This window comes from Cupressus sempervirens, chromosome 7 (assembly GCF_028749045.1).
Source record: "Cupressus sempervirens isolate cs-2001-9-10 chromosome 7, ASM2874904v1, whole genome shotgun sequence".
NCBI lineage: Eukaryota > Viridiplantae > Streptophyta > Pinopsida > Cupressales > Cupressaceae > Cupressus > Cupressus sempervirens.
The window spans coordinates 437,863,767-437,935,855 of NC_143124.1; the positions used below are offsets into that span (position 1 = coordinate 437,863,767).

The 72,089-nt window shown below is 32.7% G+C and overlaps 1 protein-coding gene across 2 annotated transcripts; it reads right to left on the reverse strand.

Annotated features, from left to right (window-relative positions):
* Positions 1-31,110: 31,110 nt before the first annotated feature.
* Positions 31,111-32,406, reverse strand: LOC149547463 (putative glutathione S-transferase parC). Of its 2 annotated transcripts, none has more exons than XM_089791654.1 (3): positions 32,318-32,406; positions 31,864-32,182; positions 31,111-31,759 (listed from the first exon to the last, which is right to left on the reverse strand). In XM_089791654.1, the coding sequence occupies exons 2-3, from the start codon at positions 32,170-32,172 to the stop codon at positions 31,391-31,393; spliced, it is 678 nt and encodes a 225-aa protein (XP_089647780.1). In that variant the 5' UTR covers positions 32,173-32,182; positions 32,318-32,406; the 3' UTR covers positions 31,111-31,390. The 2 variants fall into 2 exon arrangements, with proteins under 2 accessions (XP_089647780.1, XP_089647779.1); XM_089791653.1 differs by having other exon boundaries at positions 31,864-32,212.
* Between the last annotated feature and the right edge of the window lie 39,683 nt (positions 32,407-72,089).

The following is a 72,089-nucleotide window of genomic DNA, read 5'->3' on the forward strand; positions in this document are numbered from 1 at the left end:
ACAAAGAAAACAACAAGGACCATGGGTGCTTTCCACCCAACTATAGGCCTCGAAAGAGACCACCCCCGCGTTAGGGAAACAAGGCTCGAACCAAGTTACACACACATAAATCACAAAACTTTGCATGAAGACCCAACACAAAACACAATCAACACCCTTTCATGGCTTGCACAATGATTTATCATTGGAATCATAAAACATTGGGTGTAGGTGGGCTCTTCAAGGAGTAGAAATTCTAACATCATAAATATCATATTATCAATGCATTTTGCCTCTCAAGGCCACCACAACATAAACAACATATTGCCACCACATTGCCTCTCAAGGCCTTCAAAACAACCATCTTCTCCTCATCCACCAAGCCTCCTTGTACCTCCCAAACAACAAGATTCATGGCCATGATGGAGCCCATGCTCCATGATAATAACAACCTCATCATGAGGTAAAAAAAAAATTTCCTTTCTCACCTGCAATGTCAAGCCCAACTTATACCCTTCACCCAAGGCTTCTCTGCCCTCCCAAGGGTGAGTGAAGCCTTCACACCCATAATCACAATCAACACTCACATTCAAAAAATAAATAGAAACAAAAAAAATGAAGAACAACAAAACAAAACCAAGAGAGGATCTCCAAAAGCACAAAACACATTCACTTCTTCCCAACACAATGACAAACTCACAACACAAGATTGACAATGCAATGCATACTCCATTGATAACTGTTCACACTTGCAGATTTTCTTATCCATACTAAAGAAAAGGAATAAAAGAACATGCTTAAGTCACCAACCTTGGTCCAAGGTAGGGTAAGGATAGTTGTAGAAGAGCTCCCTTAATCTCCCTCCAAAACTTAGTTGTCTCTAAAATTAGAGAGTGGGTAGACACCCCAGTAGTTTGGCCAAGACCCTCTAATAAAGCCTTCCTACTAACTTATTTTAGCAAAAACACTAAGTCACTACTTCTTGCAAACTTGTCTCCTCTGAATTTTCTATTTTTGACTTAGTGGGAACATAGATATGACAAATCCAAATTCGAATTGATGGAAGAATGCATGGGTAAAGGGGCCCTCTAGGTTGTCTAGGCACTCACATGATCAAAATTAGGCCTCTAACTTGATATACTATCACATGGTTAGCTTATTTCAACAAAAAAAACACTTTTGGACCACCTAATGACCCCTTGAAACCCTAGGCAAATCCAAATTCGAATTTCCTTTGATTGAGACTCCTCATGGCATTTTTCTATATGAGGTTAACTTGGGTACTACATTGGGGTTAGGTTTAGGTTAAGTTACTACTTGCCAAACCTTGAATGACATGGCATCTCCACATGGACAACACAAGTGTCAAATGACACACACAAAACAACACATTACATTAAAAGTGACTTGACTCCAATAATACATGAACTAAGCTATTACACACATATACAATTCACATATATGAAATAAAACACATTACAATGAGGTTTGAATCTTTTCCACTGATTCAACCTTGGCTATGTCATGTTTTTAGTAGTTCGAGCCTTAATTCCCCTTTAAACCCATGGTCAAATTCTTGCACACTAAACTCAAGCATCAATAGTCGAAGAAAATCATGTAAACAATAAGTACATAAGTGAAATAATCATATCTCATTCAACATTAGACTTTCATATATTTCATCATATCAAATTAACTTTCCCTTTCTTAATCATTTCAAATATAACCTTCAAAATATTAAAATATCAAAGCTTACATATCACATTCAACATTTGAGTTTCATACTTCATTCTTTTTAATTAAATTACTTTTTCTAATAATTTCCATGTAAAATGTTCAAAATACTATAACATCAAACTTTACTTATCATAACATGGTCAATTTAATATTTTGAATAGCTTCATAGTCTATTTTTATCATTGCAACAAGATGTTGAATCCACAACTATTGAATCCCTAGGTATGCGGGTTAGGTCTCAATGCATAACAAAATTTATCTTTTAACTCTAATTTCCACTTTAAACATTACAAGAATTTCTACCATTCAATTCCTATTAAAGAAATGTCAATAGCTTAAAACATGAATTTCATTAAATGCATCAATAGGTCATAATATGCAGAAGTAATTGTGGATCATCAAAATGTAGATATTAAATTAACATAACCCTACAGTCTCAAAAGTGTATCAATACATAGGATTAAAATCGCCGTAATACAATTATCTGACTGGTACTATGATAGATCAGGTGAGGCCTCACAGGTAAGCACAACTATGTGGGAATCATGTGTCCTAGATTTTCCTAGAATGTCATCAACATGGTCCTCCATTACTACATGTAGAAGATCACAGAAAATTGTAGTCATTGCATGTTGATAGGTTGCACCGACATTTTTCAAGCCAAAAGGCATGACTTGGTAACAAAAGGTTCCCCATGGGGTAGTAAATATCATTTTATGTTGATCTTCTTTTGTAATTCTAATTTGATTGTAACCAAAGAAACCATCAATTAAAGACAACATTTCATGTTTGGTAATCAAATCTAATATGATGTCTATGTTAGGAAGTGGAAAATCATTCGTAGGACATGCAAGATTTAAATATCAATAATTTGAATAGATGTGGATGCCCCCAGATGCTTTACATATAGAAACAGTTTTGGAAACCTACTCATTATAATCACTAGGTTGGATGAATTTTTCCTCTAGCATTTTCTATAGTTCCACTTTAACCAAATGTGCTACCTTAGGATGCATCTTATGTAACTTTTCCTTGATAGGTTTAATCTTTGAATCTACTGCTAAGTGATGCACAACCAAATATATGTCTAAACTAGGCACGTCTTTGTATGTCCATGTGAAATAGATTTTTCCCTTTTGTAGGAACTCACTCATCACTTTTTGTTCTTTCGGACTTAGGGTAGCTATAATGTAGGTGATTTGTGGATTATCTACCATACCCAAATTAATTGGAATTGTATCTTCATTTGATATAGATGACTTTTTTGATGGTAAAGATCTAAATGGGAAGTCAATCTCTCCCTCTCCTAGCACCTCTAGAAGGTTTTCACTAGAAGATGCATGCTTTATTTTGTCTTTTTCTTCACCCAAAAGTGCTCCAAAAGAGTTTTCACTAGAGGACATTGCTTCTATTTTTTTAATTTTGATTTTCTTTTTCATTTTTACAACAAAGAGAGTTAACTTGGCTACCAAAGTAGGCTTCCTAATTGTATTGGATTTCATGTTCATAATCTTGGAGATTCTTGAGGCCAAAGAGTGTCATCACTGCTTCGTCAGAGTTACAGATATCAAGAGCTGGTTATGTGTCCTAAAGGTCCCAGTCTATCATGTCAGAGTTAGAGAGGGGTAATTTGGTAGATAAAAGGTCAGCTATGGTAATTGCATGGACATAGTTATCTAGGTCATCTTTAATATATTGGAAGATGATTTCGATGAATTCATCCTCAATCTCAAAATTAGGTTCAGCCATACAATATTTGTCAACAAAGGACACCTTGGGTTTAATGAAGCCCAAACCACATCCTTTAGGATATCTATTAGCCTCAAGGGGTTGTTTGATTCCATCTTCCTTAGGTCAAATGATGGTGTTAGGATATCTCATGTTTTCAATGATGGGAGGAGCCTTGACATACTTATCTTTAGGAAATTCCACAAGATTATCTTTTCCATCAATATATAGCCAATCTAAGATATTAGACTACATGTGTTCATAAGAAAACCCCAGTGTTCAAAGGTTGTTTTATTAACATGCATAGCATCCTCATTTGTAGAAGGTGGTACTTGGGAAGGTTTTACAAAGGATTGGGGAGAAAGTGGTAGTTGTTCAATGCACAAGGCATTTTCAAACTTATACTCTCCCATGTCTTGGTCAACAAAAGTAACCTTATTCACTATAGTATTGACCTCAATATTTTCAACCTTCTCTTTTCCTTTACAGGAACTTGAATCAATATTGGATAATTCTAGTATTTTTGTGGAAGGTGATTTCGTTATTGTGAGAGATCTAGTTATAACCTCAGCAAACTCATTGTCTGGACAAAAATTTGTTGGGGCACCTTCCAATCTCTTCAAAAAGCCAAAACACAAAGAATCGCTTAGAATTATGATCTCTCTTCCCTAGTGGAGAAATTTCAAGCACTGATGATATGTAGATGGGACCTCTTTTAGTGTATGTATCTAGGGTTGATCGAGCAATATGTTATATGGAAAGTCCAAATCTAGGATATGGCACTCAAAATTTATTACAACCAGACCAACCTATAGTGGTAACATGATAACTCCTTTTGATTCTTTTTATCTTTTATCATATGTTTTAATTGTTATCCTTTTATTGATATCTAGGAGGTCTTCTAGAAGCCCCAAGAAATGGATCATCTTCAATGTAAAAAGGTTCAAACCAAATCCATTATCTATAAGAACTAGTTTTATTTGATGTCATTGTATAAGGACTTCAATGTGGAGTGGAAAATTGTGGTGTTGATTAGGACCTTGGAAATATTTGGCTATGAAGACAAGGTGTTGTTGTGTGGCAAGATTTCCAATCGTGGCAATGAATTGAGATGCATTAATGTTTTCAAGAAAACAAGACTCTAAAAGAGAAGTCTCCAGAATTTCCTTGTGGATAGGTGAGGTGGTAAGAAGCTCTTGAATGGATATCTATGCAAGAGTCTTTCCTAATTAAGATAGGACATCATAGCGAGAATCGGCTCTTTGTGAAGTGGATGACATAGCAGGCACATGTGAAATTGATGGAATAGTGCAATTGGGAGTGGCAACTTGCAAAGTAATGCTTCCCTATCGAGTGGTTGCATCACAATTACCTGCTTATAGCACAAGGGTATTTACATGAGTGTCCACTTCTTCAATGTGGCCACACATGGAGTAAAAACTACATATATCATATGTTTATATTTTACCACATAAGGAGTCAAATCCTTATATGTGTTTAGTAGACTAATCATAATGTAGCATGTTAGATGTGGAAGCTCGATTGACATTGTTCATATTGTTGTTATTGTCATTGTTTTGGTTAGGAAATAGTTTTTGAAATATCTTTAGCTTATAATTTTTAGAGGGTGATCCTCCTTCAACCTCAATTTCCCCATCATCGAAAATATTTTTGAAGACTTTCAGTTTGATACACTTTTTTGTGTCATGTCCTTTGATGCAGTGATATTTGCAATATTCATTTCCCCTATACTATTTTGATTTGGGTTGATTTTCATCAAAGGTTCATGTGTTGGGAAAGATCATTAAATGGTGATCCACTAACTTTTGAAATATGGCATCCAAGGGTTCACGAAAGTTAGTGAACTTTTGATTTCAATCATAATCACAATTGTAGCTATTATTGTTGTTATTATGGGGAAAGAATTGTGTTTAATTACGAGATTATTACTTGTTCTAATTCTTATTTTGATTTTGATTCTAATTGTCATATCTTGAATTATTTTTGTTTTGGTTATGATAGTTGTTTTTTTTGTTGTTGTTTCCACCTTGAAATTTTTGTACACTTTTGACATTGGTGACACCATCATGGGTAACACCTTTGTTTTTGGACCAAAATTTGGGTTTTCTATTGTTGTTCATCTCATTATTTGATGATGCAGATCTATAATGTTTAATGGAACCCTTGTCTAAGAGTCCATTTTCAATGTTCTTTCCTTTCTTGACTGATGTCGCAAAGTTTTTAGGACTAGCCATCTTCATTTCGAAAGACATCTCCTAGATAAAATGCTTGATAAATATGTCTAACATGTAAGAATCTTCAATTTTGTATGGCATGTGATTAGTGAAATGTTGCCACCATTGTAGAAAATTGGCAAATGTTTTATCATTTCATTGTTTTATGTTGTACAAATCACTCAATGAGGCATGATGTTCAATGTTGTAAGAATATTGTGCTACGAATTTCCATGTCAAGTCATTGAAGGAAGTAATGGAACCTCTAGGAAATTTCATTAGCCATTCAAGTGTGAGGCTACAAAAGCTTCTTGTGAAAATCCCCTTAAGATAATCCTCGCTATAGGCCATTTCTTGGCATAAGATAGAAAATTCCTTGAGATGTGTGATGGGACATGTTTCTCCTATGTATTTGTAAAATTTAAGAATCTCAAAGTTTGGTGGAAATGGTATCATGTTGATGGATCTGTCAAATCAAAAGGTTCAAACTTCTTCAAAAGAGAAATATGTCACCCCTTTTTTGTTCATGTTATGGACCAAATTTCAAAGTTCATGCAATTGTTGCACTAGATCTTGGTTTGGTTGCATTTATGATTGTTGGGAATTGATGAACCCACCCCCAAAGTTGTATGGATGCCCAAATGTATTATGAGGTGGTAGAGGTGGCAGTGCACCACTTTGGGGAATGTATTGATATCCATTCATTGGAATTGGCACAAACATTTTCATCACGTTGGAATTGGCACAAACATTTTCATCATACTTGTTGGCATTTGTAAATAAAAGGAATGTATCAATTGTGTCAAGATTTCCATATATTTTATAGGTACTTGCCTAATGTTCAAGCATCTTATAGTTGGACCTGTCAAGGTTGACTGTGGAATACTAGCATGTGTAGTAGTGTTAGGCATAGCACTAATGATTTGTTGAATATGTCATATACTTAATTGGAACGTGGGTTGTGTTGAAGCACTTGATGTAGGTATGAAAATAGTTCTTACCATGAGTTCTTTTTCCTTTCTAGATGTTTGGGCTATGTTTGAAGTTGGCAACATGAGAACACCATCCTTGGTAATTTGTCTAAATAAAGTGCTCTCATCAAAACTTGTAGGGACATTAACACCATCTTTAACCAGGTTTATGAAATTCTCTATCTTGTTTTCCCTAAAAGATTTTTCCAACATTTCAAAGTTGTATGGATCTACAAGAAATGTTTAGACATCACTAGGGATATTATTATTGTTAGTGGGACCTTCATCTTGGTACAATTCTTCATCATTATGTGTGTTACTCCCTAGAGTGGTGTTTTGAAAAGGATTCTCTAGTTCTTTTGTGGATGTTGAGCTAGGCATACCAAAGTTCATACTAGGGGGAAATGTGTTCCCTAATGAGGTTGATCGTGGGGAAAAAGTATTCTCCATCTCTTTTTGTCTTAGTGATTCAAATAAATTAGACATGGTGGTAAATGTGAGTCTATTGTCTAGATCATGTTTGTATTATACAATTGTGACCAAACCAATCGATGGAAGATTGTGGAAGAAATAGAATATGTGAGAGAACAACTGAACCTTATCTGATAAAGAGGCCAAAAACCTAAATGTAAACAAAAGACGTTGTTGATTTGGAAAACCAAGTGTGATATAGGATAAAAGTATCTTTCTCCTACCAAAGATGGACAATTGATCTTTGGATAAGATAGGACGTTGAATATATTTCTCACTATTTGGAGATGGACTTGTGATCCCAAATGAGTGAGTGTAACTATGATAAACATTTGCTTGTGGATAAAGGTCTAGTGTTGTAATCTCAAAAGTTTTGTAACTAAGATGTTCTTAGGCCAAAGATTAAGGTACAAATGATCAAGCTCTCTAGAGAAACTTTTTCAAATGGGAAACTAGAAATTTCAAAAATGGAGTGATGTGGAAAATGAGGGTGATATGGTCACTTTGTAGATAACTCAATCTTTCTCACTAGAAACAAAAATCTCGGGTTCACTTCAGGGAAAGAAGACCATTTTTGAAGTTTACCATTTTATAAGATTCTGTCATAACATTCCTATTCAGCTTCTTCCTTCTCAATGTCTTTGATAGCATATCAGAATTATTTATCACTGTGTGCTAGGCTTTTCCTTTCCTTGTAGGAAAATGGCTTGGATAATTTCACCTTCTTAAGTTTGACTTTTTCAAACATGGTAGGAACAAAACAAACTGAATTACAAGACCAAGCAAAAATAATTTGGAAAAAAATTTGCGACTAAAAGACCCAATGAATTTCAAATGTGAGACCAAGTATAAGAACTCATAAAAATGACTATAGGTCAAGAGGACCCACTTTCAACCATTTTACTCACTGAATGTTTAGGTCACCACTTCACTCTTTTTTGGACTTATTTGATGTTTGTTATTGGTTTTGGATGTTCACACACTCAAGCATACTGAACACATCAACAATCCTAATAAGGTTTCCACTAGGGTGTACAAAGATTATCTAGAGGGTGTCCTTGATATATGCAAGGTACATGAGGCCCAAATCTGTAGATGAAAGAAAATAGTGCCACACAATAGGGAGGAGATGACAACCCAAATCTCCACCTTGACTTCCCAAAGGTATAAAATTATTTGGGGCTTAGCCAAGAGTGACAAAATTTTGCTTCCAAGAGAAGTATCTTTTGATTCACCCCCTGATATTTATACTCTGCTAGAACACTAGAGTTGAGGTCATCCCAAGGGGTGATGAAATCCACAAGCAAGCCCCCTAAAAATAAAAACAAGACTCACTTATTTCTTGTGCACTCAAGATCACCCAAAGGCACAAGAAGAGAGAATATGTAAGTGTCCTCAAGGTTTAAAAGACACTTGTTATTTTTTGAATGAAGCTTTAGATTTTCTATCTACTTTTGAAGACACTCATGTTTAAGCATGCATTGTTCTTTCCAACTTGATAGCATCTTCAACATATTAAAAAGTGAGGATTTTTCAACAAAAAGTAAATCAATCATCTTCAACATAAAAATTTTTCTAGAAATGAGAAAATTCCTTTAAGTCATTCAAGATTGAGTGTATTCATTTTAAGCACCAAATCCAAATGTTTCATAGAAAGCTTCTTTGTCCCTTAGTCATTCAAGATTGTATGAGAGTGTTTTAAATCCAAAATCAAAATGTTTCATTGCATTCTTCTTTGACCTTAGGCATTCAAGGGTGTATTCACTATCTAACCATTCCTTCCAATGGAAAGCATGTCAATTTTCTTAAGGCTCTTAGGATTGTATTTGGTTACTCTACACATGCATTCATTAAGGAATTCAAGAGTGTGTTTGAACATCATTCATTCCAATGAAATGTGTGCGAGTTTCCTTAAATCATTCAAGAGTGTATGCATAATTTTACCTTAATAATTTCAAGAGTTTGTTTGACCTTTTGATATTAGTTGTAACATGCATTCCAAGGATAAATGATTAATTCATGCAAGTTCATTTACCATTTTAAATACTACAAGTGATAAAAATCAATATAAATATCCAAGTGATTAAAATTAATAAAAATACTCCAATGTTTGTGTCCTGCAATAAAAACTAGATTAGAAATTCATGTATATAAATTGAACAATGAGTTAGGCATTAAAAAGAATATGTCAATATGTCAATATTCGAGGATGATAGATACCAAGCACAGATGACAAAACAACACAACTGAAAAAGCTCACAGACAATAGAACATAGAGAAGTATAGTTTACTTTTCACTAACACATTATAGTCACAAACAACAAAACAATCTTGAAGATGTTAAAACTTCCCATACAACATAATACGCAGACAATAGAGTATTGGAAAAATTGACTAGCATAGAAAGTAGTGTACTATATTGGAGATGGCAGTTTAATGATACCTCAAGGTTTAGTCAAACAATGGTGCAGATCAAAGTACTAGCTAAATATCACAAATGATAGCTTGACAAAAGAATTAGTTTTTTGGCTGCCCTCTATGTAGACTACATAATAGTAGAATTTAGAGATGACAAAGTAAGTCGTGGAGACGTTGAAATTTATCAGAGATGAAAGAATTAGATATATTGCAAGATTAAATAGTTTTAAAACTACAAGTCTGAGTGGAGACACCAATATATGGAGATGTTGATCTGTAGAGATGACAAATCATCTTCGCAGATGACACTGTGTCCTAACAAAGACAACAATGCATGGGTTTGAACAACAAGTTATGAGTTTTTATGAACTTCAACAATGGAAGAGGAATGTGGGTCCCACCAAGTGTGCCAAAATGTATATAGGAAATTTCTAATCTATCAGAAGTATGCATAAACAAGAAAATATTAGTTGTAACATGTGCATATGAAAAATTGGAAACAAATTGAAATTCAACTAAAACAAGCTTGAGTTTAACAACTTATGCAACCACAAGTTATAATCCTCATGCAACCTCAAAGTAGCTCAACAAGGATTCCCACAAGATGCCTTATTTGTGTGCTCAAGTGTGAGGGATGTGGATGTGCTCTCCCAAACATAACTATTGAATGAATCCCATCAAACCAAATCGAATGAATGCAAATATGAAAATGTGATTCTATACAAAAAAATGTATGTGAAATCCCTTCAAGCAATGGCTATGAGTAAGCCATCCTCAAGATATTCCATGGATGTGAATGGAAATGAAATGCAATGAAGAAAAAAACTTAATAATGTTATGCTACCATGAAACTCTGCAAAATTTAGAAACTTAAACAATGCAAACAACTACCAAAGGTTAGCTCTAAGCATAAAATCTCTAAAAACTATAAAACTAAATTAGCATGATAACAATGCAAATGAGGGATATAAAAAATTCTTGAGACAAGGGCTCTATTTATAGCTTTAAGAGAGACCTTGGAGAGGTGTCATCTATGTGGCATCCACATAGGTGCCACAAGGGAGACACATGGATAAGGGGACAAGCCATGCAAAGGTCAACATAAGCCTTTTGGATGAAAGTGATGGCTCAAGGTTTGCTCACACATGTATGAAAAACCTTGGAGAAAGGAAAGGGGGTAAAGTGTATAAGAGGTGTAAGAGGTGTGAATAAAATAATAAAATGGAAGCTTTATTGGATCTTGAGTTTATCACTCATGTGTGAGCAAACACTTAGGAGCTAAAAGGTGTTTAGGATTAATTAATGGGTGAGTTTAGAAGGATGAGTGTGTGATGGGTGTAGGATAGGTTTTAGGAAGGGATTACGATTAAATTAAATAGAATTTAAATTAATCATAGGATTAGATCATTTTAATAAAGTGGATAAAATTAAATAAATTGAAATTCATTTAAAGGAGATTTTATGGAGCACTATGCATTAAATAAATTTAATACATTAGAGGGGATGTATTTAAATTAAATTTAAATATCTTAGGGAAATGAACCTATTTAATTAAATAAGTAGAGGAATATGACAAATATAATTAATTATTAATTACGATGTCAAAGAAAATATTAAATGAATTAATATAGCAATTTGGATAATTTTAAGCATCTACACATACATGCATGTGCATACATATATATAAATACATATATACATACATACATATATACATATATACATACATACATGAAAACAACAATGCACTTTCTAAGAGTTTACAATTGTTCAACAAAATTTATGTTCTACAAGAAAATGCATCTGAAGAACTATTAGCTTAGAAGCAAGAAAATGGTGTTGAAATAGTACAAAAAGTGCTTGACATGAGAGGTCTGCAAATGAGGGTGTTAACCAATCTTGAAAACTTGAATGTTGAAATGAAAGCTATCGATGATCAAACACCTATGGTAGAGTTACAACACACTGTGAAGTTGATTTTAGTAAAGATAGAGGTAGATATTTAGAAGGTTAATAGTCAAAATTTAAGACACAAGAGCAAAGGAGAAGGAGCGGCTCTAGAAAGAGAATGAGGAGTTTCTTTAGAAAGAGACTGTATGGTAGAAACAACAACTAGATAACATAGAGGATATTATGGGAACAACTAGATAGAATCGAGGAAAGTGTTGTTGTAGGTACTTTGACATTGGAATCACTTGCAAGTGTCTTTGAGAATTTACAATCCAAATATCAAATTCTTATAAGAGTGTTTCAATTATTGGCATAGTCTCCCTATGATGATCCCAAGTATCAAATGCTTATAAAAGTGTTTCATGGTTTGGAACCACTTTAACGTCCATTGAAAGGTTTAGAGGTAATGTCATTGTGGCAGAGGTTTTTGCAAGGGAATGAGCCTCATGATTGTGGTTAGTTTCTTTGTAAAAATATCTGATATTATATGTTTTTGTAAAATTTCTTTTGAACTCTGCCCATTTTTCCTAGTCTACATTATTTTTGTGGAGGACCTTGAGGTAATTCACTTAGCACGGGTTGAGTGAGTTTTACTTTTTTATTATTTGGGTTTTAGAATATGTTTGTAGGTGGATCAATTTTTCTATTGTGTAGCTAATATGTAATAAGCACCTTAAAAAAGATCTCTAGATATACATGTTCAAAAGGAGATATAAAGAGATACCTATTTGGAAGGAAAAGAAACCAACATTTACATACCCTTGACAAAAATTGCAGAGCTAGGGCATGGCAAAAAAATTAGAGAGCAAGGGTACAACATGGCAATAGAATTGCAGAGCAAGGGCATGGCATGGAAACAAAATTACAAAGCAAGGGCATGGCACTGAAATCACAAAGCAAGGGCAGGACAATGAAACATAGAGATCACAAGGGCATGGCACCCAAATCACAGAGCAAGGGCACAACAATGAAATACAGAGATATATCACAAGAAAGAAATGCACCAAACACATATGCATAATCATGAGGCTCATTCCCTTGCACATGCCATAACCCCGTTAAATATATGTATATATCAACCCGACTAATCAACAACTAGACCCATTTAACTAGTTATGGCTTGTTTCTTTCTGGAAATGTATGCAATGATATGTTTTTTTAAATTTCTTGCGAACTCGGCCCATTTTTTGTGGTCTCTTTATTTTTGTATAGGATCTTGAGGTAAGTCACTTAGCATGGGTTGAGTGATTTTTATTATTTTATTATTTGGATGTTGTAATATCTATGCAGCTATATTATATATGTAATAAGCTCCTTGAAAAATATCTATTTGGATATATAAAGAGAAAAATGTTTAGAAAGAAATATGGGTAAATGTACAAAGTTGTGTCACGTTTTAGGTTGACATATCAGAATGACTAAATTTGAGTACTTCTATCTAAAAACCTTTTTTTTCAAACATATGATCTAGATAAATTCATTGTAGCTAAGTTATATATGGTCTCACACTTTTCCAATTGGAAATGTCTATTAAATGCATATTTTATACTAGTTTGTAGCCAATTACTAAAGAAATTAAATTATTTTAGAAAAGTGGTGTTTCAATAAATCTTACTATTTTTTATGATAATTTTTTAACATTTAAACACCATTTTATTGAGCTCAAAGTTAGAAATATTCTCATATAGATTTTATATTGTTTTAACTAGATATACTATATTGTAATTAAAAAATTCTACAAGCACATATTTTAACACTCGAAAAGATGTTGATTTTGAGAAAGAAAAAAATATTAAATCATATGGAAAAAATTAAAAATAATATGACGTTCTAGAGGAGAGATTCCTCTTCTAGAATGTATAATTTTTCTTTTGGTTAGAATAGATTTGTTTTGAAAAATGTGGTGGGAGATGAAAATTGTCAATTTCAAGTGAGTTGATATTTGAATCATTATAAAAGAGAAATATAGGTCTAAATCCAATTTTTATTTTTGATTGTTCTATCTACATATGCTATCTATAACATAGTTTGAGATCAAAGGGAAATAAGTTTATTTACATATAGTTTTATGGTGGGAACTACACCCCTAATTTTCAGCAGCTAAAAAATTATATATAAAAATTAGGAAAATATATCAATTCATATTCCAAATAATTATTAAAAATTATAATCCTAAACTTCATCCATTTCTAGACATTTCATTAGTTTACTTAATTTTTAAATTCAAACTAATAATACTAGTTTTATGTCATTGAAAGTGAATAGTTATACTTTTTTTAGCCTTTTCCTTTACAAAAGGGTGACACAGGTTTGTGCTTTTACCCATATAAAGACATACATGTTTATAGGAAAAATTTAAAAAACATTTATATATGTACCCCTTCTCTACCTTGAAGAAAATCGCAGAGCTAGGGTATGTAGATCATAAGGGCATGACACGACAATAAAATTGTAGAGAACGGGCACGACATGACAATGAAATCTCAAAGCAAGGGCACGACACAAAAATGAAATCATAGAACAAGGGAAAATAATGAAACAAAAAGATCACAAGGGCACAAGAACCAAATGCACTAATCACAAGGGTGTGACAAAAATGTTCAAGCTATCTACCTCTTTCACACGCAGCTCTCTCCAAAATTAAAAATGGAAAATGATTGTCATGTTTCTTTTTTTTTTTCTTTATGTTGGTGAGTGAAACACAATTATGATTCCCATGTCATTATTGATACAATGTTGAGGACAATTACAAAAAAAACATGAAAATGGCCACAAATTACACTGTTGTCACAAATTGCCATCATAATTTGACCCCAAATGTTGTAGTGTCTTCTTCAATTTTCCAATCATCTTCACACATATATTGATATTTTCTTTTCACCTCTTTTATATTTTAGTTTTTGAGCGATCCCATGAAAGTGAAGTATGACCCTTCAACTTTGTGACTGGTATCTTCATCTTCTTTTAATCAGAAGTAATTTCATACTAAAAGTATGATTTCATCTCAGAGATCTAATCCCATATTACATTAGTCATGAGTATTCCATCATATATAAAAACTTCAACAATAGGTCTAACATTATCCCTAGACAAATGTCTCAAAATCCTTTTTTCATCATATTCAACCTTAGGTTCAGGGTTAGGATTAGGTGTTACTTCTTCATCATCACTAACATATTGAAGATGTAAACCTCTTCTCTGGGTTGTCTCAATAGCTTCAAGTCTTGTTGCAATCTGCCTCAACTTGTCCATTATGGCATTATCTGCATTTCCTCTATCTTGAACCATTTTGATAATAGTTCCTGCAAGATCATAACCTTCTACATGTTATAGGTCAGACTCTACATCAACCACACTCTAACCAATCTAATAAGTTTATCCATGATCTAATTCACAAGAAAGAACTCAGCTCTAATACCACCTAATGTAGTGGATGAGAGGAAAGGGTATAAGGTGAGACAAACACAACTTAAACCGACTTATACCCCTACTAAGAGTTACACAATGAAGCTTTACTCAATAGATCAATCAGAGGATATAGGAACCATATGCAACAAATCAATAGGTGTAATTATTTTACTTCACATATAAAGAAAGCAACATGCCCATCTCTAAGGCCTTTTTGGATGTGACTTATACAAAAAATATTACAAAATCAAAGTCCAAAATCATGTCTTATATGTTCTTCTCTCTAAGATAACACTCTTCTACATCTAATTAAGCTTCTTATATAGCCAGCTAAGCGACAAGTCATCTAGTTGAAAACCTATGAAAAGGACAATATATAAGATCATGCACTTTCAAGAATAGGTTCCAACACAAGTTAGGATTTGTCTCCAATTGTGCAAGATGCCACATCAGCATAAGAAACTATACCAAAATAAATAACATGCCTTACAAGATAAAAATTGTAGGAAAAAAGACTATAGACAATGACATAGAACTTGAAGAATGTGAAACATCTGAATATGTGCACTTAGGACAAGGATTTAGGATATGTCCCCGACATGATACCAACTACGTACAACCAAAAACCAAAATAACCAATGATGAATTCATGAATAACATATTGGTATAGAAAATAGGAAATATTTTTTCTTGATAGAAGATAGCTCGAAGACCTAAGATGCTCTTGCATCATTTAAGCTCTTCACTTGTCTATAGAGACTCACCAAAAAAAATTGACAAATTTTGACATACAAAATAGGAATTGTAGATGTGTAAAGTTAACTTAGGGGGGTACTAATTCATTTCCCCTAACCTCCATCTTTTATCCTTTATATCCTTCATTGAATATATGTCGAATCAACAGTAAGATGATTTGATTGATCTTTGTCATTACTTAGTCTTTCATTTTTATTTTTCTAGCATTTCAACCTAACTTCTACAAAATTTCCAAATTCCCTATTGCAAGGATAGGACTAGGAAATAGGAGGTCTAGGTATCTTGTCTTAACTATTTTTTTTACAGACAAATATAAATTTATAAGGAATCCCCTATGTGCAGATCTTAATTTTAATGTCTCACAAGTCTTCCAACTATTGATATATAAATGGAATGCACCAGATGTTATTTAAGTGCATTTAAAGATGCTCTATGTGAAACTAAATTTCAACAAATAAGAACTCCACAAGTCATCTAATTGAGAGAGACCTAGAATTTATAATAGTCATAACATCATAATTAAGTTGGTGTTTGAACTCTTTGCAAAGTAGATGGTCATAATTATTGTAAATATTATTTTTCTAAAGAAATTAGAAATTGTGTATTATTATTTAACACACTTTTAATTTTAACAATCTATCTCGTATTATATAGTACCTTGATATATTATTGTACTTATTAAAATAATAAGTTCTACATCATTAAATTAATCTATAGTGGTAAATTTGAATTGAAAAAACATTCTTAGTTTTTATATATTCGGTATTTGAGGAAAATGTGAGTGGAATAGGCATATGTGAATTATTAAAATTTTGAATTCTCTATTTGGGTGTACCAAATCATAATTGCGAATAGGAATATGTATTCCAATTTTGACCCAAAAATGAGCATTTGCCATTCCACCTTAATAAGTGGAATTGAAATATGTATTTCTATTCAAATTTTATTTATTTTAGAAAACGTTAATTTTTGGGTCTACGAATTCCCCATCAAATTTTGACTAGACCAAACAAGAATAGGAATATGTATCTCCATTTGCTATTCTAGAATAGCACTTCGAATTCCCATATTTCTATTCCCATAGCCAAATGGACCCATCAAGTTATTAATAATGTTTGTGGTAGTGATTGTATATAATTTTTAAATCAAAATTTGCCTGATCATGCATTGTAATCCATCACCAAGATAGACAAAGTTCAAGAATATGAGTTACATCATCTTGATACTTACAAAATATTGTTTGTAAACTTCTCACTAGTAACAATGCTAATGTAGAATTCATTAAATGTGGAAAGTTCAAAATGTAGCTTTTTAAAGTATCAAACAAATCCTTGCTCCTTATCTATCATTACATACTCTCAAACCACCAAACAAATTGCATAATTAATACAATATTTGTACACAAATGCTCCAATAATCATAGTTACCAATGTTCTTCCCCTAAAAGATTGCATTAATTCACCCATTGAAGGATTAAGTTGATGTGCTACACATATAAACCAACTCTCTCTTACTACTTACATTATGATTGCAAGAATTTAAATTATTGTTTTAAAGACATATTTGTGTTCTTATGAAAATGATTAATTCAAAAGATTATAGTAAATTTTGACTCCTAGATTGTGGTCAATAGATGAATGTTGAAATTTATAAGAAAATTCATTTAATAAACAAATAAATAAACTCTTTAAAACTTCTATCATATCAATATCAATGAAACAAATAAATCGCACACATTTATCGCCCTTCCTCATAAGGTGTTGGGAGTGGTTATCTCAGCTGACACCCATTTTGTTGCCACTAAATTTACCAACCAAACTAGCAGCTGGACTATTTTTAATTTTTATGCCCCTAATACTTGTAATGGTAGGTTGCTTGTTTGAGATGAGGCCACCACTATTGTTGATTCCATAAGACTAGGAAATATCTTATGTATGGGGGATTTCAACACCCCTTTGTACCCCATAGAGAAGATTGGGGGAATGGAGGATTTATCAGATTGTATGTAGGATCTAGAGGATTTCCTGAGAAGAAATTATTTGATAGATATTGATCCCCAAGGTTCAACCTTCACTTGGTCTAATGAAAAACTTGGGAAACACTTGATCCAGGTCAAGTTTGACAAGGCCATCATCTCTGCTAGATGGAACACTCTTCAACATACCAACCTAAAGGCTTACCCCAGGACCATTTAATACCATTCCATGCTACTTTTCTCCTCGACAAAAAATTTAACTAGATAAAGGCCATTCAGATATGAGATTATGTGGCACTTCCATAATGATTTCAAAGAATGTATTGCACGTTGGTGGAAGGACCCAATGGAAGGTATGACCATGTTTTGAATTGCTATAAAAATAGAGAGAATCCATAAGGAGGCTAAGTAATGGTTCAAATCATCATTTGGGAGCTTAGCCAAAGAAAAGAAGTCGATTGAGCTCCAAAATCAAATCATACAAAGTGGAACTCAGGTGGTGCAATGGAAAGAGGAGAGGGAGTGCCAACAAAAATGGAACTCTCTCTTGAATAAGGAGGAAGTCTTCTAGAAACAAAGATCTAGGGTTGAATGGTTGGAGGAGGGAGACAAAAACACGGTATTCTTGCATTGCTTGGCCCTAAGGAGAAAAAAGAGAAACATTATAAACATGTTACAGGATGATAATAACCAAGAGGTCACTGAAATGGAAAAAATTGAAGAAAGAGCCAACTCCTATTTCTAGGAAATGTATAATCCCCCACTAGCTCAGGTTGACAATAACTTGCAGAGTGATATCCTATGGACCTTTCAACCAATGATTACTGATTAGATGAATGAGGGGATTATGTGCAAGGTCAAAGAGGAATTAGTTAGAGTGTTTTTCTTCAATATGAACCAGTACAAAGACCCCAACCCTAACAGGTTCCTCCCTACCTTCTTCTAAGAATTCTATGTCATTGTTAACTATGACATTATTCATGTTGTTGGGAACTATTTCAAAATGGGGAAGTTGTTGAAGGACCCCTAAGACTAAGGACCCCCAAAGGATGGAGGACTTTAGACCCATTAGTCTTTGTAACACTATCTACAAGATCATTGCTAAAGTTATGGTGAATCACTTCAAGCCCCTCCTAGAGAAATTCATTAGTCCTCATCAGAATGGCTTTGTACTTGGAAGATAGATTCTCATCCCTAAGACTAAGGACCCCCAAAGGATGGTGGACTTTAGACCCATTAGTCTTTGTAACACTATCTACAAGATCATTGCTAAAGTTATGGTGAATCACTTCAAGCCCCTCCTAGAGAAATTCATTAGTCCTCATCAGAATGGCTTTGTACTTGGAAGATAGATTCTCATCCCTAAGACTAAGGACCCCCAAAGGATGGAGGACTTTAGACCCATTAGTCTTTGTAACACTATCTACAAGATCATTGCTAAAGTTATGGTGAATCACTTCAAGCCCCTCCTAGAGAAATTCATTAGTCCTCATCAGAATGGCTTTGTACTTGGAAGATAGATTCTTAACAAGGTCATAACCACCTACGAGGTAATACATTCTATGGACAAATCTAAAAACCCAGGTATGCCCTTAAACTAGATATATTTAAAGCCTATGATAAGGTTAGGCATGACTTCCTATTTTCTATTCTTATCAAAGTAGGCTTTAATGAGAAGGTTCTAAAAATTATAAAGAATGTTGTTACTTCTGTTACTTTCTTGATGATTGTTAATGGTACCCCAAGCAAATTCTTCTCTTCCTCTCAAGGACATCATCAAGGTGACCCCCTGTCCCCCTATCTCTTTATTGTTGTTATGGAATTATTAAGAAGAAATCTAGTCTCTTTAATTAATTCTAGTAGAATTAAGGGCATCAAGCCTACATCACGCTTCCTCCCTCAATTCTTGCAGCAATTTGTGGATGATACTTTCCTATTTGGTGTCTCCTATATCCACGAAGCCAAAGAATGGAGAGACACCCTGAATATGTATGTGGTAGTCTCTGGCCAGTGTATTAGCTACCAAAAAAGTAAAGTTTTTTTTTTTAACACTTGTGTTAGTTTGCGAGAAATGGTTACTAGTATCCTTGGATGCTAGGAGGCAACCCTCGTTGACACCTATCTTGGTCTATTTCTCATTGTTAAAGAGGTCCCCAACCATTTCTGGAATGGTCTCAATGGATCGGTTACAAAGGAAGCTAGCAGGCTAGAAAGGAAAAATATTGAGCAATGCTGGGAAACTACAACTCCTCTTAGCCTCCCTGGAAGGCATCTTGATGTATTTCTTATCTATTTCCAAACTTCTAGGTAGATTTAGAGATATCATTGAGAAAATTCATTGTAATTTTCTATGGTCCAGAACTAAAGAAAAAGCTAGAATGAGCTTGGGTATTTGGGTGAAAGTTTGCAGACCTAAAGCTCATGGAGGATTGAATTTAAGAAGAATTGGACACTTGAATAAGGCCCTATCAACCAAAATTGGCTAGAAGCTAGTAAATTCCTAGGGTAGCTAGAGTAAGATCATAATGGCCAAATACTTTGGGGGCTTGTCTTCCCACCAATTTACAAGGGTACAGGCTCTACCACAAGGCTCTAAGATATGGAATAACATTGTTAACACCTGAAAGGTCATAAGAAAGGGGTGTCACTAGATCATGAAGAATGGTAATTCAATTAAATTTTGGGAAGATCAATGGATCCACGATGACCCCCTTAGGAAAACTAATTTTTCTTCTCTACATGAGATGTGCACTAGAATGTACGGCCCTTGGACTCGACACTTTACCACCCTTAACAGACAATGGATTACATTCCAGAATCTTTAGCCATGGAAATTGAGTTTAGCTTGGGAACTGCAAGATCTCTTACACACCTATAGTATTCCCCTCATCCCAGTTGAGGACACTTTATCACCCTTAACAGACAATGGATTACATTCCAGAATATTCAGCCATGGAAATTGAGATTAGCTTTGATGGTGACACAACCCAAGCATAGAATGGACACAACAGGAAAGGGGAAATTTTATAAACTTTGTAAATAAGCTAATACATTCAGTACAGAGAAAATAGACTTCAAAACCTACCCTATGGGCTTACAATAGCATAAATTTGGAGATAATTTCTCCTTTGAGTACCTCCTCTCAAAATCCACTCTGAACTGCCTTTTACAATGCCTGCAGTGCATGCCCCTAGGTCACTTTTTTGCTATCATGGTCAGACTATGTTAGACTAGTTTTATGTTGATGGTAAGAAGCATTGTTTTGAGACTATCAGATATTGTGCTATGGATTACTTAGACTCTACATTTCATATATGTATGATGATTATTTTCAGTGTTTACAGTTATTAATGATGACTAGATTAGATGGTTTATTATCATATGTGTTTTCTTATGGATACTTACCCCATACTTGCATGTGTATGGTGTGTGTGTGTTTGTTCTTATGTATGGCGTGTCTGATGTGGTTAAGGAAGGGAGTCGTAGTCACTTGCTAGTCGGGATCTACATGATGCACCACTTCCTACCATTTCCTGTTTAGCTTAGTATATATTGTGCTTGTACATGCATGGTTTTTATGCAGGTTGCAGGTACTGGGTATCGACTTCCCTAAATTGCCAGGATGAGCGTACCCTATCACATTATCTCAATGGTAACAGAGGGGAGATAAATTCTCAAGTCCAAATCCCAACCCTTTAAGCCATTTGTTCTAATTAAAAATTAGGACAAGTATCTGAGTTGAGTACCCTCTGAATACGTCAGATGACATAATTCGTGATATTAACCCTTGGCTTGATTTTTGAATGTATTTTGGCTATGATGGGTTTTCATATTTTTACCTTGTGAGTCTTTGGAGTATTTTCTATTCATTAAGCCTAATTAGAAGATTTAATTAATGGTTTAATTTAATGAAAAATTAATATGATATTTTAATATTTATTTTATTTAATTAATTGGGAAATTAATTAAATAAAATAATTAAATTTAAAGATAAAAGTTATAATTTTAAAGTTGAAATGTGATAATATTTATTTAAATAAATAAATATTTATCAATTAAATTTTGGAAATAAATTTAAAAGTGGAAAGGATATTAAATTATTAAAAGATTCTAGATTTCATGTGATTAAAATATAAATATATTAAGGTTAAACAAGTGGAATTATTAAAGTTAGTGCATGAGATTTAAAATAATAAATATATTAAATTGAAAAGAGTAAAGTAGATATTATATTAATTAATGTGCATTATTTTAATATTTGCTCACATAGGAGTTTGCAAATTCTCGAGAGTTGTCATGTAGACAACATAGGAGTTTGCACTCTAAGTATGCACAAGTTGTCTACACTTAGGAGTTAGCATATTATTTGAGCACATGGTGTCTACAACCTTATGACTCATCTAGAAGGTTGGAGAAGACTCATGCTTAGTTGTCATGCTTATCTTCTAGTTGTTTCTGGAGACATTCTAGATGCATCTTAGAGGCCTTTAAATATCTAGAGGCTCTCCTAATATGTTTGGACAAGCTTCAAAGCTTACATGCATTTGAGAAGCTCATATGCTTCTACATGCTCATATGTTTCTACATGCTCATATGCTTTTATAAGAACTTCTAGTCACGTGGGAATTTTCGGTTGGCTTGGAGCTTGGAGGAATTGTGAATGTGAGAAAAGGAAGGGATTTTCTATGGACTTCTGAGGGATGGAAAATTAGCATCAGTGTCTAGGTGCACTCATGATTTTCGCATAATCTATTTGCACTATTTCTCTTCCTGTCTTCATCGTGTCTGTTATATGTGTCTGAGTATTCTCTATGATTGAATCTGCAATTTGAAATTGGAATCTAGATATGTACGTTATTTGGTTGCAAAGAAAACAATAGAAACCCTAGATCCAATTAAGGAAGAAATTAGTTCTAAATCGGGTTTGGGTTCGAATTATAATAAAATGGATGATTGATTAGACAAGGATTTGTATTTTAATGAAGAATTAATGGATAAAATAGAGAACAATTATTTTATGGAGATTATTAACTTATAGAATAAGATAGCTCATTTTATTTAAAATAAATAAATAAATTATGTTCTCTTTTAAAAATACATACATACATGTTCAAATCTGCATACGTTCATATATATATATATATATATATATATATATATATATATATATATATATATATATATATATATATATATATATATATATATATATATATATATATATTTATTTATTTATTTATTTATTTATTTATTTATTTATTTATTTATTTAAAACGCTGTAAAACTGATTGACAATCTCTATGTGTATAAATATATATATATATACATATATATATATATATACACATATATGTACATATATATATACATATATGTACATATATGTATATACATATATGTACATATATGTATATACATATATGAACATATATATATATATATAGATATATATACATTTAATAAATGTTACTTGTAAATCGCAGTTAAAAAATATAATAATGCGATATGGAAATTTTTTTTGAAAAACGTAAAAAAATAAATTTAAATTTAAATTTAAAACCTTGTTGGAGAGGGGTCCCCACGTACCCCCCCATCTGTCGGCGGTGTACCTGCGTAGGTCGAAGGGTACCTGCGACCCGTGGGCCGCACGGCTTGCATGTTTAATGCAGCGATTAAATCTCTTTAACCCCAATTCACTCCCCCCGGCCTTACTTTAATATGATATAAGGTGTAAAAAATTTGATTTCATATGATATTATTATTATTATTGGCATATGTGTTGGTTGAAATCGAATTTGTAATTCGATTTTTATATTATGAAGTTATCAAATATATATATATATATATATATATATATTGTAATTCAATTTTGTAAGTATAATCAAGTATTGAATATTAATCATTATGTGTGTGTGTGTGTGTGTGTGTGTGTGTGTGTGTGTGTGTGTGTGTGTGTGTGTGTGTGTGTGTGTATGTGTGTGTAATTTTATATATATATAATTTTATTTAAGTTATTAATCAAGTCATTGAAATCTCAATAAAGCAATATAGTTAGAATTTAATAATTACTTAATTAGTCTAAAGACTAATAAGAATGTTCTAAATGAATTAATGGAGATTTTTAATGGGAACGATTGTAGATAGAACTGATGGAAGAGATATTGAATTCATTAGAGAATGGATGACTTTTTATACTATTTAATATATATTAAATAATTTAGAGATGGTAATTAAGAGACTCGAATTTTAATGATATTGGACAATGGGTCATTATAACATTTGACCTTGTTATAACATAGCTACGATTTGAATTATTGTTATGATTAATACATTATGTATACCTTAATGGTATTAAGAGTTAGCTAATGAGGTTTATGGAAGATTCTCTAGATCGATTATCTATAGTTTGATGAGTTTATTATTATTAATGTTTGCTGAGTCTAACAAACTATTAATAAATAATAGTATAAATGGTTTAAATAGTTATCAATTAGTCCGATTAGAGTTAATCTAGTAGAGATTATTTAACGATTGAAGTTTTGTAAAAGATATTAATTTTTGGATATGGAGTATAGTTGATTTTTAATGGATATTCATTGAGTTGATAACATAACTATGTTATTAATAATGATATTGTACGATATAGTCTTAATTGAAATGATTATCGGTAATACGAGTTTGTTAAGGAAACGTTAGTATGACGAAGGTGGTCATTATAAATTTATTAAAAAGATTTCCAATATAGCTTGTTATTGAATATTAACAAGTTATTAATATGAATATTTGTGCATTAGATTGTAGTTGACTTTTTATGTACAAACTATTGTTAGTTATTAGTCAACTGATATTCATTGGGTTGATGGTATGGTTGTGTAATTATTAATTAAATTAATTAACTAGAGTTAATTAGATTTAATTAATAATTATGTTATGTAATAGATATTTAATTGATATAATTCTTTTAACGAAGTTGTGAAGTATTTACATCGAAGATGACAAGTCGTACTCTCATGACTTGAATAATGACTTTAGATATTTTAATAAAGATTTAATCGAGAGACATAAGATTTAGTAATGTTTAATTGAGTTCTAATTAAATGGTATAGGTCATGGATTGTGGACCTATGTTAATTGATCATTTTGATAAAGTTATAATCTTCTTATTCGAAGATTGATAATCGGCTCTCTTATAATTTAACAAATAATGATCCTTTCATTATGTTGAAAAGTTGAATTAATGATAAGGAAGAGTTATTCAATTAGTAACATCAATCTTAGTGAAATAAAGTGAATGATTTTATTAAGTGTCAAATGATTTAATGAGTAAATATTTATCCTTAAGTTATTCTTAGAATATTATTTTAAATAATAGAAGGATGATGTTATCGGGGAAACAAACGGGTTGACTTGTAGGTCAAATGATAAATCCTATACACTTGAAGTATACTAGTAAATAGAAACTGGAAACCTCTACACATTATTTAGCTATGTGATTTTAGTAAACCAAAACATGTGTTTGCATTGTGTTTTCCCTATGCTTCTATTTTGGGTTTTGGGTTGACTAGTGTTGACCAATTATAGGACGTCTACCAGAGGCTCGGGGGTTATGATTGTGATGTCATGATGATGTCTTAATTCTGATCTTTATAAACCCAACCATGGTTATGTGATGGTATGCTCTATGAGATGTTGTATTTACTGATTTGTTAATGCTTTTCAGTCTTCATGTGTGAAGCTGAGATTCTTATGTATCTGAGACACTGGACTTAATCATTTTTGAGTCATCAATCAGTTATCCTTGGATTACTTTCCAGTTGCCATGATGGGACTGAAATGTTGATTTATGATGTCATGTCGTGATATGTTTTGACTCAACCATTTTGGAGTCTTTGATCAGTATTGCTTTGAGATTTTTTTTGGTTTCTTGTTGAGAACTAATGGATATTGTGATTCATATTGGGGATTATATTTATGAGGGTTATTTTGAGTTTTTATGTGTTCTTGGATGGAGAACCATCTTATTATTAGGTTGCCTGTTAAGGAACCGAGTTTGATCTTTATGAGTGTTGTGGTATGGGACACAACTGTGGATTTATGTGCTTAGGAGAGGTTGTCTAGGTACATGACTATGGAAGTGCCTTGCATAGGGGTTCGGGGCCCAAAGTGGTCAGTACCAGGGTAACCAAATGCAAGTTATGTAATAAGTGATAATATAGTAAATAAAATTTATGGGGGGGAAACACACTAAAAAGATAAGTTAGAGATTTTGATCCACTCATGCCTTGAGTGATTGTATAGACTAAGGATGGGATGAGTGCCTCGTCTTCTTGAGAGGGCTTCTTGGTTTCCACATGTGCCACGTTGAGAGTCCAAGGTTCAGAGTAACCAGTCCAGGGTAACTCAATGCTTGAGGGTCTGAGGTCTAATGAGAGACCAGTCCAGGGTAACTCAAGCAGCCATGTGATGACACTCCCTAGTATGTAGCCTGAGTCTCCTCTATAAATTTTGTGTACCTCTGGTGGTGTACTTATTGTTGTGCCTCTGGGATTAGATGTCGATTTTGTGATTGGAACCTTTGAGTTAGTATACTTTTAGGATTCCTGGACTTAAAGAGTATTATGCTATGTGATTTTGATAACCTGTTTGGGACTTGAGATTATCTCCTCAGCATGGTGGGAGTGGACCATTTAGGTTCCTCGTCATCGGTGGTAGTGTTTTTCCACTCTTATCATTTGAGATCCGTTTGAGACATTGTGGCTGGAGCATTCTTGATTGGTATTTATATTCATTCTATTCTTGGAGCATTATGATAGATGATATACCCTATGATGGATGTATTTACTGGTATGTTTCTTATATTAATGATTTGCATATGTTAGATGATGTTATCTTATGCTTATATGTGCATGTTAGATTACTTTCTGTATATGATGTAGTATGTTAGGAGTGACATTCCTACTATATTAATACCGATGATCTCTTCGGTGATTTGGAATGTTACGCACAGAGGGATGGCTAGGATCCACGATGTTCTAATGATGCTATTTACGATTGGGAGGAACCATGCACTTAGTTATTTATGTTTGTGATATATGGTTATCTTTTATGATGGATGTTTATATCTTTTGTGATGATGTATCAAGTATTGTTTATGGTTTCACTTATGTTATTGTATCATGGATTAGAGTTAGTATGATGATGTTATCTACACAGATGTTTATTCTTTCAAGCCTTCATACCCTCTGACATGTACAAAGGATGATTGAGCAATCAGAATTGTAATTTAAGTACGTTTAACTTTTCATTATTATTTTATGTCCATGCAATACTAGATGGTATCATTATTAGTTATGTTAGATGTAATTCAACGTTAAGGGATCCTTAAAGAATGTAACTTGTTATGTATGTTATGTTTACTTGAATTGGTGCTAATGCTTTTGTTATTATGTATAAGTTGTGAATGGTTTATCTTTCATGTTTTAAAAAAAAAAATTTGTTTGGAAAACTTAGTAAGAATTTAGGTTAATTCTTTGGATGCCTTGGTGGGGCATTACAATGCCAGAAATGTTCTTAAATAGACCCCGGAGGGTTAAGGATTAGGAATATATTCTAGAAAGTGCTAGTTGGCATCCACCGACCAAGTAGAAGGCTCCAGAAGCTGCGTTAGAAGTCGGCACAAAACTAGAAGAATCTAGAAATGGTAACCAAACTTCCAAAAGGCATAACTTTTGAACCGTAGCTCCGATTGACAAACTGTTTACATTTTCGGAAAGCTCTCAAAAGTGCTCTATAGCCCTATGGACTAGCTTTGCTCATCCCCCATTTTCTTAGCCCTATTCGAGGTCATTTAATGCCCCTAACTTGACTTTGAAGCATTCTTAGGAGGTCTTCAGAAATCGAAAAACTGCGATAACTTTCAAACCGTGGGGCCTTTTGACCTGATTCTTTTTCTGGAATGCTCTAAATTACAATTACATTCATCTAGCCAATTTACACCTTCTAGTTCACCAAAATTATGGCTTAATTACATACTCCTATTTTTCTGACATTTACATGTATCCCAAGGTGTTCAAATACTCTATCCTAGAACACTAATAGTGGAACTATGAGAGTTGGAACCTTTATTTGACCCAAATGGGTATCCAGAAATGAAAACACATGAAATAGAAACTAAGTCTAAGTACATTTTTTTGGGTAACACGGGATTGCCCTTAAACCTCTAGATGCTCCTGCATCAAGCTTGGGAACTGCAAGATCTCTTACACACTTATAGTATTCCCTTCATCCTAGTTGAGGACTCCTTAGTATGGAAACTCACACCCTCAAGGGAGTTCACTATCAAGTCTACTTATATTTGTGGTCTGGCAGGGGAAGGTGCACAAGTAGATTAGCGAAAAGCTTGGCACCCTTGGATACTACTAAAAATAAACTTCTTTTGATAGTCTACTCTGCATGGGTCGATCTTCACTATTGACAATCTTTAGTGTCAAGGTTGTCAACTGCTACATTTTATGCCTCAAAGAAGCTGAATCTATTCTACACCTACTCATCTATTGCCCCTTTTCCATGGATGTCTAGAGGAACGTTCTTGCTTTATAGGAGGTCTATTGTTGTATGGATAATAAATTGAAGCAATTTGTCCACTGGGATGGTTCAGTTGCCCACCCTTACCTTAGAAACCTATGGTCGATTCTCCCACCTTATGTCTCATGGAAAATATGGAAGGACAGGAATAATAGGATTTTCAAGGAACAAGCCACTACTAGCTTGGGGGTGACTCAACAAGTTATCAGGCCACTAAAAGAATGTAGCAAGATCTAGCTCTGGACGCCCCACCCCACATCCCCTAAGTGAAACCAATATGAATTGGGCTTTGGCTTGGAGTGTGGGAATAAAGATGGTATAGTTTGACAATTCCAAAATTCTAGCAAGAAAGGAGATAGTTTGACACCCCCTCGAGACTTGCATCAAGCTAAATTTTAATAGATTGGCCATGATGGCTAGTACCGCTACGGGGGTTATCCTTCAGAATAGCATGGGAATCTTGGTGGCCACTTATTCGGATAATTGTGGTGGAGGCTCTAACAATAAAGCCAAGGCACTTGCACTTCTCTAGGGTCTAAGAATTGTGAGAGCTCATGGAGTCACTAAGTTACTAAGTTGGTCATAGAGGGGGACTCTCTACTAATCATCAAGGCTGCTAAAGGAGAGGGAAAATGTAATTGGTCGATTAAAACCATAATCGATGAAATACGAAGGATGATGTTATCATGATATTCATGTGGCACATATATATTGAGACTAAAATAGCATGGCATATGACCTAGTCAAAGTTGGTCATGATGCCACATGGTTAGCAAACTGGGATGAAGTCAATTATTACCATCATCAACTCAAGTTGTGATGGAAAGGGAGTGTACCTTCAATAATGACACATGAACTATCAAACTAGGTGGTAGGTCTCCTTTTTTACACGTGGTCATGGGAATCTGGTGCTTTGTAAAGGGTTTTCTTGGCATGCTTGTATGTTGATTAGCATTCATGTCTTGACTATCATGAATATTGATTACTACCATAAAAGGACATAGAGGGGGGATTTGGCAAGATTTGAATAATGTTCTTATAATGATCATAAAGATAGGTTGGTTAATTCCTGCAATTGGTATAGCTAGTGATGGCCATTTACAGATGGAAAGGGACTTGCTATACGTACTGTGTTGGGAGATTTTTTTTTTGGGAAAATATTGTGGATTTATGATGACTATGCAATGTCTTTCATTTTCTCCATTTTGGCTTTGCATATTATATTTTGCAACTCCAAAACCTAATGGAAGGATTTGTGTAGTTGGAAGAGTTGGTTGTGGACTTTTACGAAGACATGGGCACTAGCACCTGTATTGAACCAGTGGGTGTGGAGGAATGTATTAGTAGCAATGAAGAAACAATGGTCTACTTGTAGGAAGGAGGCCTTTTACCTTATATGCAAGGCATGGTTAAACACAAGGTCATCTTGGTGCAAATCTTTCAAACATGGAAGGATAGAAAAGTTACTATTAATGGCATGAGCTTTGAAATTTTTGAAGAAAGCATTGCGAGGGCTAGGGATTTTTCGTTGGATGGCAAGAAATGGTGAAGGCAAGCTAAAGTTAATGAGGAGGCAAGCTTGCAAAAATTCTTCAAATTCAAGGAGGAATTGAAGAGATTGTGTGGTGGGTCAAACCATTCAAAGCAGAGAAGGAGGATGTGGCAAGGAAAATTCCTAAGGAGCAGAAGAATGGTAACAGGAGAAGGAAGGGGGCATCTAGCCCAAGATCTGTTGTATTTTATAGTTGTTTTTATGATTATGTTTTGTGAACTTTACCTCCCATGGGGTTTTTTGGACTATATCAATTACATGGAACAATAACAGTGACGTTTTTAAATGCTACTAGTTTATTATTCAATTTCTTATGCATAGTAGTTTAAGGATTGTGGTTAATGACAATTTGGCTCTGAACATATTGTGGCTTTTAATGTTTAAAATTGATATAGGTTAGATAACTTGAAGGTAACCTCTGGCTGAATTCTCAACCTTTTTGTACTCTGTGGCCAGTCCCCCATCTTTTTGACTGCTATCAACTACTTTAAAAACATATTTTTTTATAAGATTTATGAATATATTGATTTTTGACTCTCTTTTTTTAACACTTTATAACTTTTCTTAACATTTTTTTTACTACTAGATTAAATTAGATTTACAAATATAATAAATTTTAAATATAACTATTCTAACTTGTATTTTATATTAATGCTTATTTATTTTGTAAAGTCACTTTTAAGTTTTTTAATGATATAAAAGTTAAAATGAAAAATTAAATTAAATTAAAAATAATTAACTAATTTAACATACAAATTTTTAAAATATAATTTAAATTAATGTATTAATGTATTAATTATATAGTAATAAGTTTTTAGTGGTAAAAGGCTTATGCGATTTTTAATAAATTAAAATATAATTAACTTTGTTCTATTTTTCTTTTCTAATATAGATTATAATAAATGATAATCAAATCATTTATCAAATTTTTTTATTATTGTATAATTTTTGCTTATTGTTAAAGATTTTCACAATTTTAAAATATGTATATTACTTAACATATTCTCTTATGCTAAATTTAAATAGATTTATGAATATAATGAATTTTCATTTTATGAATTTTTTAATTATTATTTTATAATAAAATATTATATGATGATCCTTATTTACTATAACAATTTCTAAATATTGTGTTTCTTTTTTTCATAAGCAATACTTATCAATTTAGTATGTTTAATTAATAATTGTGAAATAATAGTATATAATTATTTTAAAATGTAAATAATAAACAATTTATAGAAATTTATATTAATTTAATTACAATATTTAAATTCAATAAAATAATTTTTAAAAATTAAAAGACACAATCTTTAAATATTTTAAACTAAATAAATTTAACATATGATAGGTTTTTAAAATTGACTCATATTATATTTATAAGAACAACCGAATCATTTTTTAAAACTATTTGACAGCTATAAATTATAATGGCAGAAGCGACCAAAAGATGGATCGATGATGCTATGGTTGAGCATGGAAAGGGGCATGGGGCATCCAGCCACGACGAATTTAGTGGCTGGATAACCGCTGCCTTGAACATTTGGCCTTCTCTATCGGAGAGGATGTAACCTACTGACCTAATCAAAACACACACATATCGCAAGCCTCACATTTGGACACTCCAAATCTATTCACCCAAAAATCTCTTCCTCATTTGTATTGCACTCTCCAAAACCTTATCTGGAGGGGGAAGGATTTTCTTAACGCTATCCCTCTCCACGCATCTCTTAATCCATGCATCTAGCAATGGATACTCACTCTCCAACGGTATCTTGAACTTCCCAAGGGTTTCACAAGCATGAAACCACGAAGAAGAGGGAATGACTGCAATATCTAGGAACCCAAAATCCTTTCCATTGAAGAAAGGGAGGGATCCCCCTGCTGACATATCTTTCAATGCACCTTCTAACAGTTGAAAGCACTCCAACATGTCATGCTTCGCCTGCTCTTGATCTTCGCCTTTCGTCCTCAATATACGAACTCCCGCGTCATAAAACTGCACCCATATAAGAACTTTTTTTTCCTTAAAGTGCCCCAAAATATGTGAAGGAAATATACAATCAAACTAACTAGAAATGCATAAAATGAAGAAGGCCTCACCTTTTTGTCTGTGAAATCTGCCCAGAAGCGGGCAAGGGCACGATCATATGGCTTGGAGGGCAGAAATTGCGTAGAATCCCAAACCTCATCAATATATTGAACAATTATAAGAGACTCGCATACAGGCTGCCCATTGTGGATCAGAACAGGGATTTTCTTGTGTACGGGATTCATTTTGAGGAGTTCTTCACTCTTATTGGTGAGCACCTCTTCTTGGTATTCATACTTCACGCCTTTCTCCTCTAAAGCAATTAAGACGCGCATGCCAAACATGCTGATCCATGTACTCAGTACCTTCACTTGCGCCATCTCGGGCAAACTTAAACCCCAAAACCCTAAATTCAGAAAACTGTAGATGATCTCCGACTAAAATTTAGACAACGGTGAACATGATAACCCACAATGCCTAAAGCTCAAAGCTTAAAAATTACAAAAACACGCGAAGTTCAAATACCTGTAGATAGTCACTCACAGCACCCAAACTTCAAATTCCTGGAACCAATCACACGCCCTGCGTATTCTATATTGTTGAGCTTGTGATCTGAGAACATGGAGGGTACGAAGAAATATATAAGAAAACCCATGTCGGTAAATCTAGAGGATATGGATTCTCGGTCGTTCGCTATCCAGAAAGTTCTAGAGTAAATCTGAAGCGCCATGAGACAGATGTAGCTATGCTGGGGAAACACTATGGCCGAGTGTGCTGGCGTAGGCTCTTACGTAAGATGAGTAATAATGAATTCTATGCAGTTAGTGTAAAGTCGGTCAGTCAAACGCAGTCGGTACAAAAGCACAAATTACGGTAGTGGCTAAAATTTACCGTCGGGTCAAATGATAAATCTGAATCAACCCTCTACAAAAACCAAAAAGTAAAAAGAGAGAATTTCAGTCACAAGCTAAACTCTTGAGGAACCCATTCTAGTCAAATAGAAGAGTGGGATCAATACTTTCATTCTATTAGAAATGGAAAATGGATAAATTAATTATTTAAAACTAAGCTTTTATGGCATAGTTTAAGATATGCAACTCATTAAAATAACTTACCTAGTCAAACATGTCTAAAAAGTAAAGACTCCACCAAAACTTAACCTAAAAAATTTTAGTAGTTGAATTTAAAATTATTTGTTATTAGTAGAATGTTGTATAAATATATAAAATCTAATATATATGCAACTTAAATGGACTAATTAGTTATTAGTAATCATAAGAAGAACACTAATGAAGTCTACCAAGAAACGATATGTTAGTATGGTCAGTCATGGGTAGTATGTCTTTGTTTATTCAATCCCTTTCTCCTCATACCTCACTATGCACAACATTTCCTTGGGTACATCATAATGCATTAGAGAAAAAGAAAGTCTTATTTTTATCTCCATGTAAATAACAAGAGATAAAAAAATGCCAATTTTTTAATAATACGCTTGTAAACAAATTTTATGATAAAAAACGAAGTGCTATGTTTTTAAATCTACAGTTGCATATTTTATTCTTTTATTGGAGTATTTAAAAATGAACTTTTTATAGCATCTAACATGCCTTTAAACAAGAGCCTCTCGCAAAAGGATTGTACAACAAAAATCTACATTTGCAAAGAGTCCAACTCAATGCTACTAACAACATTTTACATTATTGGATCAAAATTTAAAAACCGCTAACTACTAAGCTAAATCACTATAAAGTATGGTGACAATTGAAGACAACTGACACTTTCTCATGCACTATGAATGAAGAAGCTAACTGACAAAATAACTTATTAATTACTAATTTGCAAATAAAATATCTTAAATCCTATCCATATGTCTTGACATGTTTTATTATAGAAAACCTAATTGAAGATGTCTTTAATTACAATGCTTTGTATACAATATATCTTTCAAATTAAAATATTAAACATCAATGATCTACATACTCCTCTTTAATGACGAAATGGTTTGCAATCTTGTCACAAAGCACCAAAAAATGAACTTTTGCAACCTCTTTTGTGAAGATAATTGTTAGCTGATTTTGAGTATTGGTGTGTTTCAATCCACCTTCTTTTCTAACTAAATCTTAGATGAAGTGATACTTGAAATCATAATGTTTTGTTTTGTTATAATAAACCAAACATTTTCCTAACTTGATGACACTTGCATTGTCAAAAATAAAATCATTATAGGTTGAACTTGCTTCAGTCTAATTTCTTTTATAACCTTTCAAAGAAAAAGAGACTATGTCATTGCTAGAGTGGTTTCTAGAGACTTTTCTTCTATGGATTAGAGGACAACCATGTTTTTTTTTAGATCCATGCAATCATACTCAAGAATAGAACAAAAAATAAATAATAATTTCTAGATGTAGACTTACAGTCATCCAAACTATCTCCCCAATTTGAATCACTTAAGACCATAGGATTAAATTTGCTAAAGGAGTTGTAGTGAGCACCAAAATTTAGGGATCATTCTACATACCTCAATATTCTCTTTGTTATTATAAATGTTCTATTGGGTATCTTGAAACAAGTGAAACTAAGTATGCAATATCAGGTCTTGTATGGGTTAGAAACATCACACTCGAAATAATACTTCTATAAGCTATCTCATCAACTATTTTTGTACCATCATCTCTACACAACATAACTCCATGAACACTTGGAGTGGAGGATGGATTCCAAATAACTATATAAAAGTTATTCAACATATCCTTTGTGTTCAACTTGTAGACATGGTCCTCTTTTGTTTCTACTTAAAATCCCTGTGGTTACATTACACATTTACTTCTTCTTAATACCCATTCAAGAAGACACTATTCACATACATATTATATATACTCCATTTCTTTCTTGTGTTGCAATAGTCTCTTTCATTTCTACTAGTGAAAATGTCAAGCTTCTTAATCAATGTAATTATTTTGTGTGAAGCCCTTTGTAAGTTTGCATGGTCATGAGAGGAGTTTCCCCAATGGAGATAACCAAATCATATAGCCCAAGTCATAGAGTGAAAATAATGAATAATAGAGACAAAAAATAATTAAAACCATACAAAATATAATTTCCACATTAGTACATAACCAAGAATTTAAATACAATTGGCCTACAACATTGAACTTGCATTCTACGCACACATGCCTAATTTGTAAAAGAAATCTTGACTTCTAATTCTTTCACAAACTCTAGATTTTGCTACCAAGATGATGTTACAAATAATGAACAAGGAACCAATATATATAGGCTTTGCAAGAATCATATTGAACAAAATCAATCACATTTTTAAAGAATGAGAAGATTTTTGATATAAAACATAGGTCAGGACCTAAATCATAAGGATCTCAATACAAATCCGTTAAAATGTTGTGCAATCCAAGATATTCATTGACCTAAAATCTAGGAACATCATCATATGAGATAGAAATGGAAACTAATATATTTGATATAAAAAAAACTCCAATTTACCATAAGAATGTGAAGAAAACATAGGCCCCAAATAAAGAAATATATCTCTACTATGAAGAATCTTATAGAGGGTAGGGTTAGACATAAGTAAAATATGATGTCCAAGGCAATCCTTGAGGATTGTAGCAACAACTGAGCCAAAATGAAGGGATGTTACTAGAAAAACAAAAATCAACTAACACATGAACTAACTAAAAGGTAATGTTAGATAACTCATAGGGAAAGTGAATCAGTTATGTCAATTTATCCTAAAAACTTTTCAAACGCTTTAGTACTAATTCACACTTCATAAACTTCAATAGTAATAACTTAGTGATCTCATTCAACTTCACAATTTATACTTGTAAACAATAAATACTTAAAACAATTATTTCACTATTCATAGCTTTAATGAGTATTAGAAATATAACTTAGATTTTACCCAATTGCAATATGAGCAAATAACATGAAAATCAACTTGCAACACAAAATTAATCACACATTTGACACCATGATTTAACTATAAAGGGAAAACCCACCTATGACTAACAACAAAAATAATTTCACTCTTCTCAAGTGAGCTCTACTAGGTTGAATTAACATAACCTCTAGGGTGAACCCACAATAATGGGTTCCACTTTAGTGGGACAAACAAAAATGAAAAAAAATTCAAAATGAGAAATTGAGTTTACCATATGTTCGTGTGAACACACTTATTGTGTTTGTGCGAACAGACTTATTGTGTTCGCGCGAACTTTTTTTTTAATCATGTTCACACGAACATATTTAGTATGTTCGCGCGAACATATGTGATATATATGTTCACGCAAACATGATTTGCATGTTCGCGCGAACATAGGTTCACGCGAACATGGTAAACGTGTTCGCGCGAACGCCATGTTCGCACGAACATGCAAAATCACAAAAAATTTAACCTTTTTCTTTTTTTTCTTTTTTTTTCTCTTTTGACTGCCATAATTGTAGGAGAATGATCTCCTACTGTAAAATAAAAAATGTCAAAATGTGCTTCTCGGAGCAAGCTTTCCAACGACTATAATTTTATTACATAATTTAATCATTAAGACTTTCAAATATGAGTTTAACTCATTATAAGTTCATTACTGATTAAACATCAACCGACTTTGACACCTCTAGAAAATTAGTAAATTAGGTCAAAAAAATTTTGAAAAATATGGAGGCACTGGCTTATTGAGATACCTTTCTATTCAAAAAAAAAAATGGTTTATGATAAATTGACTTCAAATTATCTGTGTCAAACGGAACATATGTCTGAATTACGGTTCATGTCACTTCAAAACATCATAAACTATACAATATTCAACAAAAATAAATCAAACCAAATGCAAACACTGGATATTGATGCTTCAAATCCAACGCAGAAAGAATTACTTCATTATCATTTCTAGAAAAAAAGTTATGTGTGTCAAACGAACTGTCACTTTTTAAAATATTGAATTTTATTATGTACCACTTTTTGGAGGAGATAAAAAAAATTGACATAAATGAATTTTTTGTTTAGATTAAAAAATATGGTTACAAAGTAGGAACAAAGTACTCAAAATCACTAGTTTATGTCATCTTGAAATTATTTATAGTTTTGGAGATATAGTCACTTGAACGTGACGTTTGTTGCAAAAATATTGATTTCAGAGTCAAAATTGGTCAAAAAGTGGAACCCATTATTGTGGGATCACCCTCTAGCCAACCAAGGCTTAACATCAATGACAACATAACAATTGATATGACTCTTTCACATACATTATCATCATTCTCAGTTACACTATTAGCTAGGACTAACAATCTCCCCCTTTGTCATTGACGACAACACATAACATAAGACTTTTCATTAAAAATATTACACATAAGATAACAAAATGTATGCATTGATAATAATAAAAAAATTTAGCTCACAACTCCTCATGTTAGAAAGCTTTATTCAGTTGTACTTCATCTATATGTTTAGCAACATCAATCTCCAACATTTCTCTCCTTAGGATATGTTCTCTTTCTATTCAGCAGTATCTTCATTCTTCTCCTTAATGTATCAACTCTCCCTTTTCATCCTCATTTCTTATTCTCTTTATCTTCATCACCTCTAACAATAATCTTGGTTCTCTCCCATGATGTATCACATATTAGAAAATTTTTGCCCTTTATTGTTTCTCTTTTTACTTATTCTCTCCACCTTTGGTCACTCTCTCCCCCTTTGACAACAATGCCAAAGGAAAAAATAAGTTCCAATGTGAAACTCTTGTAGTTATACCTTGTACCTTGCATGGATGGTTTATATCAATTTTATTACAATCATCTTCACAACTTCATGAAACAATCCCTAAAGAGTGAACCCTTGCATCAACTCTAGAAAAAATAATATTTGATAATACATGAATTGATCCAACATGCATATTTACTTATTGAATTTTGGATAGAGGAAGGACCCCCAGCTTACCTCTTAGACTCTCAAAATCATCCTTAGGAAATGGCTTAGTAATTATGTCAACAATTTGTTCTTTAGACTTCACATACTCAAGCCTTACTTGTTTCTCTTGTACTTTCTCCATCAAGTAGTGATACTTGATTGATGTATGTTTTTTCTTTGCTTGCATCACTAAATTCTTTGATATATTTATTTCATTAGTATTATCGCAATAAATAAGTTATCTCCTCTTATATTCCTACCAACAATTGATTAATCCATACAATATTAGAACAATTAATTGCAGTAGTAACATACTCAGCCTTAATAGTAGATTGTAAAATTCAACTTTGTTTCTTGCTCAACCATGTAATTAGCCTGTCCACAGCCCCCTTAGCCCTTCCCACATCTCTAACACCCTGAAGGCTACCCCAGCGAGGAGTGGGGGGGAGGATATTACTTCCCCTAGGAAAGAAACCAATAAAGACACTAGGAAGAAAGTGAAGCACAATCACAACAAGGCATGACTAGAAAGGTTGGAGCAATCTATGAAGGACCTAACTAACAATCAAACTGGGATATGCTAGAGATTCGACACTTTGATGGAGTTCTCCACAATCTCATGCACTCTGTAGCCACAACTTTATATTTGTTGCAGGTTAACAATGAGGAGAAGGACCTAGGCAAAGCTAATGAGACCACTCGTTCCATCTATGGGTTCCTAGTAGAGGGCTAGCTAAAGACCATCCTAGATAAAATGATCAAGGTAAGGGGTAGGATGCAAACAAGGATCTTCTTGAGGAAAAGGAGGACAAGCAATGGTAGGAAGAGGGAAGCTAGCCCTAGTTCTAGTTTCTTTTTCTCTAAGTTTTTTTATATGCTTAATACATTGAACTTGGTACACCCCAGGGATTTAGTTGTTATGTTTATGTTGATTAATAGCAGCATTTTGTTTAGAAGGTGATGGTTTATTTTATAGTCTTTTATGCACATTAGACTAAGGACTAGTAGTATAGTCAATTATGCCATGGACATATTCTATTTAAATTTGATGTTTAAAGATGGCATAGGTTAGATAACTGGGAGGTTACCTCTAGCTAATTCTTCAACCTTTTTGTTACTTGGGGTTAGCCCCCCATCTCTTTTGGGTGCTATCTAATACTTCAAAAACCATGTAATAAGCCTTTCTCCTAAAAAAAAATCTCCACCACTTGTTCTTTTTCTATCATCAACATTACCAACCCAATCTCCATCGGTATAGACTTTAAGTATAAAATCAGCACCTTATTTATACCACAATCTAAAATCTTTAGTCCCTTTAACATACTTGAATATTTTCTTAACGATAGTTAGATGTGTCTCCTTAGGATTAGAAGAAAACCTTTCAACAATTCCAATTGCATGTTTTATATCCAGTCTACTATGCACAATGTATTGAAGTTTTCAAATCATAGATCTATATTGTGTCTCATTTACCTCAGTAGTAGTATCTTCTTTTGATAATTTTACTCTAGTCACCATAGGTGCAATGATTGGTCTTGATTCATCCATTCCAAATGTTTTCAAGATTACCTTTACATACATAGACTGAGTCGCATATACACCATCCTTTATTTGATGATCTTGTAAGCTAGTCGAAAATTTAACCTCACCAAATATTGACATCTCAAATTATTTTCTTATTTGATCAAAAAATGATTTGATTAGCAAGTTATTTCCACCAAATATAATATCATCCACAAAAATTTCAACAATCAACACTGTATTTTTAGATTTACTTTTCAAATACATATTATTGTTCTCACTTGTTCTAGTAAATTAAATTTTGATCATATAAGAATGTAACCTTTCATACCATGCTCTTGGTGCTTGCTTGAGGCCATACAATGCCTTGTTAAACTTGAAAACTAGGTTCTTCTAATTAGGTTGAATAAATCCTTCTTGTTGTTGAATGTAGACTTCTTCTTCAAGCATCCCATTCAGAAATACAAATTTGAAATCCATTTGATATACTTTGAATTTTTTGTAAGTAGCCTAAGATAACAATGTTCTTACTTCTTCCGATCTTTCTATAGGTGCAAAAGTCTCACCATAATCTACTCCTTCTTCCTGGGCATAACCTTTGCAAACTAGTCTTTCTTTGTTTCTCACGACTTCTCCATTTTTCATTCACCTTATATTTGAAAATTCACTTTATTTAGGTATCGCATTCTTGTATGTAGGTCTTGGTACTAGCGTTCATGTATTGTTCTTTCCAATGTAATCAATCTCTTCATTCGTAGAATTTATCTAACCCTTGTTATCAAGTGCAGCCTTAACTGTTCTAGGCTCAACTTCATCTATTAAATATGTGTTATTCTTGTTATTACTCTAGCACTCATGTATCTAATGATGTGTTCTAGTAAATGGTTCTTTCTCAAATATTTAATTAACATGGGTTCTTACCTTTGATTCTCAGCATTATTCTCACTCGGTTGAAGCTTAGGTTCTTACTTGGGTTATACTATCTACTTCTTGGGTAAGGAAGGTTGTTCCTTCCATGTAACTTGGGTAGTGTATCAGGTACATATTCATACACATATACAAACTTTTTGTAATCTTTAGGTCCCTTCTTTCTTTCTATATTGCTCTTGTCTCCAAACTCACCAATTCTTATGTTTTCACTTTCAATCACTGTGTTAGTAGCTTTTTTCAAATATTTATATGCTTTTCTATTTGATGAACAACGAAAGAAAATACCTTCATATCCTTTTGAATCAAATTCACCATTCCCTTTATTCTTATGAATGTAACACCTACTTTCAAATATCTTGAAATAACTTACACTAGGAGTATGACCATATCGGAGTTCATAAGGTGTCTTGTTAGTTCCTTTCTTCAACATAACTTGGGTGAGAGTATAGATTACAATGTTGATGGATTCTCTCCATAACATTTTCTCAACATTTTTTTCAATCATAAATGTCCTTGCACAATCCATAATAGATCTATTTATTTTCTCAGCAATCCCCTTTTGTTGTGGTGTCCTGATGTAGATTACTATCTTTTAATACTATGTTGAGCACAAAATTTAGTCAATTAAATAGACATAAAATTACCACATCTATCAAATCTTAGACATTTCAATTGTTTACAAGTCTTTTTCTAAACTCTAGCCTTATACCATTTGAACATATCAAAAACATGTGATTTTACCTTCATGAACATGAAATTCATCATCCTATTGTAATCATCAACAAATAATATGAAATATGTGTCACCATAATAACTTTCCACTCTCATTGGTCCACATAAATCAATATGCACTAATTCCAAAATATCATAAAAAGTGTGACTTTCTTGAAAAACTTTACTTTGTCATTTTACTGAGATGACATTCTTTACACATAGCATTCTTAGATTTATGCAAAATCGATAAGCCTCTAACTCCTTTCTTTCTACTGGCCTTCATCATTTTCTCAAAGTTTATATGACACAATCTCTTATACCACAACCGTACATCCTCAACCCTAGAAAATAAACATGTATCAAAAATAGGATCAAGATAAAATAGATTACCATTTGTTTGCACTTGAGTTCCATTCATATTTCCCTCATCACTATAGATCTTGACTTTTATGTTCTCAAACTACATCTTATGACATGTATTGTTCAACTGAGAAACACTAAAAATATTATACTTTGGTCCTGATACCCAGTATGCATCATCACGTCTGATTTTATGTAATGACCTGACTCCATTACTTCTAATCAAGAAGAAAAAATGTCTTATGATCTTTCTTGGCATTATTGTTTCCTTATAATATATATGTGTGGGTGAAAAATCATGACTATTCATATACAAACCAATATATTGTGCATAGTATGATATTAGTTGATTTCTGAAAATATTTCTATTATTGTCCTTCCTCCTTTTTCTAATATTTATTTTTCTTCCTTTTCCATGGCTTCCTTCAACTTGCAAAAAGCTTGTTAGGATAAACAAAACTTTGATGTTTCAAACCATGTGATTACAAAGTTTTAGAGATAGTTCATTTCTTTTAACCTCTAGGTTGGCAGGATATGCTACTCTGATACCATTTGTAATGACCCGGTTCGAGTACTTCTAATTAAGAATTTAAAAAAATCAAATGATCCTTCCTAGTATTATTTTTTCCTTATAATATATGTGTGTGGGTGAAAAAACATCACTATTCATATCGAAATCTATATATATATTATTTTTATTAAATATTATTATACTTAGATAAGGTTGCCTAGACATATTATTTTATGTATACTATAATTCATTATATTATCCTAGTGATTATATACCGTTATACTAATGATATATATTTTATTATAATAATATATTTTTATGATTAATATGTTTATTTTTATTTAAATTTCAGTTATTCATTAATTTAATAGTATTATTATTTATTATTTATTTAATATCTTTATATTCAACTATTATTAAAATATTATAGTAAAATGGGGACGTGATATTTTATCATTTAACATTAGTGATCATTTACTTTTCACCAGACACCAAAAATCATTACCTAGCTTAATAGTTCCACCTCCATCAATTTCTTTGAGTTCATCAAACGTAATTATGTCATTAGTCACGTGATGTGAGCATCTATTGAAAATTATCCATATAACATTCTCACTAACATGTGAAATAACGGCTTTTTCATTCTCATGCCTTTATTCATCAGGATCTTCCTTAACAACAACATAAATTAACATCTCAACTACTTCTTTCTCATCATCAGTACTGGACTTGGTACACTCGTCTTCAATAATGTAACATGATTTATTTCCTCTATCCTTGTAGTCATTGTTCTTCCTATACATGTGATATTTTTTATCATTTCTATCACTCTTATATTTGTTATGACACTTAACTAAAAAATGACCAACTTCATTACACTTGAAACCAATCAGTCGTAATTTACCATTGAATTAATATTATCCTCTTGGAATCTCCTTACAAGTAATGCTTCAATATCATCCATATCATCTTCATATTCTGATTCACTTTCATCTTTACTACTCTTCTCTTTCTTTGAACTACCAACAATTAGTGAAGACTTGAAAGAATTTCCAAGTGAAACCATACTATTATCATAATTTCTCAACTCAAATGTAGTCAACTGACCAACTAAACCATCAAGTGTAAGATCATTACCAAGTATAGCTCTAACTTCTTGAATTGCATAAATGTTTATAGCATAGATGGGTAGTAGAGTTCTAAGTGTTGGAGTAATTGATTAATTGTATATTATATTTGATGTTAGACAAATGTCATATTCATTTTAGTCGGGCAATGAAGACAGTTATTTGGATCTATCATGTGTTCCTAAGTTTTCCTAGTTCAAAAGACAGTGTCTGCCAAGTTTACTCAGGAGACAAAGGAAAGTGTGCAGAAGGTGAGTGTTAACCGAGCTCACAGTTAATGAAGGTAAAGATGGATGGAACTAGTGTTAAGTGAGCTCACTTGGTTACCAAAGGAACTTTGTGAATATGCAATGTTGACCAAGCTTCACTTGGTTAACATAGAAAATTGTTTATAAGTTAGTGTCTACTGAGTTGGGTTGGCTAACGAAGAATTTTCTTGCTTTGGCATATTGAGTTTAATTGATTCATCTATTAGTTCTAGCCAACTGAGAAGATGAATATAAGTTATTCTAAGTTGTATATGAGCTAACTTGACAATATGGATGTTATAAGGTCAAATTATGGATTAAAGTGTGAAGTTGTGAGTGTAGTGCATACAAGGCCTGATATTGCATTAGTAGTTGGTATGGTGGAAAGATTCTTAGAAAATCCTAGAGAAAATAACATGATGGAAATCAAAAGAATCATGAGATATCTAAAAGGTACTAAAGACTATGGCTTATGGTACAAAATAGGAGGCAATTTGGACTTGAAGGAATTTACTGATGTTGATTGGGCATGAAGTATTGATGATAGGAAAAGCACTAATGGTGGAGGATTCTTTCTTGGAAAAAGACTAGTATCTTGGACAAGCAACAAACAAAATTGTATCTCGCAATCCATAGTAGAGGCAGAATATGTGGCAACAACTGTTAATTGTTCTAATATTTTTTGGTTCAAGCAATTGTTGGCAGAAATGAAAATAGAGATCAAAGATCTAGTAGTCATATACTATGATAACACCAATGCAATCAATATATCAAAAAATCTAGTGATGCATACCAAAACAAAGCACATTGAGCTATAAAATATCACTTCTTAAGAGAATTAGTGTAGGATAAAGAAGTCAGATTGGAATAGGTAAATACCAAAGAACAGATTGTAGATATATTCAACAAGCCATTACCCAAGGATGAATTTATGTATCTAAAAGGTAAGCTAGGGGTCATTCCCCTATCTGAAGCTCACTAAATGAAGTTTAGTAATGCATTAACTAGAGTATGTTGAAGATCAATTAATTGATGTAGAATTGGCAACATCATATTGCAAACAAATGAGTACTTAAGGTACATTAATATTAACAAAGTTATTGTCTTTGCTATGTGTTGTCAAAGAGGGAGAATTTTACTATCATATCTCATAAAGAAATTTTAGAAAGAGAATTTTGTTGTAAGAGGGAGAAGTATTCTATCATAAAAGGGAGAATGAACTTGGCACAAGTTGTTGTAGATGGAAGTTCTTTGATGGAGGAAGAAACTGAAGTAAGAAAGAGTTCACACTGACAAAGGGAGTTCTCATGGATGAGAATCAGAATGAAACTAAGGATATGTTCCTTACTTTATTCTTTCTCTAAAATTTCATTGTATTATGACATGTTGTGTTGTCATCAATGCCAAAGAGTGTGATTGGTGGAACAATCAATTAATTATATATTGCTTTTATGTTACACAGATGTCATATCAGTTTTAGTTAGTGTATGCCAAGCTCACTTGGGCAGTGAAGATAGCTATTTGTATCTACTGAGCATTCCTGAGTTTGCCTAGTTAAGAAGATAGTGTCTACCGAGTTCACTCGGTAGACAAAGGAAAGTGTGTAGAAGGTGAGTGTTAACTAAGCTCACTTGGTTAATGAAGGTAAAGATGGATGGAACCAGTGTTAATCGAGCTCACTTAGTTTCCAAACAAAATTTTTTAATATGTAGTGTTAACTGAGCCTCACTTGGTTAACATAGGAAATCATTTCTAAGTTAGTGTCTACCAAGCTAGGTCAACTAATGAGGGATTTTCTTGTTTTGGCATATTGAGTTTAATTAACTTATCTATTGGTTCTAGCTAACTAAGAAGATGAATATAAGTTATTCTAAGTTGTATATGATTCGACTTGACAATATGGATGACATAAGTATAAGGTCAAGTTGTGGGTTAAAGTGTGAAGTTGTGAGTGTAGTGAAGATTTAATGATGAAGAGAGGAAGTGAATTTGAAGGATAAGTAGAATATCCTTGTGGAGCTAAAAAGATATATTCAATTGGGAAGGATCAAGTATACAAGCCAGAATTGAGATTTGTAATCAGCAATTCAACTGCATCAGAAATTAGGTCATCTTATTGTTACTCTCTAACTATTGTAGCAGTGATCTAAATCTCTTAACACATTTGTCTCAATAGCTATTTGTAAATCCTCTAACAAGGTGGCAGTTCTATTAAATTATCTTAAGACTTCTAACAAGGCCACTCCTAATAGGGTGATTAAGTCCTCTAACAGGGTCACACCTAATAGTGTGTTTTGTAACCTTTAATAGGGTTGGCTCCTAACAAGGCTCACTTCGAAAGAGTGAAAATAGTAACTATTTGCAATTGGCGGTTTTTCCAAATTGGATTTTCATGTTAAATCTTGGTGTCAAATGTGTTCATGTTATTTCCTTCACTTGTTCTACAACTAAGTTAAAGTAATGGTAATCTTAGATAACATCTTAAAATGCACATGTTAAATGTTTACCAAGAAACTGTAGTGTTTACTAAGTTACAAAGTTTTCTGTGTGTTTGTCGAGCATCAACATTATTTAATTTTTAGAGTTTATTTTGTACTAACATCTAAGGGATCTAGGATTTGTTTTAGTGGTATTTTATTCGTGCCCCTCCCCTCTCAATTACTCCTCTTATATTTCCAACAATTGGTATCAGAACTTTTAGTGCTTGCAGAGAAAGGTTTCAAGGACCTAAGCTAAAGATCAAGATGTCTTACAAAAGAGAGATTCCCAAGCTTAACAGAGATAACTTTGTAGCATGGAAAGGACTTATGAGATTACATCATGATGATTGATATTGCACCTTCACTCAGTTATGTTAAAATTGATTAAGTAAAAGATTGCAAAACAACTCATGGAATATGGACCAAACTAAGAGATATCTATGGAGCAGATGACAATGTAAGAATAGCTAAGGTTGAAAGTTTTAGAGATCATTCTGATCAGATGAAAATGAGAGAAGATGAGAGAATTGAAAAATATGTGGAAAGAATCAAAGCAGGTGTAAGTGCAATCAAAGCATTTGGAGGAGACATTGAAGAGAAAACAGTTGTAAGCAAGGTACTCAGAACTCTTCTTCCTATTTATGCAATTAGAGTGTCTACTATTCAAGAGATGAGATGTGATCCAAATAATAAAATATCTTTGGATGTTCTAGTTGGAAGATTGACAGCTTTTGAATTAGATAACTTTGATAGCTATGTTCTTAGCTCAAAAGTTATTGAGTCTGCATTTGAATCTAAACTCACACTCAAGAAAAAGAGTATGAAATCAAAATGTAGTCAATCAGGAAGTGAAGGAGGAGAAGAAACAAAAGGAATTTCAAAAAATGATCTTGAAGTTGTTGAAGCCCTACTTGCAAGAAAGTATTCCAAAGGTAGAGGAAAGTACAAAGGTAAAGTTCCTATGATCTATTTTTCTTGTGAAGAAGTTGGTCACATTGTTGTAAGGTGTCCAAATAGAGAAAACAAAGATGAAGAGAAAAGCAATAAGCACAAAGGCAAGAAGGATTTCAAGAACTACAAGAACTTCAAGGAAAAAGGTAAGAAATCATGTTTTATAGCTAAAGATTCTAATAATAGTGAAGATGAAGTGATATATATTTCTACAAAGGATGAATGTGATGATGAAGGAGATAAGATGGCACTTATCTCTCATCTTAGCAAAAATGATACATAAATTATTGATAGTGGTTTTTCACATCATATGACTAGGGATAAAACAAAATTTGAGAACATGGAACCTAATGATGGAGGTAGTGTGAGATTTGGAAGCAATGAACCTTGTTGCATAAAAAGAAAAGGTCCTATCTCACTAACTAATGAACTTATATGTGACAATGCTTATTGGGTTGAAGGATTAAAACATAATCTACTAAGTGTGGCATAGTTGAATAACATTGGATTCAAGGTAGAATTTATGGATGGAAAGGCCAAACTACTGGATCAAAAAAGAAATCTAGTTGGATCTAGCAAGCAAACAAAAGGTAATCTATTTTATCTTGATCTTAGCGAATGTTCATGTTTTATTGCTGAAGTAGAAGAAAGCTAGTTATGGCACAAAAGACTATGTCATGTAAACTTTGATAATCTGGTTAAGATAAGTAAACATAGAAGAGTAAGAGGTATTCCTAGTTTGAAGAAACTTGATGTGGGTTTATGCAAGAATTGCCAAATTAGTAAGATTGGAAAAACTAGTTTCAAAAGCAAGAACTATCAGTCAAAAGAAGTCTTAAAAATTGTGCATACAGGCTTATGTGGACCTATTCGAATAGAAAGTTACAATGGAAAAAAAAAATTCATTTTTTTTGTTGATGACTATTCTAGAATAATGACTATAATCTATCTTAAATAAAAATCAAAAGCTTTTCTGAAATTCAAGTGGTATCTAGCTAGAGTAGAAAAAGAATCTGGAAAGAAGTTGAAATGTTTAAGATCAGACAAAGATGGTGAATTCATCTCCAATGAATTCAATAATTTCTACATTGAAAGAGGGATCAAAAGACATGTATCATCCCCTAGTATACCTTAGCAAAATGGTATAGTTGAAAGGAGGAACAAATCCATCATGGATTGTGCAAGAACATTGATGATAGAAAATAATGTTGCTATCAAATGCTAGAAGGAAGCTATCAGCACTACAATTCATACCTTGAATAGAGTACAGTTGAAGAAAGACTCAAACCAAACTCTTTACAAATAATGGTTTAGCTACAAACCTAATGTAAGTTACTTGAAAGTATTTGGCAGCAAATGTTATTTCTTGAAAGAATCTAGGAAAGGCAAATTTGATATCAAAGGTGATGAAGGAATATTTCTAAAATACTCCTGTAGAAGTAAAGCATATGTTTGAATTTTTATATTCATAAAATCATAGAAAGTGCACATGTGAGAATTGATGAGTTTGCAGAAAAGAGTGAAGAAGAAAGCAATAAAGAGTCAGAGGATTACTAAAGATTTGTTTACTATGAACTTAATACCCTGCCAAACCTATTTGAAAGAAAGGAGGCTTCACCTTTTGAGCCCCCAAATTCTCCATCAGTTACCAAGTTGTAGATAATGTAACCCAAGTCATAGTCTAAATGACTCGAGTCGCAGTCAAAAGCTACCAAGCTAGTTCAAACCAAGTCTGATGGACTCAAGTCACAAACAGTGGAACCTAAGCTTGACATTGAAGTTCATGATGAAATCAATGAATTCATTCCAAATCCAAAGAGCATGTGTTAGCAAAATATGTTAGAAGGCATCATGCACCTAATTAGATCATTAGAGACAAATATGATGTAACAATGACAAGAATTAAATTAAAAGGTACATGTTTACTTGTTGAATTTGAACCAAGAAATGTTAAAGATTCTTTAGATAATGAAAATTGGGTTGAGGTGATGAATGAAGAAGTAGAACAGACTGAGAAGAACAAAACTTGGACTCTTGTTCCTAGACCTAAGGATAAAAATGTAATTGGCACAAAGTGGGTGTTTAGAAATAAGTTGAATGAAGATGGAAAAGTTTCTAGAAACAAGGAAAGACTAATATGTAAAGGCTGTTCTCAAGAAGAAGGTATTGGTTATGGTGAAACTTTTTCTCTTGTTGCAAGATTAGAAGGTCTTAGAACTTTACTAGCATATGCAACACATAGAGGATTTAAAGTATATCAAATGGATGTTAAATTTGCATTTTTGAATGAAATTCTTGATGAGGAAGTCTACATTGAACAACCAAAAGGCTTTTTAGATCCTAGAAAAAGAGACATGGTTTTCAAGTTACATAAGGCATTATATGGTCTCAAGCAAGCTCCCAAAGTTTGGTATGAAAGACTTGATAACTACTTGGTATAGATTGGTTTTCAAAGAACAAATGATAACAATAATCTATATATCAAAGAAGGACTAGACAAGAAGATTGTGTTGGTAGAAATATTTGTTGATGATACTTTATTCACAGGAAATGATGACTTATGCAAGGAATTTTCAAAAGAAATGAGTAAAGAATTTGAAATGTCTATGTTTGGTGAAATAAAATTCTTTGTTGGATTACAGATTCATTAAAGCAAAGATGGTATCTACATCACTCAATCTAAATATATCAAGGAGATACAAAAGAAATTTAGAATGGAAGATTCAAGACCAGTTGGAACCCCTATGTCTACTGGATATAAGCTTTCCAAAAATTGTGATTCGAAGAAAGTAGATTAGATCACTTATAGATCAATCATTGGAAAATTACAATATGTAGTGCATACAAGGCGTGATATTGTATTAGCAGTTGGTATGCTGGCAAGATTCTAAGCAAATCCTAGAGAAAATCACATGATGGAAATCAAAAGAATCATGAGATATCTAAAAGGAACTGAACACTATGGCTTATTGTACAAAATAGGAGGTAATTTGGACATGAAGGTATTTACTGATGCTGATTAGGTAAGAAGTATCGATGACAGGAAAAGAACTAGTGGTGGAGAATTCTTTTTTGGAAAAAGAATAATGTCTTGGAAAAGCAAGAAACAAAATTGTATCTCTCAATCCACAACAAAGGAAGAATATGTGGCAACACCTGTTAATTATTCTAATATTATTTGGTTCAAGCAACTATTGGCAGGAATGAAGATAAAGATCAAAGATCTAGTAGTCATATACTGTGATAACACCAATGCAATCAATATATCAAAAAATATAGTGATGCATACCAAAACAAAGCACATTGCTATAAAATATCACTTCTTAAGAGAATTGGTGTAGGATAAAGAAGTCAGATTGGAATACATAAATACAAAATAATAGATTGCAGAAATATTCACCAAGTCATTACCCAAGGATGCATTTTTGTATCTAAGAGGTAAGCTAGGGGTCATTCCCCTATCTGAAGCTCACTAACATAAGTTTATTAATCCATCAACTAGAGTATGTTGAAGATCAATCAGTTGATGTAGAATTGGCAAGAACATATTGCAAATGAATCAGTACTTAAAGTACATTAATATTAACAAAGTTATTGTCTTTGGCATCTTTTGTCAAAGAGGGAGAAGTTTACTATCATATCTCATAAAGAAATTTTAGAAAGAGAAGTTTCCTATAAGAGGGAGAAGTATGCTATCATAGAAAGGAGAATGAACTTGTTAGAAGTTGTTGCAAATAGTTCTCTAATAGAGGAAGAAATTAAAGTCAGAAAGAGTTCACACTGATAGAGGGAGTTCGCATGGATGAGAATCAGAATGAAACTAAGGATATGTTCCTTACTTTATTCTTGCTCTAAAATTTCATTGTATTATGACATGTTGTGTTCCCATCAATGCCAAAGAGGGAGATTGTTGGAACAATTGATTAATTTCATATTTTCTTTAATGTTAAACAAATGTAATATCAATTTTAGTTAGTGTATGTTGAGCTCACTCAGGCAGTGAAGACAATTATTTGTATCTACCGAGCATTTTTTAGTTTTCCTAGTTTAGAAGATAGTGTCTACCAAGTTCACTTGGGAGACAAAGGAAAGTGTGTAGAAGGTGAGTGTTAACCGAGTTCACTTGGTTAACAAAGAAAAAGATGGATGGAACCAATTTTAATCAAGCTCACTTGGTTACCAAAGAAACTTTGTGAATATGCAATGTTGCTTGAGCTTCACTTGGTTAACATAGGAAATCATTTCTAAGTTAGTGCCTACTGAGTTGGGTCAGTCAATGAAGGATTTTATTTTTGTAGCATATTGAGTTTAATTAATTTATCTATTGGTTCTAGCCAACTGAGAAGATGAATTTAAGTTATTCTATGTTTTATATGAGCTAACTTGACAATATGGATGATATAAGTATAAGGTCAAGTTGTGGGTTAAAGTGTGAAGTTGTGAGTGTAGTGAAGATTTAATGATGAAGAGAGGAAGTGAATTTGAAGGATAAGCAGAATATCCTTGTGGATCTCAAAAGATATATTCGATCAAGAAGGATCAAGTATACAAGCTATAATTGAGATCTATAATTAGCAATTCAATTTCATCAAAAATTAGGTCATCTCATTGTTACTCTCTAACCATTCTAGCAGTGATCTAAATCTCTAAACAGAGTTGGCTTAATAGCTATTTGTAAATCCTCTAACAAGGTGGCAATTCTATTGAATTGTCTTAAGACAATTAACAAGGCCACTCCTAACAAGGTGATTAAATCCTCTAACAGGGTCACACCTAATAGTGTGTTTTGTAACCTTTAACAAGGTTAACTCCTAACAGGGCTCACTTCAAAAGAGTGAAAACATTAACTAGTTGTAGTTGGTGGTTTTCCCAAATTTGGCTTGCACATTAAATCTTGGTGTCAAATGTGTTCATGTTATTTCCTTCATGTGTTCTACAACTAAGTTAAAATAATGGTAATCTCAGATAATATGTTAAAATCTACATGTTAAATGTTTACCAAGTAATTGTAGTGTTTACTGAGTTACAACATTTTCTATGTGTTTTTTGAGCATCAGTAGTATTCAATTTTTAGGGTTTATTTTGTACTGACATCTAAGGGATCTAGGATTTATTTTAGTGGTAATTGATTCATCCCTCCCCTCTCAGTTACTCCTCTTATATTTCCAACACTAAGAACTTTACTTACAATTTCATAATCAATGATAACTCCTTCAATAGCTCTGATTGCACTCACAAATATTGGCAATTTGGCTAGGTTAGATAGAATGAGGTTTTCATTTATGGAAACATATACTTACTATGAAGCGACAAAAATATGGAGATACAATTTTGGTAGTTTGACTTAGAAAATTATCTAAGTATCACATATTTTATATGGTAGTATAGTTAAATATTTTCTTTGATCACTTCACAGAGGCAAAATTGGCATGTGCACTCTTAACTATAGTAAGTACAGTATGTTAGGATACCATAATTATGTATGAAAGGAAGTATAGATAGTACAGATAGAGTTATTGCATTTTTTTCAATTATAGTAATGAGTTGATTAAACATGATAAAGATAAGGAATCCAGTATTTTATGTTAAGGAATTATTTTTTATACCAAAAAAAATACTCTACTAATTAGGGATGACATCCTATATGTTAACCCTAAGACGGAAAGATAAAAAAATTTCATTTTGGAAAATGTGTAAAGGTTTGAAGGTTGTCAATGCAAGTTATTATGAAATATCAGGGTATAAAAGAAATTTTTTGAAATACAAAGTTATGAGAAAGTGTGAACATGATGTGATGAGTGAATGTAATTATTTTATAATATAATATTTATATCAAAGCAATGTAAAGACAAGGTATGTGAAGTTAGCATAGTGGACTACAAAGATCTAATTAGATATTGAAGATATCAACATATTGTAAAGAGGCTTTTGTATCTACTATTTTGTATATTGAATATCATTGTATATTGCATGTTTGCGCAGTGGGATTCACTTGCATGCATTCTATAATTGTAATATCAACCCCTAAAATGGTTGAGGCTTATAACAAGGCCTAGTCCTCTAATAAGGACTGAGACACTGTACAGATGTAATAGACTCCTAAAAGGGTCAATATCTTTCACAAGATACTTTTGACTAGTGGATCATTTTGTGGGTACCATCCCCATCAAGATTTTCCCTTTTTGGGGTTTTCCTAGTTAACAAAATGTGGTGTTATGTGTTCTGTTGCCCCACTTTACATCCCTTAACCATTTTGCAAAGTGGAAAATTTTTTGTCCTAGTAAGGTCCTAGGTATGTCCAAATCTAAGTTCAAGTCCCCTTAGGTTGAAGGAGTCTTCATTATATTTTTCATCTTCTCCTTCCCCATATTTCATAGCCAGGTGGTTTTCCTTTATGTTGTGAGTTTTGGGGGTAGCTTAGTACCTAATCTAATGGAGATCCCCATAACATACAATGATCATTCATAAGAGTGGTATCCACTTGCGGCCTATCATTTTCTCCATGAAAAGAAGAAACTTGCAGAAATTTGGAAATAGTTTTCCCCTTGGCGAGTTTTCAAACCATGAAGGTGATTTCCTACGAAGAGCACCAAATGATGCATTTGAGCCACAATAAGATGATGATAACATACCTTATGATAAATTATTGTTTTTATTATGATTATCTACCTTGGGAGGTATTGAAGATTCATCATAGCTCTCAAAATCATCTTAGGTGGTAAATTTAAAATTGACTTCTCCTTTGTGGGTTTCCAACCCATGAAGTCCATTTTTTGCAAAAGGAAATTCTAAAGGAAATGAAACAATAGGTGGGTCCCTAACTAAGATTTTCACTCCTTATAGATATCTTTAAACCCCAAGGAAGCAATAATTCAAAAGGTAAAGTTAAAAGAAGGCTTGGGCAGAGAAATGAAAATTGTCTTCTCCTCGATGGGTTTCCAACCCATGAGGAAAATTTTTCACATTTAAAAGAAAATCAAGTTTATAAGTAAATTGAAATCACATTTCATATGAAAAATATCTTAAGATGCTAATGTAAACAATCTAACTATTGCGAGAAAGAAGAATTTGATTTGGAAAATATTTCCTAACAGTGTACTCTGTTCATAACTTCCTGAAACTTAACGGGAAATGGGAAAGTAAGTGTGAAAGGATGGAAAGTTACCATTGGGCCAAAAAAATAGTAAAAATACACTGAGTTATCTGTTAGGACCCCCGCATTTACTATTTCAATGGATTTATCCTTCAATTCATTTATGTGGCACGAATCCTGAAGATCAACATGTGAATTGAAACTCCTATATAGATGGAAACATAAACAATTATACAAACTACTGCTCTTTCTTGAATTGTTATTCCATTAATTTGCACAACTTTTTCAAATAGCTTATGTTTGTACATTTGGTATTCTTCTCCTCTTCTAGATTCAAAATTCAATTCATTCTTAGATTGAATGGCAACCAGATTTGTAGGCTTTGATGGGCTGAATGGAATGAAGTCTGCACTACATAATTTCACTTACACTTCTCTCCATTTCTATGATATGCAAGACTTTCAAAAGAGAGTAAAATCATAGCCATTTCATCCCATAACTAAGAAGCTCCAAGGATGTGGACTAGTTGAAGTAGCTGATTTCCTAGTAGCAGTCCAAGCCTCAGAATTAATCTATGAATGGATAAATCACTACAACTCGAACACTGGGAAGATTGTATTGTTGGGGGATACAATATTGATTTGCATTGATAGACAAGTAGTGGTGAATTGTCTAAAAATTCCAAAATGATAGGATTTTTTATATTTGACAATTGGTGGAGCTATCTCAAAGTTTTTTGCAAAGAAAATGGTCTAGAGAAAGGAGATTATGCAGTCTTGGTTTCAAAAACTACAGAGCAACAAGAGTAAGGTTCCTAAGACCATTTTTGGTACTAATCTCAAATCTGAGATTATAGACATCTTGGTTCTCCTACTTAGATTGAAAGGTGAGGTAGAAGCTTTGAATTTTGTTGAGCAATATTTCTTTCTAGTAAAAGTTATTTGTTTAGACACCCAATATATTGACTAGGCTCACAAGGTAGGTGAGAATCTATCCAATTCTCTCAGTACGGCAAAGTTCTACAACCCAGGCTTCTATATGTCATCTTTTCTAATTTACATGCTAGCTTCTCTACAATTATGGCTGGGCCTCCCAAGGGTAGAAAATTTCCCTAACGATGTGAAGTCCTATGAATTTAACCCATGTTTGTAGCTAGAAAATAGTTATGTTGAATATATAAGAGTTAATGATGCATTTATAATGAGAATTTGCAAGGAGCTCCAAGGATGCCCAAAGAAGAGATTCAATCTAGAAGTAATGGTGGCTATTAGCCAGTTCATAAGCTATTTTGTTGAGTTCTCATCTTTCTCGAATTTGCATCTTTTAGCCTTTGATGGATTCCCCTAGAAGCTGCTAAGATATTGGAGCGACATGATCATGCTAATTGAAATTGTGAGGCGAGAAATCCAAGTAAACGTGTTGAATGGGAGTTTGATAAAGAAGGGATATGAGTTCCCTATGAAGGTGGGAGCTTTTAGCTATAATTCCTATTCTGACGCAAAGAACATGTTGAAGGCATTTGAGATGAAATAAAGATTGGAAATGTATGAGGTCTTAAGGCCTATGTTTGACTTGAATGTGTATGTAAGGGAAGTGTTGTAGATTGGGAGTGTGATCAAGCACATCACCATGGTCAAAGACTACTGGGCAGATTACAAAGATGAATTTGAGAGTCAAGATCATGCTTTTGCTAGATTCATAGTGGATCAAGTAAAAATGTATAAAATCAACCTTCATGTTGAAGGAATTGAAGATGATGGGAAAAATATGTATAGTAATACATATTTAACAAAGCTAAGAAATACCCCTATTAGTTCGGAGCCCTATCAAGATGTTGGGGATGATCTAGATATTATGATGGCCTAAACTGTTAAAAGGACTAGGAAGTGGGTCGAGTGGACTATAGCAAGAGGAAGCTGAAGTAAGAGCACCCCCACTCAAGCTCCTTCAACATCTGCCTCTACCTCCTCACAAGCTAACACATCAAGTGTGACCCTAGCCATCACTCAATGACCAGCTCAACTAGCGGGTATAGGTGACCAACCTCTAGATAAAAAAATTCCTTTAACAAAGACTTGTCAAGATGGCTCTTCTTTAGTGATTGGTGCCCAACCAAAAGCTAAGAAGAAAGCAGAAGAGCCAAAAGACAGTACTGCTACTCTGGTTCCTTCACCTACTAGTAGTCCAATCCCATCTACTAGCCCTACACTTCTCCTTCCAAGAAGTCCTCGTGTGCATGTAGTGGACTTAGGTTATGGAGGAAATAGTGACAACGAGTCCATTGAGTTAGATGAAGTAGCTAAGAAGACTACAAAGATAGAGAAAGGCCAAGATTCCTCAAAGCTTTTCTCTCAAGCTCAAAAGAATCCTTTCTCTTCGACTGCAAAAAAAATTACTCTAGTCAAAAGGAAAATGTTTAGTATAGATTCTCTTGGGATGGCCTCAAAGGTGATAGGCACATTCTCATGGTTAGAAGACACTTTGGATAGGAAGAGAAAGAGAAAAGATGAAGGTGCTCCTGCCAAGGATACCTTATCCCTCACCATTCATTCTAGATCTACATTGACTAAGGTGAAGAAACAAAAGACCTTGTCTATCCTCAAGCAGGATCCTAAAACAAGTCATTTAACAATGGAGATAGCCAAATCTAACAAAGGAGGAGGATTGAAGATATGACTATAGATTATTTCACCATGCATTTAGTAGATCTCAGAGAAGCTAGACATGATACTAAATTCAGCTTATGGAAGTCCACAAACGATGTGATTGAAGGACAACTAGAAAGTCTTAAGTTGTCAAAGGTTTGGATGAAAGTAGAGATACAAGAATTGAATGGGTATAATAGACAATTGGTGACTTCATTAGTGAGCATCTTCGAGATGCCCATGATGAGAAACCCCATTATTGCAAATGTTCAGGCACTTATATCTCAACTTTAGGAAGACAAGCATTTTGGAAAAATCAGTAGAGAGTGGAGTGAGAAGATCAAGGCAGAAGGAATCTTTGTTATAGACTAGATTGGTAATGCTATTTTAATATTAGAAATAGAGAAGGATAATATATCATCAAATAGGGCTACCTTAGCTGCAGAAAAGGTCAAGAGTGATGATTGTGACTCCTTGTTGAAGATGATCATCCACATGAAAGTCAAGGAGGTTGTTGAAGTGAAGATTTTACCCAAAGGAGATGAGCCCCTAGTTGAGTGGTTCTAGAGTATGCAGTTCAAATCTAAAATGATTATGATGGTGGAAGAAGGACTTAAAGAAACTAAAGCTAAAGAAAAGAAAGAGTAGGATAAAGACTATGAACTAATAAAAGGATTTCATACTGATTCACAATCTAGTGGACAAGGGAAGGCAATAATTGGGGTAGCTATCATGTAAGAAAACTTTGCAAGCTTTATAGATGAGTTTACAAGAATGACTTCTAGTAGTCAGGATAGAAATTTTGAGCTTCAAAAGCTTGGCGGATGTGTGCACATGGCTATGGAAGAACTTCAAGATTAGTTGGCTATCATTAGAGATCTAGATTGGGAGCATTCTAAGTGGCTCTTGAGGTACACAAATGTGCATTTCTATAAGCATGAAGAGCTAATTCTAATTATTGTTACCACCAAAGCCTATAGGGAAAAGGAAAAGAAAGGGAAGAAAGCGAAGTGATTCATATTCCGCCCTTTCCATTTTTATTTTTTTTAATCATTGTAATAGACAAATTGGCTTTTTGCCATTTGTTAGTTTTGAGAAGATGAACTGGTTAAACTTCCTTTGTAACGATCATCTTGAAATCCTATATGTATGATAATGAAAGATTAATAAAATGTCAGAAAAATTTTGGTATGAAAGACTTGATGTTGTGAAGTCAATTAAATGATATATTTGTATCAATCATTTTTTGTTCCATTTGTAATAGTTGTTATTAGCTTGTTGTTTCTCTTTATCTGGGATTGAAATGAGGAATAAATAGATTTTTATTTCCCTTTTTTAATACAGCGAGTTGAATATGATATGAAATGTCACTTAAAACTCAAAGAGATTCTTTAGATGTTTTCACTCAATATAACTTTCTCTACAAATTAGTTCCTAGATAGGTCAATTAATCTTAGTGTATATTAGCTATGAATTCATAAGATGTGTGGGTTTGTTAGATTTGACTAATCCTCAAAGATATTACATCTTGCCTCAGTTGAATTCTTTATAGGTTTTACTTAGTTTTCATCTCCTGCTCTCTAGTTAAGAACATACCCTATTTAGATTTAGGAATAAATAAAATTTATTGCAAATTTCACAATAGGAAGCTGTAAATAATAATTCAGAGGAAAGTAAATCTTCAACAAGTCACTTTCCAAACTATTGTAATCAAAATTTGTTCATAAATTAGGGCACTTGTGAGTTAGAATTGGAAAGAACAAATATGTTTACCAATATGTTGCATTAATCTATGCTTATGTTAGTAAGAAAGTAAAGCCCACCAAGATAACAAAGAGGGGGTTGATTAAGTTATCAGATTAATATAACTTTTATCAACCTTATTAAACCTTAAGCATATGAACAATATAATCAATAGCCATAAGAAAATACACAAACACAATAAAATTGGATATGTTAACTAGGGAAACCCTTGATCAGGCGAAAAACCTCAATGGAGATAGTACCTACAAGATTATGTACTTATAAAAATATTCCTTGTAAGAGGATGGACTTTGTTAGGAGTCAATGAAATACATTCAATATATATTAGTCTATGTTAGGAGACTCTAAATACATGTGAGGAGATTCCAATCCTGTTAGGAGTTGTAGAAGGCAGATGGACCCACTATCCAAATAGCTTCAAGGGCAAAACCACCAAACTCATTGTCCAACCAGTCTCTATATTATTCCTTGCATGATAACAAAAATAAAATTGAACTTTGCAACTTGAACACTTTCTCTATGCCAATACTACACCAAATACCTTCTCAGATCTCAATGCTAGATCTTCAAACTCACATCACACTGATCCCTTTGATTGCTTTCACACATTTACCAACTTCTCATATTACATGCACAATTTACACTTGCACATTCACTCACTCTTATTCACACCCCATCACAAGGAAAATAACCTTTCTTTATATGATATCCCCAAAATAATTCTTTGAGTCATCTTTGAATCTTTTTTAAATAATTATAATAAGACCTCATTAAGATACATCTTTTCACAATTACAAAACACTATCGGATCATAGTGAATACAACTTCTCATATGTGCAACCTTGAACCACACATGCTTTCTAACATAATCATGTGACTATCTATTTTCACTATCTAACTTTTCTCATCACGATTCTATCCCTATTAAGAGATATAATCCAAACATTAGAAACCACTTCTCAAGAACTCTATCTGCACACTATCTTCTATAAATCTTGAATAACTCATGTATGTCTTAAACTTTCATCATGTGCACTTGTTCACATCATCAAGATATGATGGAGATCATATCCTCAAATGCACTTGTTACTCTTCCAATCTTTACAAAAACAATGCCATGTTGACATTAATGAAAAGTACGGTCATGAATGTAACATGTCAATCATGCTAACAATCTCTACAACTATTCTATAAATGTTGAGGATACTCCCCCAAAGGAATACCATCAATATTCATGCTAACAATATTTCCCTTTTGCATTGATGGAAACATAGATGAAACATATCTAGTTCCAAGAATACCAAATGTTGTTGTTGTTTTTGCTCTCATATTTTTAAATCCTCTTAATCAGTCAAATATGAAACTCACAGGAACAAATCGCCTTCTATGTTTCCACATTCTTACATGGATGACATCAATTGTTCATGTTTCTTCCCCTATTGATATACTTCCCATTAACATCAATATCTCATGAACAATTCTCTCTCTCATATGCATCTCCCACATACTATCAAAAGATATTTTCATGCAATCTCTCCCCCATTGACATCAATGAAAAATTTATCATTATGTCAATCATATTCTCAAAATCTCAAGTGTCCAAAGATAATGTTTCATAAAAAATTCCAAGACTCCTTAGTGACTCTTCTCAATCATAGATACTCCCCCATAAAGGAAGCATTGACATTCAATCCAGATAAATAATAGTGCTCTCTACCACTAGATTGGTGCATTTTTCGCATCATCTACTCAGAAGTAGGTAGAGGCATAACCCCAACCGTACCTTATAAAAACTCAAATGTATCCTTAGGAAAAGGATTTGTAAAAATATTTGTAATCTTCTCTTTCGTATTCACATACTCTAATATAATATCTTTCTTTGCAACTTTCTCTCTCAAATATATGCTTAGTCTTATAATGTAACAAAATATTCTTCAACATATTCACTATACTTGTATTATTTCAATGTATGATAATAGGTTCTATAAACTCTATCCTAATATTCTTCAGCTTATGTTTCATCTACATGATTTGATTGAAATAGTTTATTGCTGCTACATACCTTTCTTCTATTGTACTCTGTGAAATACAATATTGTTTATTGCTCATCAAAGAAACCAATCTTCCTCCAAGGAAAAATGCTCCACCACTTGTACTCTTTATGTCATCCATACTATTGCCACAATCTACATGAGTATAGGCACATAGAGTAAAGTCATTTAATATGTCACACCACAAGCAAAATTTATTTTAGAAATAGATAATATTGGGGGGGATGGGGGGGCGTGGGGGGGTGAATCAATATTTTGCAAACTTTTTCCCACAACTAAATATTGTTAATTACTTTATAACTTGCATATGAAAGTAAACCAACAATGTTGAACAGTAAATATAACCATGCATAAAGAGAACTCATAACACCATTATTTGTTAACTAGGGAAACCCTGGCCAAGGGAAAACCCTAGTGGGGATGATACCCACTAGATGATCCACTAAACAAAAGAATCATGTTAAGGATATTGACCCTATTGGGCATTTCTTCAATTGTGCTAGGAGTTGGTAGAACAAATACATTGTATGAAAGAAGAGCCCGCTATCCTAACATGCAATTATGCAATAAAGTTCTTCACAAGAATAGATATACATACAATACTTTCTCACTATTGTAATTCACACTTTCTCTGAGCATACATCAAATCTTGTGTCGGATCACATAAGGCTCATATATCTTTCAATTTTTCCATACAATAGTTTTCATATCATACCACTTTCACATTTTCTTCGCATTCTTTGTGCAAGATAAGATCTTTACTTATATCTCACAAATTAATAATTCTATACTCATTTGGCCTTCATGTCTTCACACGCTTGATATAATATAAAATATCTTATGGATTAATATCCACAAAATTGGCTCATCATGACTTAATAAGGACTCAAATCTAAAGATTGCATTCTTGGTCTTCTTCAGTTTAGCAATGTTATACAAGAAGTGTACTTTGATTATCTCACATAGGTTCACTTTTCTCCTCTCAACTGCCATTACATAGGCTATATGTAAAAATCCAACTGGTACTGAGTTAATCCTTGAGCCATGGTTAAACTTGTACCCTAAAATCTTGCTCAATACCTTGACTCCTTTATCCTAAATTATGTCCACCTTCATATTTCTTCCATAAAATCTAGTAAATAGGTTTGTCTCAACCATCTTCCTTACATTTGTTTCATTTATAGGATTGCATCCCTCATTAATTAGACCTATGACCTCATGAATTATGTCATTGTAAATTGTGACATGTTCATAACCTAGACAAAAAATTTCATCATGAACCCTACTTAGAATTATTCTAGTCCAATCATGGTCATCAAACTTAGTATAGAACATATACTTCACTAGGTTCAACTCATTTAGGTGCACGTACTTAGATTTCAAAGTTAGGTCATTATTACACATGATTCCTAAGTCTTTCTATATATCCTCATCTCCAATACTTTCAATTTTGTAGTGGATATAACTCCTTACATCTTCTATGTGAAGTGTATTCTACAAGATTTGCAAAAATATTCCTAATGGATCATCCATAAGAGAAACAAATGGATGTTTCTTGAACATATACCTCATCCTTTCACTAATATCATATACTGCCTAAGTAACCATCGAATCTCTAACTATATGTATGCATTGAATCTTCTTTAGGGCTTTATGCAACTTTGCGCTTCAAGAACTTATTTTCACACTTCAATTTATTATCAAATCACTCTTCAATTTTCTCTAAACACTTCACACTGTAACCAAATGGTACTCAGAATCTTGCTCGCAATCTTTAAATCATATCAAATTGGACTCCACATTAAATGTGTATCTACCATAAATTAAAAAATTATCTTTGTTTTCTAGTAATATTTTTTTCTTCCTCATAGCTTCTTAATATCATATCTTGTCTTGTGCACTCGACCATAGCTTCCTTTCTATGTATTCTACCTTATTTTCACTACACAACTTCTCATTTTCTCTCTAACATCAGTTCTAACCAACTAATGCTCTAACTCTACTGCTAATGCTTTAATTGAAATAAGATGAGTCATGAACAATTGCTAACTTCAACTTCTCATCAAGTGCATCGAAATAATGTTTCTCCAAAACTATGTAACAACTATCTAGATACTTGGTTTTTACAAATGCTTCTTTGAATTCATCAACATGTTCCTTGATTGCTTCCTTCTAACTATTGTCATTTTTGTTATCATTCTTTTTGTCATTTTTGTTTTTGTTTCTTTTGTGATTGGGATTCCTATTGAAGTTTCTTCTATCCATTCTATAATATCTCATTGTGTGTCCAAAGTTATTACATAACTAACATAAAGTTGCATTCCTTCTCTTATTGGTTCCATTCTAACTATCAAGTGCTTTTTAATTCCTTGCAATGTGTCTAGGATTGTTACACAAATAACATACAAACTATTTCCTTTCTCCATTAGATCTTCCTCCATCATTAGATCTTTTATGTGATCTTCCTCGTTCATTACCTATAAGGTTAGTGTTCCTAAACATTCTACTATTTTCATTATTACCATCAAATTGAGGTTTCTTAAAATCTATTTCTTTATGTCCATAACAATAAAAATTAGTAATAGGTTTAAAAGACTTACCTATGTAGTGTCTTTTCATATGACCAGTTTCATTACATATGAAATATCTACCTCTAAACTCATGTTTTACTTCCTTGGTCATCTTGCTTTGTTTTATCAGCTTGCTTTTTTTTCTTAGGCTCATCATGTTTCATAGACACTTCAACTAGTTCAATCTCTTTTGATACTTCAATAGTTGTGCTTGATTCTACTTTACTCATATCAAATTCTTTGAGGGATTCAACGACTAGATCTTGTTCTTTTCTAATTTTAACTTTCATGGAAGATTTCTCTCTAATAAGGTATCCAAGTCCTATCTTATCATAAGATTTCTCATGAAATATTTGTTCATTAATTTTCTCACTACTAGAATTAATAAAGTTTCTCTAACTATTTCTTAGCTTGAGTCAATTCTCCTTTCATAATGGTATTGTACTTCTCTAATTATGCATGCTCAATATTAATAGAATCTAATTCAAATGTTACTTGACTCAACTAGGATCTAAGTTCTGCATTCTCATATTTCAAATTAGGTTCACTTTTACTACCATCTTTCTGAAGACTCAACTTAAGTTCTTCAATTTTCAACTCATGTTTCAAGATCTCATTTTCTTTCTTGATATTTTCTACTTCATCATTGTCACTAGTCTACACATTTGATTCCTTACCAAATTTAGGATAATCAATCTTGTCTTTTATTTTCCCATTGTAAACTTTTGCATCATCATACCTATCTTTCAAGTTATCTCTTTCTTTTGTAAGAAGGTCAATCTATTCAAGAGCTTCTTCAATGTTTCTCTTTAATTGTTCCATATCCATAGGAATCTTACTCAAACTATTAAGCCTCTTCAAATTAACAAGGCTTTGATACCAATTGTTAGAAATAGATAATACTGAGAGGGGGGCTGAAATAGTAATCGAAAAACCTTTTCCCACAACTAAATTTTTTTAATCACTTTATAACTTGCATAGGAAAGTAAACCAACAATTTTGAATAGTAAACACAACATTACACAAAGAGAACTCATAACACCATTATTTGTTAACTAGGGAAACCCTGGTTAGGGGAAAACCCTAGTGATGATGATACCCACTAGATGATCCACTAAACAAAAGAATCATGTTAAGGGTATTGACCCTATTAGGTACATATAGTATCTTGAGTCCTTGTTAGAGGACTAGACCTTGTTAGGCCCTTTTAGGAGTTGGTAGAACAAATACAATGTATGCAAGAAGAGCCCACTACACTAACATGCAATTATACAATAATGTTCTTCACAAGAATAGATATAAATACAATACTTTCTCACTATTTTAATTCACATTTTCTCTTATCAAACATCAGATCTCACATCACATAAGGCTCATATATTTTTCAAGTTTTCTGTACAATAATTTTCACATCATACCACTTGCACATTTTCTTCACATTCTTTGCGCAAGATAAGATCTTTACTTATACCTTACAAATTAATAATTCTCTACTCAGTTAGCCTTCATGTCTTCACATGCTTGACATGATATAAAATATCTTATCGATTAGTATCCACAAAGTTAGCTCATCATGACTTGGTAATTTTCTTGTTACTAAAGTAATTCCTTAAGCCATAGAACTCAATTCTCTACTATGCTATGTTCTACTATGTTGAATACTCATACTGGTATTTTGACTATAACTTATGTCATACTAACAGTACACATCCATGCACTTAACCATGTCATTATGACATTGTCACAAAGCTATCATCAATTGCACATAAGCTAACTCTAAGTGTGTCCTTTGTACACATCATATCTGACTCTTTACTGCTACAAACTATCTAACACTTAGACACTTTTTATATTTATAAATGCATAAATAAAATGTTTAATACATGTTACCATAAATGACAACTCACTAGACATCTAACTGGCCATATTGCCAACAAATCAAGTGTACTCTTTAAATATCTAAATATTCTTTTCAATGTTGCATAATGTGATTCCTTAGGGTCTACTTGAAATCTTTCTACTATAGGAACTGCATTTTCTATATCTACTCTAGTGTGAGTTAGATATTGTAAACCTCCAACCATGGATTTGTACTTCTTCTGCTCAATTGTTGGTGTCTCGTCTTTGTTAGATAACTTGTGACAAATTATCATAGGTTTACCAATAGGCTTAAAACTTTCAAAGTCAAATCTCATAAAAAAGTCTTTCAAATACTTAGTCTATCATAAAAAAATATCATCAACATTCTATATAATCCATTAAACTATGAAATACTTTATCTCACCAATCATACTCATCTCAAATTCATTATTTATTTCATTAGAAAATTTATCACTTGCTTCATTATTACCTCCAAAGATTATGTCATCGAAAAATATCACAATAATCAACAAGCCATCTTCAATTTCTTTTAAATATAAATTACTATTTTTAGTACCTTTAGCAAATCCCAACTTTTCCAAATACTTATCTAACCTCACATACCAGGTTCTAGGTGTTTTCTTAAGTCCATACAATGCTTTCTTCAATCTCCATACATTGTATTTTTCTATTGTCAAGGGAAATCCTTTAGGTTGCTCAACATAGACTTCTTCTTTAAGTTCTCCATTCAAAAATGTTAACTTCATATCCATTTGATACAATTTGATCTATTAACTTGTTTCATAAGCCGAGAATATGCTTATTGCTTCAATTCTAGCAACATGGCAAAATGTCTCTTCATATTCTATACCTTCTTGACATAATATCCTTTACATGCTAGTATTTCTTTACTTCTCATAACCTTACCTTGTTCATTCATTTTGCTTCTGAAAACCCATTTAGTTCCTATAACATTTTTATCTTTAGGTCTGCAAACCAATTCCCATGTCTTATTCTTCACAATCTCATCTAGTTCTTCCTTCATTTATTAAATCCAATGATCATCCTTGCATGCATCAATAACATTCTTTGGTGCAACTTGAGAAATCAAACATAATTATTCATGACTATTTTTCTTGTTATACTTCCTTTTTCCTTGCTTCTACTAATCTGATTAGCAAGGTTATTCTTTGTCAAAGTTATGTTAGGTGTCACTACTTCAACTCTTACTTCTTCTCTAGGTTCAGAACTTGGTTCTTCTCTCTGTTCCGCAACTTTAAATTATTCTGCAAATCATTTTTAGTCTCAAAGAAAGTTTTAACCTTTTATATGATAGAATTAGGGTTAGCTTCTTCACCATTAGAATTATAATCCAACATTCTCTCTTGGACTCCAAACTTTTCATCTACTTTCACATTTGTGCACTCAATAATTGTTACTAAAGTTATTTCTTCTATCACTTCCTCTTTCTTAACCAATCCAAGTTCATCATCTTCATCATCATTGTCATTCAATAATTCTTCTAATCTTACATAAAGTTTCTCATCATCAAAAAAGCAATTCTTTTTGGACTTTACTCTTTTAATATATTTGGATAAAAATTAACCAAATTGTTTACATGTCCAATAAACATAAAAATTCACACCTTCATCTCACTTCTCATCTTTACATCTGTTATAGTTCACTCCATGACTTGTCATTGATCTCCTTGAGTTACTAAGTTTTTCCTTCAAGGACTTGATGCTTTGATAGCAATTGTTAGAAAGTAAAGTACACCAAGATAACTAAGAGGGGGGAGAAATGAATTAGTTATCAAATCAATATAAATTTTATCTACCTCATTAAACATTAAGAATGTGAAAAATATAATCAACAACCATAAGAAGATACACATACACAATAATACCATATATGTTAACTAGGGAAACTCTTGATTAGAGGAAAAACCCCGGTGGCAATGGTACCCACAAAATGATGTACTAATATAAATGTTCCTTATAAGAGGATGGACTCTATTAGGAGCTAATGAAATACATTTAGTAGATATCATTCCCTGTTAGGAGACTTTGAATCCTTGTTAGGAGATTCCAACCCAATTAGGAGTTGTAGAAGCAGATGAACCCACTATCCAAACAACTTCAAGGGAAAGACCACTGAACTCACTGTCCAACTGGTCTCTATAATACTCTTTGTAGAATAATAGAAATGAAATTGAACTCCATAAATCAAACTCTTTCTCTCTACAAATACTACATCAAATACCTTCTCATATCTCAATACTAGATCTTCAAACTCACATCACACTGATCCCTTTGATCACTTACATGCATTTACCAACTTCACATATCACTTGCATAATTTGCACTTTCACATTAACTCACTCTTATTCACATCTCATCACAAGGAAAATAACCTTCATTTATACAATATCCTCAAAATAATTCTTTGAGTCAGCCTTGAGGATTTCTCAATTAAATATAATAGGACCTCATTAAGTTATTACAATTCATTACATCTTTTCACAATTAAAAAACATTTTTGACTCACAATAAATACAATTTCTCACACATGCAACCTCAAAGCTCACACACTTGCTGACATCATCATTTGACTATCTACTATCACTATCTAACTTCACTCATCACGATTCTATCCTTTTTAAGAGATATAATCCAAACATTAGAAACCAATTCTTAGGTACTCTATCTAACAAATTATCTTTTATAAATCTTAAATAACTCTCACATGTCTTTGAATTTCTACGCATGCACTTGTCCAAGTCATTAGGATACAATGTAGATCATATCCTCAACTATACTTGACCTCGTCATCAATACATAGTCCACATAACCTCGTTTTCTTTTTTTTACTCTGTCAGTCTTTACAAAAATAATACTATGTTGACATCAATGACAAACACAGACATTAATGTGACATGTCAATCATGCTAACAATCTCTCCAACTATTCTATCAATACTTAGAATTGTCCCCCAAAGGAATAGCATCAAAATTCACGCTAAAAGTGTTTACTATTCAACTTAATCAATTCACTTTCATATGCAAGTTTTAAGATTGTTAATGATATCCATAATTGGGTAATAGTTTATAAAATATTTATTCATCCCTCCCCACTCTATTAGTATTTCCTATTTCTAACAACAACTTCCTTCATTAAGTTCACATATTGTGCAACATTGACGCAAGGAGAATCTAAATAGATAGGGATAGAGGCATACCTAATGGTCCAACCACCTTGCTGAATAAACACCATGGAAGAAAACAAAACAAAACACCACCAAGGGGAGAAGGAACATTAAAATACTTTATTATTTCATCAAGTTATCAGCATACATGCCCATCTATAAGGCCTTGTGGGTTATAGCCAATACAAAGATTCAACTTCAAGATCCATGATCTCTATTAGACCAACGCTAAAATTGCTTATCCAGATCATTTTCTCCAAATTCTCTAAGTGATGCATAACCTAAACCTAAACACCCCTATTTAATCTTGATAAAATGGCTACAAGAAGATTCTAAATCTTTACATATTATAAAGCTTGACCTCAAAATGGTATGGACAAATCCTAAGACAAGATCCTTACATTAAATTCACAATACAAATTAAATACCTAAGTCATCTCACATTAGGACCCAATGATGAAAACACTTAGTCAAAGAAGGGACTGAGCATCAAAAAACATTAGGTTCATTTGGTACATGAAGGAACACTTGGCCAACACTATATAGCTCAACAAATACAAGAACTTGATAATGGTCCTGCAACTCAAAACTAACTACAAATCAGAAACCATTGGAACTTAGCATTAACAAGAAGAATGAACAAAGATGAGTAAGATAGAAATGTAACCCAGGATGCTCCTGTATCACACAACTAGAGTTGAAATAAATGATTCTCCCAAATCATGCAAGTGTCACAACCTGAGTCAAATCCAACTCAGATTGATAAATCTATGTAGCATCTTCAACTGGTTTATTCTTCCACTTCACCAAATATTCATAGTAATATTTTCCTCTTGTGCTTTTACCAACTCTATGATCCAATATTTGTTCAACCTCGTTAATCAACTTCTTAGGATAATCATTTGGCATAAAAAATTAACCATCTAACTCATGATACTTATGCAAATCAGAAACATTGAATATAGGAGATATATGCATGTCATCAAGTAACTCAACTTCATAAGTATTACCACTCTCAAACTTCCTCAAGATCTAATCTAGCGGGAGAGAGAGAACTTAAGTAGAATCAGCTCAACTTAAACTCACAAACAACCCTACTCAGAGTTACACATGGAAGTAATATGCAAAAAAATGTACATAAGGTGAGATTCCAAACTTATACGTGGGTGTAATTAATAAGCAACATATTGAACTTAAGGCTCAAAAATTGGCAGCCACACTGGTGTAATAATTAAAAGAAGTCTTTCAACATGCCTGGTTGTGAGGCCATCTAGGTTTTGGCCATATACAATGAAATTAAAAAACTTGATTCCAAGTCCAGAGCTATTATATTACTCCAGATCTCACGTCATTCTCCTATCATCCATTTCTACCCTTCTATCTTTAGTTAAGCTTCTTATATAGCCAGCTAAGCCACAAGTTGACTAGTCAAGCATTTAATTACATTATAGGTCCAATCTAGGAAGAGTAAACCAAAATTGGTGCTAAATAAAACATAAGGAAATACGCATTTGAAGGAAAATCTACATGTGTCTAATGAGTCAGCTCCTAACTTTGCAAAATGTCACATTAAGATAAGAAACCGTGCTAAATGAAACAACATGCCGAAATAGAAACTATAAAGAATGGTTCACAGCTCAAGAAATACAAATAACCAAATCTTGCACTCTTAGGAGGAGGATCATGGATAGGTCCTCTTCAACATTTTAAGTGCACATAACATGACACCAATAGCAGAAATGTCTACTTCATGACCAAAGACTTGTATAGAAAATAAGATTTTTTTTTTGTTGATGCAAGACTACTCCAAGACCCAAGATGCTCCTACTTCAGACACCTAGGATTAATAAAGAATTGATGTCTACATCAAGCATCATTTATATTCTGACCTTAATCATAAAGATCCAACTCAGCTTGTGTAATCCATGAACTATCTTCAACAAGTTTTTCTTTCTACTAAACTAGGTATTCCATGCAATCCTTTCCTCTAGTACTCTTGTTTACTCTTCTATACAAGATCTTTTCAATGTCTTCTTTCTACTTCCTAGGATAATCCAAGTTATTTTCATCCTCATCTTTTGATTCATAGTACTTAAAGATATATGCAATGTTAAATACAAGTGATATATCCATATCCTCTAGTAATTCCACTTGATAGGCATTTCTACTGTCAAACTTCTTCAAAATCATACAAGGTCCAAAATTCTTCATTTTTAGCATATTTTAAGTACCAACTAGAAACCTATTCTTCTAATAATGAATCATAACCTCATCACCAACTTCAAAATATTTTTGTCTTTTCCTTTTATCAGCTCACTATTTATACTTCTAATTACTATCCTCCAAATTTCTTTTAACTTCCTCATGTAAAGTCTTTATGAAAACTACAAAGTCCTCAGCTTCAACACTCCTTATTGCAGTAGGAAATTCTTTTAACTCTATGGTTCCTTTAGGATGATATCTAGTAACAATCTCAAAAGGTGTCCACTTAGTGCTTCTATTAACAAAATTATTGTATGCAAAATCTGCTTGTGCCAAAACTAAATCCCAATTAGTGGGCTCATCTCCAACTAAAAAGCTCAGTAAGTTACCCAAACTTATGTTTACTACTTTAGTTTGTCCATTTGTCTGAGGATGAAATCTAGAACTAAACCTCAACTCTATATTCATCTTCTTCCAAAGTGTTCTCTAGAAATAACTAGCAAACCTAGTGTCTCTATCTAAAACAATAGCCTTAAGAAAACCATGCTACCTTACTACTTCCTTGAAAAATAACTCGGCTACACACAATGCATCAAAGCTCCTTACAAAGTATTAAATGTGCCATCTTTGAAAATCTGTCAACCACTACAAAAATAGAATCATTACCTCTATAGGTTCTAGGTAATCCAAGAACAAAATCCATGCTCACATCTTCCCAAGGTCTATTAACCATTTTGCAACTTTTAACCATTTTTTGCACATCTTTGTAAATCTTGCAACTTTTAACCATTTTTTGCACATCTTTGTAAATTTAGCAACTTTTAACCATTTTTTGCACATCTTTGTAAATCTGTGGCCAAAAGTATCTCTCAAAAATTAGTTTAACAGTCTTATTAATCCCAAAATGTCCAACAAGTCCACCAATATGTTTCCTTTTTATTATGTTCTCTCTCATAGATCCTCTAGGTATACATAACTAAATTCTTCTAAACAACATATCCTCTTGAATAAAATAATCAACCCACTTATCACTCACTATCTATTACTTACAAACTTTCCAAGGTTCTGTAAAATCTAGATTAGTCTCATACGAACACTTCAAGTCATTAAAGCCAAGTACCTCAACTCTCATCTTTGTCAGCAAATTTCTTCTTCGACTCAATGCATCAACAACATTGTTTAAGTGTTCACTCTTATGCTTTAATGAAAATGAGAAACTCTATAACGGCTCAACCCACTTCATATTTCTCTGATTCAATTTATTTTAACTTCCTAAATACTGCAAAGCTTTATGGTTAGTGTATAATACAAAATCATTAATTGTTAGGTTGTCTCCACTTCTTCAAGGCTTGAACAATAGCATAGAATTCCTTATCATAAACTGAATATTTTCTCTTAGCATCATTCAAATTCTCACTAAAGAATGATTGAAGCCTTCCTTCTTGACTCAAAACAACTCTAATTGCACTTTCACTAGCATCACATTAAACTTGAAATACCTTATTGAAATTAGGAAATGCTAATATAGGTAACTTAACAACCTTTTGTTTCAAAGCTTCAAAAAAATTATCAACTTCAAGTGTCCACTTGAAATCCTTTTTATTTCTTCTCATAGTCTTAGTCATAGCATTACAAATAGAGCTAAAATTCTTGATAAAATTTCTATAGAAACTAGCCAAACCATGAAATGATCTTACCTCACCCACATTCTTATGTGTAGACCATTCTAAAATTTCTTTAACCTTATCAAAATCCATTCTTAAACCATTAGCTGAAATCATTAATCCCAAATACATAATCCCCTCTTGCATAAAGGAACACTTCGTCAAATTAATCAAAAAAAAATTATCTTTCAATCTTTACAATACTTGTCTAACATGCTCAGGATATTCTTATTGAGTCTTACTAAATGCTAGAATATCATCTAGATAAATAATTAAAAACTTACCCAAGAATCTATTTAGAACTTCATTTATCAATCTCATGAAAGTACTAGGTGCATTAGTCAAAACAAAAGGAATTACCAACCACTCATACAAACCATCTTTTGTCTTGAAAGAAGTTTTCCATCCATTTCCTTGTCTAATTCTAATCTAATGATAACCACTCTTCAAATTATTCTTAATAAAATACTTTTCTCTACTCAAAC

Coding starts and splice junctions, on each gene's coding strand:
- LOC149547463 (XM_089791654.1), bottom strand. CDS start 32,172: ATGGCGCAAGTGAAGGTACTGAGTACATGGATCAGCATGTTTGGCATG. Junction 31,760..31,863: donor CAGATTTCACAGACAAAAAG/GTGAGGCCTTCT, acceptor ATATGGGTGCAG/TTTTATGACGCGGGAGTTCG.